The sequence below is a fragment of the Astatotilapia calliptera genome, chromosome 10 (genome assembly GCF_900246225.1).
Source record: "Astatotilapia calliptera chromosome 10, fAstCal1.2, whole genome shotgun sequence".
Classification (NCBI taxonomy): domain Eukaryota; kingdom Metazoa; phylum Chordata; class Actinopteri; order Cichliformes; family Cichlidae; genus Astatotilapia; species Astatotilapia calliptera.
In genome coordinates, this window is record NC_039311.1 from 1,315,539 (window position 1) to 1,376,486 (window position 60,948).

Below are 60,948 nucleotides of genomic sequence, written 5' to 3' on the forward strand. Positions count from 1 at the left end.
GGGCTGATGCGTGGGAAACGTAGAATCTCGTTTGGGGTTCTGCTGTAGGAGTGGAGTTGGAGGGGGGTAGAAGGGTGACTTGGAGCTCTGTCGTGTTGGTGCGTCGCTTCTCCAAGGGCCCTGAAGAGCTTGGTGTGGCGTAATAGCAGCAGGAGCGGCAGCTTGGGTCTGAGCCGCGTTATGCGGGTGAGTGACTGGCTGAGAAGGGGGAAGGTTATTTTCTGTAGCCGATAGACCCTTGGCGCTCAGGCTGGCCTGTTCGGAGACAAAGGCGGCTACGCGCTGGTCTTTGACAGACTGGCGGACCAGGCTGTTAACTTCGCTGCGTACTTCGAGACCCATATCCTGCAGACCAGCTACTAGGGAGTTCGCCTCAGCAATGGCGGCATCCCTTTCTTTTTCATCGATTAGTGCGTCGAGGCTGGCTTGAATACGTGCTTGCTCCACTTTAAGCTCGATTTCTCTTTTTGAATGTGCCGCTCTAGCTTGCGTGGCTTCAGCCTTTGCTTTTGCCATGGCAATGGCTATGCTGATTTTTGAGCCAGACGATGTACCAGATGAGCGACTGCTCCTTGAGCGCACACACTCTGACTGGTTGTCTCCATTTCCTTTGTCAGCATTGCTACGTTGTGACATTGCGTGTCGTTGGGTCTCCAGTATCGGGAGATGTGGGCTGCGGCGAAGTTTTCCGAGGCTATATTGGAGGCTGCTTATCTCTCGATAATGAGTAGCTCCGTACAGCGGCGATCCTCGTATCCCTATTAGCTGCGTTGCAGTCTTTTCACTGTAATGGGCTAAGTTTCCATTCAGCTTAAACACTCCCAAGAAAATCTCCAGGACTCAGACGATTGGATTCCAGAAGTTTTTACTGGGCACTTTTGTGAAACTGTAAACACAATACAATGAAATATACTGTAAACACAATACAATGAAATATACTGTAAACACAATACAATGAAATATATGAAATGTATTATAGATGCAATAAGCTCAAAGCATCTGGCTAATTATCACAGCTTGACAGCCTAGCCGCATAGCTTATATGAGACACAATAAAGCTAACCGAATAACAGACAACGGTTCAAAACGCTTCACCGCTTAATTGTACAAAATGAATTATACTCACAGACTATGCCTTAGCGAAGAGAAAAGGATTAATCCTGTAACGGCGGAGCTGGCGGTTGAATGAGCCCACACGCTAATATCCCGAGTCACACAGTAGATTCACTTCCTGACTCTCAGCGTAAACTGCTCTCGTGTTGTCATGGTTACGAAAATACACACACCGCTCTAAGCTACGATAGCGAGATAAAGAGAACACAAAGAACACATTTCTGGGGGCATAACATCTTGCTTGGTCAGTAGCGTTTTGGTTACAAAGTAACAGAAATGTGTCGATTGCCTGCAGCTTCATGCATATTCAGATGCAGATATTTGTTTCTAGACAACATTTTTAAAAACTCGTTACTTTTGGCCCTTGAACAGAAAGTAATCCAAGTTTTAAGTCAGTTAAGTTGTTATGGGCTCAAAATGTGGTCATAAATATTTTGTACTTGTAAATCAGTTTCGTATGTGTAAAAAGAATTTGTGTGTGCGTAACAAAGATTTGTGTGTGGACTTAGCCAAAAAAAACAAGTACGAATTTTGACCCCATTTTTCTTCCTTTCATCTGATTGGTGAATGTCATGTCGATCACAAATGTAACAATCCAATCAGAGAACAGATGGGTTTGGCTGTCGGAGGGGCGCTTTTTTGAACTGCAGGTCCTTGAAGGGTGATACAGTTTGAAGCTGGAGGATCGCTATATAAATATCCGATAGCAGCTAGGTCCCCTAACTTTCAGTAGCTGTTGAAAGGATAAAGTTGTGGTATATCAGTGGTTAGAAATACTATTATTACTTTAGGATTAGTTTAACACAAAGTCAGGGCTGACCCAGGACCATTGCTGTGAGTCACAGGGCGCAGCATAAAAGTCCTTTCACATCAGACGCAGGATGTGCTGCTAATGCTAACTGCTAACTAAAAGCAAAGGATCCAGAATTTGTTGCGCTGGCTGCTGGGCTCTGTGGGTTTTTGCAGCAGCTCTACCTGTACTAGATGCACCTGCTCCTTGTCTTTTCTCTGACTTTATGTCCTCTACAAGAGTTTCTGGGTTTTTTTTGCTAGTTCTTCAAATGTTCAATAAAAACATGTAAAATGGTAAATGGCCTGTATTTATATAGCGCTTTTACTAGTCCCTAAGGACCCCAAAGCGCTTTACATATCCAGTCATCCACCCATTCACACACACATTCACACACTGGTGATGGCAGCTACATTGTAGCCACAGCCACCCTGGGGCGCACTGACAGAGGCGAGGCTGCCGGACACTGGCGCCACCGGGCCCTCTGACCACCACCAGTAGGCAACGGGTGAAGTGTCTTGCCCAAGGACACAACGACCAAGGCTGTCCAAGCCGGGGCTCGAACCGGCAACCTTCCGATTACAAGGCGAACTCCCAACTCTTGAGCCACAATCGCCCCCATATGTATGCTAATTCATAACGAAGAAAGCTTTGTAATGAAGACTGTCATTTCCAAAACCCTGCCCGCCCCCACCCCGCGGTCCGCAGCACTGTTGAAAAGGCTGTGGAAATCCCTGTATTAAACACGTAGACCTGTGACACAAAAATCACCAAACTCGGACGACCACAGACTGTTTTCCTTCGTGGTGATGAAGGAAAACGCTGGGTTGGCATGTAAAAGGCCATTTATTCCCTTCAAAGACCTGCAGTTCAAAAAAGCGCCCCTCCGACAGCCAAACCCATCTGTTCTCTGATTGGATTGTTACATTTGTGATTGACATGACATTGACCAATCAGATGAAAGGAAGAAAAATGGGGTCAAAATTCGTACTTGTAACTTGCAGGGTTTTTTGGCTAAGTCCACACACAAATTTTTTTTTACACATACAAATCCTGATTTACAAGTACAAAATATTTATGACCACATTTTGAGCCCATAAGTTGTTGCTTAAAATGTCTTTTGAATATTTAAGAAGAAGGAATAGAACAGGCTGCATTTCCCTGCTGTCATGCCTTCTTTCATTTTAGTAAACAGTCGCACACACAAGTCTAAAGAATCACGTCTGTGAGGCACCAGTGAACAACCAAAGGCTCTGGGTTGGAGTGATTTTGATGGAAACATTTTCTGCAGCTAATAAAAGACAAAGTGGCTGAGCTGATGGTTGATACAGTGTTATCAGTCGTGTGATGGAATATTTGAATGATAGTCTTTTGCTGCAACCACACACGGCGGATTGTTTAATGCTCGCAGCTGACCTGTATTTATTAAAACTCTGAGCGTTAACAAGCTTGTGCTGTGTCTAAAACTCTGCAGGTGCAGGTTTAAGGGAAACCGTTACCGTTCATCCTCCAGCTTCTTTATGTTTATGGTATGCTAACCATAGCTGTGTAGCTAACCATAGCTGTGTAGCTAGCCACCGCTGACAGACCACGTGACTTTCGCGCATTGCATTGTAGGTACGAGTGGCAACAAAATCAAAACACTGCATCAAGCCTTTCCAGCACCGGTAATCATTAATTCTGCAGTTTTAATCCCCACTTGCATTTTATTTGCCCCAAAAACAGTTCTGTGCAAAACGACGGAGAACACGGCAGCTCCGCACGAAGACAGACGTGACGAAAAGGCAACAAAAAGTAGAGGAGTGAAAGGGTCAGACCCACACGAGCACAGAGTGGAGTAAGGACGTGCTGCCCAACTGTCAGCACGCACATATTCATTATTATATGGTCCTAAGTGTGAGTGCACACACTCACAAAATGTTTAGTTACTTCAGTTCACTGCAACAAGCCCAAGTCCAGTTTTCTAAGGCACCTTTGAAAAGCTCGTCCATTTGTATGACCTCTTCTTGGAGCCTGCTGACTTCCTTCCTGAGCATATCTTCCAGTTTTTTCCTTTTCTTTCACTGTCTTCATCTCCCCATCAATATTACAAAGAACCCCCAACAATCAGATGAGCCCTATGAGCAAGGATTTGGTGACAGTAGGAAGGAAAACCTCACTTTAAACAGGAAGTAACCTCCACAGAACCAGGCTCAGGGAGGCAGCTGTCTGCCACAACCGGTCAGGGTTGAGGGGAGGAAGACAGGCAAACCATATTAATGATGCAAGGAAAGCCCCAACCCCGCCTCCCTGATGTGGGAGCCAACCAATAGGACCACTCCCTCCATAACTGCGACCAGTAAGAGCACGATCATCACCACCTAACAAGGTACCAGTGGTATGAAACACACACGTGTTGTATTCCACTTGTATGCACAATCATAGTGTGTCACAGGCTGAACAGATATCCACAGGTGGTACGTGGCAGTCAGGTGAACAGGTCGCTGGAGGCAGGAAACGAAGTCAGTGCGTCAGAGGGGGAAAGCCGAGATTCAGTTTGTTAGGATGGGGGACAGTGGGTTTGGAGGATGGGTGCAACACTGAGCGTCCAGGAGCAAAATTCAGTGTTTGGACTGTTTTCTGGGTCTCCCATCTTCCTCTTCATCATCCTCCTCCTCCCTTGGTCTCCTCCTTGAACCTCCCAGTACTGGGCTGGGGGGCAATAACACAATCCTGACTCCATCATGTCTCCATCATCATCACTGTCATTGTTATCAGTGTCACTGAGGAGGCTGAGAGGCTGTCACTCTCAGCCTCCTCATCATCCCAGAACCGCCTCATTTCTTCAGCTATGGGATCTTCTGCTTGCTGGGCCGCGTTTATTTCCATTTCTCCTGCTGGGATCTCTGCTCTGTTATTGACCCAGGGTCCTTCTACTTCCTGAGGTGGATTTATTTCTATGCCCGCTGCTGGAACATCAGCATCTTCCTCATCATTCCGAAGATTGTCCTCCTCCTCATCATGTTGTTGCAGTTGGTTAATAACTTGGCCCAGAACACGGAGGTTTTCTTCAGTTAAGAGGCCGCGCAATAGACCGAATTGAAAGCAGCAGACCATCGAGTGAATCTCTTCAACATCTGGACGCTGTTGCAGTTCAAAAACCAGTTCATCAGCTGGTACCCCTACAACAACAAACAGAAATATTATTGTTATCATTCACATGATGAGAAAACTGTCCACAAATTCCAATTTATGCAAAGTAACTACATAGGGAATATACAAACATACGCCCACTACACTTATTACAGTGTGTTTGCTCCTTCAAATAAAAAAGGCTTCAGTCGATGAGCAGCAACGTGTAAACGTCCTCATGTCAGTTTTCCTCAGCCCTCACTCACTGTTGTAATGCACTATTAAACTAAATTATTAGGATATTGTTACAATTAAGTGCAAAGTCTAAATCCTTTTTATAAAGAGACGTGTATTCCCAGTGCACCAGGAAATACACAGTACCACACAGATGATTTCAGGGCTCAGAGCAGCCTCTGGGCTTGTGTGACTGAGGCCTTAAAACTTGAGAAACGTTCATGTGTAGAAACAAACTGTCAGATAATCCACGAGAAAAACTGCAGAGAGACCACACTCCTGTCACAGCCCTGAAAACAGGGGGAAAGAATCACAGAGTGATATTTAGTTGTCTCTGTCATGCAGTAGTTTAATGCAAAGAGGAGAACGCGTGAAAGCCCCCTGGTGGAGGGTGGAGTCACTACCAGTCGATCCCAGAGAAGGCTTACTAGCCGATGAGTAATGTACAGATCGCGGGTCTCTTGATGACAACCATTAATGCAACGTGAAAAATAATAACAATTTTCTTATCGCATTTACATCGTTTTTATGCTTATGGCACCAAATATGAATTAGTATTAACTGTATACACCTTTGCTTTGTCGTGAACCCCATGAATAACAGCTGTATGGAGCTTTTTGATACTGCCTATGGGGAATAACAGTAGCCTTCCAACCGATCACGCTCTTACTTTGAATCGGGTTGTCTCTTCGTCCGTCTCCTCTGTCCATTCTTCTGGGATGAAAACAGTCTGGAGGAAACTAAAGCAGCACAGCTCTCAAACTTTAGCTGACTGGTTTCAGACTTTTAAAATGTCCAGAGTGATGACAAAGTCCTTAAAAATGCTGTGAAGTCTTTCAGCTCTTTAAAAACGCGGAGAAAATGTAGACTAATCGCTAGTGAATGCTGCGAGGAACGCTGCCAACTGTTTACTGATATTTCTCCACCAACTATCCAAATATAACGATGATGATGATGAACGTCACAGGTTAACTTGGTAGTTTTCTGGCTCTTCAGTGACGTCATCGACTGAAGCTGCTCTGCTGGTGAAAAAACGTCACTTTGAAGCATTTTTCACAAATCTTTGAAGGTGTAGTGACAGAAGGAGGCCACGAGATGGCGCCATTCTTCACGTAGTGGATACCGTTTGTTGGCTGTTTGGTTTCTGTTCACACCCTCCACGAGTGTTTTGCATAAAGTTTCAAGCATTCCTCAGGCTCATGATTTACGTTTCCTTTCTGGACAAATTAAATTAAGGAAACTCGGGCGAGTCTTTCACCAGTAATTCGCTATTTTAAACACTTTGCTTCCTAAAGCGCATTTTTGTTGCTTTGTTTGCTGAACTGTTTCATGGGCTAAAAACTTGCTGACTCTGTTCTTCAAATAAAATCTGTACTTTGTTTTCCATTTGGCTTCCTGGATTGACAAATTTCAAAATAAAAGCATTGAACAGTGTGAGTGTCAAAAGTGTAAGTGTAGAAATATTTCTGTTGTAGGAAAACAGGATAAAATGACTGTTTGGGGCTTGAGCTTAAACTAAAAACGAACTTGTAGAATCAGAAGAAGATACAAGCTTGAGTGCAAAACTTCATGATGTGGGTATTTAGGCCCGACATCTTGGATGTTTTCTACAGAATATCTTTTAATTTTTCTTTTGGGAATAAACTAAAACCCAACACCACCTTGGTCACACACTGGCTGAGTCGCAGTACGTGACCAGGAGTTGCCAGGCTGTTGTGGCTGTGTATGGTCCTTCCACGTGTTACTGAGGCCCCTATTTGTTAAAAGAATAAACCGTTTAATTGCAGATATTCTTCAGAATTCAGTAAATGACACCCAACAAATGTCAGTAGCAGAATAAGCTGTCCGGCATTGGCAGAGAACATTCGACGAGTTTTTCATGGCCACAGCCCACATACTCAACTCTGCTGCTCAACCCACATTTTCCTTACAAACGTGACACCATTGAAGGGGAAATAAACGGGCTTTCCAGCAGTAAGACCTTTATAGCCAAGAAGCATAGTTACAACAAAGAAAAGACTGAACAAACACAAATTGCCTCAATTTTTATTCTCAGTTTATGTTTGCAAAAATGAGACAAAGTCACTCATTTTTGTGATAAGAGGACGATGCAAAGGCGAAGCAAGCATTAGTTATCGCTGCAACTCTACAGACGGAGGAAGCGCGTGTTGCACGGGCTAGGACAGGTACCAGTGAGGTTAGACGAGATGGCACGCTTCTGATACTCAGTAATATCTGGTGAAACATGTGGGAGAGATCTTCTTCCACCTCTGGAGAGACTGTTTTTACTTCCTGCATTGAGCTAGGCAAAGACTAAAATGACTTTCCCAGCATTATTTTTCCAAATAACAGGTGAGATTGGACGTGCTGTAATCATATGAGATTCTCAAAAGCTTTTTCTTGTAGCACCACATAATTTTAATGTGATTTTTATTAAACCATGGGACATAAGTTAAACATTAACGTTAAACATCAAATTAAACTGAGTACAGAAATAAATGTTGAAAGGATAGTCTATCATTAGAATCAACTTTTTATCTTTTTTCTGTCTTTGAAAAAATGGTCATAATAAGTCAGACTTTTAACATGATAAACATACATTAGATAAGACAATGTAGCAGTGCAACACAGGAGCTGTTGTTCCCTTTGTACGTACAGAACGGACGTATTCAAGTGAAAGCCATTCATGACTAAGGACGATACTATGCAGCATTTATAATTCTTTATATTTCTGACTCAATATAACAACAAATTTCAGGGTATTTAGACAACAAGATGTTTTTAATGTAAATCAAGCTTTTCCCATCACAGCAGATTATATAGGAGCACCAGGTCAGGAAAGACTGATAAAAGGTTTTGAGCTGTCTCGCTGCAGAGAAAGCAGAGATCTGCCAGGAAAGGCAGCTAGGACTGAATGCTGCTCTGCCTCTGTAGTACATAGGCTTTAAGTGACCACGAGCCACTGATGGTGTGACAGATTAATAAGCATGCATAAAGTGGAGCTGTCAGGGAGAGGCTGACACTGGCTTTTGGAACAGTCCAACTCATTTTTTAATAGTATTTTTTTATCCTGGTGACAACATCCCGAGACATGCAGACGCAGATTAGACTCTAAACCTTCCTCCTTGATGGATCACTTGGATAAGAATTATAGCCCAAGACTGTTGCTCAGTGCATCATGGGATGATGCTCAGTGCACTGAGTGTTTCAGTCTCACTCACAGTGTGTTTGGACATCACTGCTGATTGTCATCAACGCTTGTCGTGTGTGTTTTGTCCTGTTTTTCTCTGCTCTCGTTTTGTTTCTCATTTCCTGTCTCCCCTCACCCCCAGCCGGAGCCTGGTTGCTCCTCTCTGAGCCTGGTTCTTACCGAAGGTTTCTCCTGTTAAAAGTGACCAGCTGTTATATTTTAGTTTCACTAATCATTTTGTCCTGCTTAAAGAAAATCATAGAACATATTGTTTCTTTGTATGGTTAATCCTCTGCTTTCTTGAAGCACATATACACATATGTATATATGAATAACTGCATTAGTCCTATTAGCCTCCTCATATGGAAACATTCCTTTTTGATTTTTTTTCACCTTGTAGCTCATTTTGCCCAATAAAATGTTCATATTTTGTTAAACAATGATTACTGTTTTGTTTTGCTGCAAAACAAAGTCTCCAGGATTTTATTTTCTTTTAAAAAAACAAACTACATCATCAAACGTTGGGAGGATGAGTGAGCTGGAAGGAGGAAAGCTGAAAATCTAGACTAAAGAATTTTTGTAGATGTACAAAGTTGGGAATTATAGTCTGAAAGGAGACAATCACTGGAAACTTGATTATCATTTTCATTTTCTTTGTTTTGTGTCTTTGTCTGTGCAGTTCATTACAGGCACTAAAAAAGCATCCTCTGCACTCCAAGTGCGTTTTCACTGATGTAAATGACATTTTCAGATAAACGTTGTTTTAGAAAAAATACAATAAAATGTGCATATTACTGTAGTTTGAATTGTGTTTCTACTTTTATGTGTATCGTATATGTGGGACTGTTCTGGAGAATTCACCTGTTATGAAAAGCCACAACAAAAGTGTGATTTCTTCTCCTCATTGTCACGGTTCTGGGTCAGTTTCTTATATTTTGGTATATTTCTGTATTATGATTTATGTTTTGGTTCTGTAGTTGTGCTATTTTGATTATTATTCTAGATTTAGATCGGTGTCAGTCTGCGTCCTTGTAAATTGTTTCTTGTTTCCTGTTTTACTTTGAAGGTCCGTGTCTGGTGTCAGAGTGTTCAGTTTTACCTCGTCAGTCCAATCCCTCCCAGCTGTTTTCCATTCCCTGACTAGTCCCTGTGTATATAAGCCCCGTGTTGCCTTTGTTCTCTGTCGTATTGTTAATGTCTGCTCACCCTCGGTCTCGTTGTGTCTTCTGTTTGCCTGCCTGTTAGTTTATTTGTTTTCCCAGTTCAGTTAGTTTTTGTTCTTCTTATTTTCCTGTAATAAACTGAGTTTCTTAAGTTCACCTCGTTTGGGTCCAATCCTGCCTGCAACACTCAGTGTTATTAATAAAGCCTGAACATCATTATTTTTTTATTGGAGTGTTGATGAAATTGATTTAATTGCACAATATTTGCTACATCTTTTTGTTTTTTAATCTTTGCTCAAGAATGTTTTGTGTTATTCATTTTGCTTTTTCAGGGGAAAAGATCACAAGTCCCAAAAACTATTAAATGTATCAAATATGATACAAATGCCTTTAAAGGGTTCTGTCATCTGAGAGAGCTCTCGTACTTGCATCTGGTCTGTTTCAGGCTTTCAAAAATCTTTCTTGTGATGGGAGAATTTGATCAGTCAGGTGTTTAAAGTAGCATTAAACACAAAAAACTGTTTAAGCAGTGGTCGTGGGGGGAAAGAGCTTCAAGTCCACCATGGTATGGGAGGGGGGAGGGCCATTTGTTGTTGTTTAACCAGAGAGTCGTTTAAGCCGTGAAGCATTTGGTTTCTAGTTTGATTGCATCCTATCTAAGTGAAGTTGTGTGTTGAAAATGTTGGCAAGGATTAAAATCTGGAATTCTTGAGTGGGAGCATCGTGCTGGGAAATGTCTTCGAGGTTTATATCTGTTCCGCTCACAAAGCTGAGATCTCGTTATCTTCTTCCTCCTGCTGAGATACAAACACAAAGTTAAAAACCGTTTTGCCATCTCTGTGCGAGTGACATCTTTGCTGGGTGCTTCAGTCTGTTCCATCTTGGTGTAGCGTGTCGTATGTGTGACTAGCAATGAAGGAATGTGCCCACCTTCTTCCACAAGCATAGTCACATCTTCCAGAGGTTTTCCGTCCACACTTTGTCCATTGACTTCCATCACTACCTCACCCACAAGCAGTCCAGCACTCTGCCCAGGACCCCCAGAAGCAACCTACGAGGCCAAGTAAAAAAAAGTTTACAAGATTTGACACAAAACTGAAGCTTATGACTTTTCTGTGTGTGTGTGTTTATGCAAAAGAACACTAAAACCTGACTGATGAAAGTCCCAGGACTCTGTGGGTCACAGCCTAATTTAAAGCCAAATCCCAAAGGGCCTTTCTGGAGAGAGCAGAGTCTAAGATGACTTGAGGCATGCGTTTCCTTTGGTGGTGAGTTCTCCTCCACAGAAGTCAGCATACTACTCTCCTTTCCTTCATCAGCTGCATCATCCTCACAGAAAAGAAGTGGAGACAGACCCAGCTGCAGGAGAGAAAACAAAGGAAAGACGTAACAATATCCCAGTACCAGGTGTGGCCTCCAAATGGGTGCACCACCCTCGATGTACACTTGAATCAACTGGAAAAGCAGTGCACGTATGTGGTAAGTGATGGCCACCTGCGTATAAAACTCTAGCCCCTTGGGAGTGATGGTGGTGAGACGGACCTCTCGTCCGCTCAGCTTCACTCTGTCCACAACCTCCTCGTGCTTCAGTGACTCCACTGACTCGTCGTTGACCTCCAGCAGCAGCTCTCCATCCCTCACACCCGCCCTCTCTGCAGGACTGCCTCTGGTCGTTTCACGCAGGACGTGATCTGTTGGTTAATATGTACCCAGTTTATTTAACAGCAAAACAGTGAAAATAATTCAGTTTTCAGCATTTTTTCATCATCTCACATGTGCGTCCTGATGGCACTTTCTCCAGCCGTAGAAGAAAACCAAAGCTCTCAGACACAGAGGTCAGGTGGAGTGTTCGGGCTCTATAAGGTAGCTGATGAGGGGTAGCCATGGTGGGCAGGACGGGGAGCCGCCTTTGCGTGTACTTCTTTTCACTCTCGCTGTCGATCACTAAGATGGTGATGTGATCACCACATTTCTTCATCTACAATAAAATATATGGAGATATTATTGTTAGACCAAAGATAACCTGATGTATTATCTGCTGCATCACACAGTTACAAAAAGTCCACAAACCATTTTGCTGAGTGCGGAGTGTGTGAGATCAGACACCATCGCTCCGTCTATCCACACCAGCCGATCTCCCTGACGCACCGCTGCCTTTTCAGCTGCACCTCCTGCCACTGGGTTCACTACAAAGCAACCTTTCTCTCCTACGGAGCCGAAACAGGAGCAGCATCTGAATAACACTGCACAGACTTCAACCCGGACATCTGATCTCAAATCTTAGGCTTCTTGTGATTACAGGGAGATGTTTTACCTTCCAAAGGAGTAACGGTGATGCCCAGACCTGAGACAGGATCCCTGGTGATGTGACAAAGCCTGGGTGGTTTGCAGCTCTCATCCATGTGGGCCAGACGTTGCAGGTCCTGACCTCGGGACACAGCCCGTTCATAATCCTCTCCATCCAGCACTAATAAACACAACTGGCGTCCGCTTACCTTTATCTTCCTAGCCACCTGATTTATACATTTGGAAACGTGACAGATCCAGTTAGACAGCTTTGTGTTGCTTCTCTGGTTTCTATTTAACTATGAAGGAAGCTTGTCTTACCTCAGGGTGAGGAACATCATCAATATAGCAGTTGTTGACTTCTAGCAGTCTGTCTCCGTCTCGAAGGCCGCTACGCTCTGCGACCCCACCTGATACCACATGACTAATTATGTGTCCCTGACGGCCCCTCTCCACACGCAGATGGAAGCCGTAGAACTCGCCATCCTCGCGTTTAAGGATACACGAGCGCGGGATGGGCGTCCACACAGAGCCTGAACCAGAAGAGACACAAGAGAGCTGTCATAAAGCAAGCAGGCTTTGCCCAATGGCTACTACACAGGCAAGCAGGGTACCTGCATCATCTGTGATGACCATCGCTGGGTTGTCTATTCCCTCTTTAGGATTAAATGTAACTTTCCTTAAAAGAGAGACATGTACTTTAATTACAACTTCATAGTAGGTTTTAATGGAAATTATTAAAGTAATTCTCGCTCTGTGTGCAATACAGTGTGTGCAGTAATGCACTGTAATCACGGTGTTGCTTCTAGTTGCTTTCTACATGTAATGCAGTAAAGTTTATGCAAAGTGCACTTTACATATTTAATAAATGGTCTGATCTTGTATCGAGAGTTTTAAAGATTACACGGTTCCAAAAGTCAGCATGCTGAGCCATTCAAACGGTGGTAGAGTCACTGACAGTTACACATCTGTAAAGGTGGGAACACCGTGCATCTAGGGGTCACGTAACACACTGGTGTTGTGTTAGTTTTGATACACATTGCACATCACGACATACATGAACATAAAGAAAACAAAAATGTTGAACCATAATCTTCTTGCCGCGTTCACATTTAGTTCTTTTTTCTTTTTTTCCCGCCTGTCCCGTTTGGCTCTTTTGCATCAGAATTTTTGTCTAAAGGCAAAGAAAGATGCCCAACGGATTTACTTTACCAACTGGGCCGTCCCAGCCTCGCTGTATTGGTCTATTCGATTCACCTTTTACTGTTTATTTTATTTTATTTTCACTTGCTACACACGGGACAGACGTGACTGGGGGAAAGAAAAACAGCGGGGAAGAGGGACGGGGATAAAGGGCAAAAAACAAAAAACAAACAGACAAAAATGCATCTATCAATCACCAGCTGAGAAAGAAAAAAGAGAAAACAAGCAAAAAAAAGAGAGCAATATAATAAACAACATCATCGTGATGATCTATGTGAATGTAACAGTAAATACTAAATATTAAACATTAATGTGCAGCACATAAGATCAACAGAACACAGTGTGCTTTGAGGTAGGAGCCAAAAAGGGTGTAGTTTGTGTGTGCGAGCACCCGTGTGTACACCTGTGAGCATGGACGCGCTTATTTTTAAAAGGTTCCTTCATCTGCTAGAGGGTGTGGGGGGGCCACACAAGAGCTGAGGAGAGTCCCAGATGAGGGGTCACTCAGCAGCCGCGGAGCAGAAGCCAGGGGGTGGCCAACTCCTCCTCCTAGCCCCCCCGCTCCAGCAGGTCGCAGAGAACGGGGGTGAGAGAAGACTCCAAACCTCCCTCCACCCGCTCATTGTAGTGTTGATGCATGTGTGTTCTAAGGTGCATTTAAAACCCAGGAGGGCTTGGAGCTACCTACCAGAGAGCAGCAGGTAAGCGCATGGTCCCTCCTGCTAGCCCTCAATGTCTACGTGTATTTAACATTGAGAGGTGGGCAACGACGCCAGGGGTGAGGTGTACACCCTGATGGTACTTTGGACTCCGTGATTGTGCCCACCCCCAAGATCCTATATGTATGTGTAATGAGAGTGTGAGTAATGTGAATGTCTAAGTTGTGGGATAAAATTGAGGCAGAGGCAGCCAGAAGGGGACGGGGGACGGGGGGGGGGGGGGGGGGGGACGGGGAGCCTCCTCTGCACCCTGGTGATATACCCCTACTCCAAGGTCCTGCATGTGTGGGTGGTTGTGGTGGAGCGGGAAGAGGGAGGCAGCTGGAGATGGGGAGGGAAGGAAGGAAGGAAGGAAGGGAGGGGCAAGTCCCCCCCGAGCCCAGTAGGCACCCCCATACTCTGCAACCCACCAGGGCAGTGGTGGTTGTTTGTGGCAGCAGCGCCGCCCGGCCCCACAGAGCCCGGGACAGCCCACCCGACCCCACCACAGAGAAAACTGCACCCACCCCGTCATCCACTCATCTTCCAGACTACACAAGACAATAGACGCCCAGGCTGAGATCTTCCTCCACCTCTCCTGTATCTCCCCCTCCTGCAGAGTCAGTTCCTGAAGAGAGGAAAGCTCCTGCAAGATGTAACAACCTCCCCCACAGTTGAAGAGCCCCCCAGGTGGCTCGATGCACTGGCGGCACCCCGCGCCAGGGCTGAGCCCCCCATGCACCCACCCGCCCACAACCCTGGCGACACACCAACCAGGACCAAAGCCCCCAAGGCCCAGCAAGGACCCCAGCCCAGAGACTGAGCGCCCCCAGAACCTCACACCCACCCAAGGGCAGCCAGGCTACCAGGTCAGTAACCCACGTCCGTCAGCACAGACCCTCCCCTAGCCCCGCTGCACGCAGCCACCAGGAAACCGTCACCTAAGAGTCAACAGAGCCCTTAATAGGCCATGATCGATACTCCGGGTTGAGCCCGGGGTATCGATCCCCACTGCTCCTGGGGAACCCCCCGACGCCCTAAGCCTGTCCCTACCCCCACACCAATCACAACAGCAAAGGTGGGACCAAACTATGACCCCCCACCCCCACTAGGTGATGAAGGAGCCCAGAGCAATTGATCTGATGTGGTGGCAGAGGCTGTGTCAAGACTAATGTAATCTAATAGATAATTTCTATATTGGTTAGAATTAAGATTATTTTTATTTTTCCAGTTCATGAGGACTGTTTTCTTGGCTATGCATAGGGCAGTGAAAACCATATGGGCGATATTCTTTTCTGTAGTGACATTATCTAAGCTGCCCAACAAACACACTAAGGGGGAAGTTGGAATGTTACATTTCAGACACTTTGATAAGTCTTCACATATCTCGCGCCAAAACTTCTGAACTGGTGGACAGAACCAAAGAGCGTGGATATAATTGTCCGGTGAATTTGCCTGACAGTGTGAGCAGTTGTTGGAAGCCGTAAAGCCCATCTTCAACATCCGATGACCTGTATAGTTCACTCATTTAGTTCACTTTTATTCCTCATACTGAATTGTTAAATTTATCTTGTGTTTTATTTTCCCTCTTTTACTGGTGCTGGGAGGTCGGTATGTCTGCTGGCATCAAGTGAGCCTGGGATGGGCCCTAGAATATTACAGGAAGTGCTGATTGGTGCATGCCACATTTTGCTAAATGACTAGTCAAAAATACAAAAGTAATCGTCTCTGATTCTTGAGTTATATACTTTGTTATTTTGTATTTGTTTACTGTTAAGTTAAAGAAGCGATTAAAAGGTTGCTTGTGTTTTTTGCTATTAGATCATTTGATGTTTTATGTTTCCCCTTGTGTGTCTCGAGGCTGTCGGGTCAATTTTGGTTATTGTTGGTTTGTTCAGATTGAGTTTGCATCTGTTTGTTTTATATTTACCTAAAACTAAACTAAAAATTACATTTGGAACTTGGAAAATGGAATAAAATAATAATCATAAAAAAAAATAAAGTAACCTTTACTTTAGTTTTTATTGTAATACCTGCGCTGATGACATATTTCCTCATTAGAATAATAAACACTGAAATGAATGAAAACTAAACTAAAATTAAACATTTTCAAAAACTTTAAAAACTAATCTGAAAGAAGAAAATCCATCCTGGACACTAAGTTCGAAATGAATTCAAAAATAAAATAATAATTAGAAAATACAAAAGTAAATACAAACTGTAGTTTGATGTGTCACTTATGTTGCCATTATAACGTAAGCTTAGTTGTTTTTAAAGCTGCACAATTATAACTTGATTTTTTAAAAAGAGTCTTGGTTTGTTTTGGGGGATCTGAAACGGTGCCGTGTCGATCTCTCACACAGTCAAACACATCCTGTCAAACTGTGTAGTTACTCAGAAATAGTGCTGAGAGGATGTGTGTGGTCATGTTCATGCTGACCATCATATTTTATTAGCTGTTACAGTGAAATTGGAATGGCCACTGAAACAAGTCAAACGCATTAATGCATGAAATGAAATGAAATGCAGACTTACTCTCTCAAACCACCGTCAGCCACCAAACCTGCAGAAATTGCAGTAAATATCAAAGTAACTGTATGTATGACATTTAAACAGTACATTTATTTCACACACACACACACACACACACACACACACACACACACACACACACACACACACACACACACACACATTAATTTGAACATGCGGCTCTGTGAAAGTCTGCAATGTTCTGTCTGCCAGACCGTGAGGCATCAGCTCAGCAATCAGAGCTGGATGTGACTGGTGACTCTCAGTAGAGGGTTCATCAAACAGGGACTGACTTTGATTATCTTTAGTCTTTGTCCTCTAAAAGCTGAAGGAATTCAAAAACCTGAAAGCTGAAAACGTCCAAAAGTGCGTGACATCACGCTGCATGAATGAGTGTTGTTTTATAGATGTAATCTGAAAGCAAAACTGATATTCAGTAAGATTTCATAAGAGACTCATTTGTTGTCTCTCTTTCTTCTTCTGCTTTCTCCTTATCAAGGGTGTGGTGGAGGGATGGCACAACACAGAAGAGCCTCCTCGTCAGGCCAGGACTCTGCAGTCTATTTACACCTACACTGGACACTCTTTCAATGATGAGGATGTTCACATCCTGGACAGGGAGGAACGCTGGTTTGAGGGCGGAGTCAAGGGAAAGACCATCTCTGAATCGAGGAGGGGGCCTAAGGATACATCTTTTGCCATCTTACATGCTGTGATTGCAGCCATTCCCCAACTCTCTGTGAATGGGACTCATGGACATTGATCAACAGCCACTGATCAATGTTCATGAGAATTTGCATATTAATGATCAAGGAACTGACCTCACAGCCCATTGTTCCTGGTGCTGGTTACATTGTGCAGATGTCCTGTTTATAAGGTTGGAAACCTGCAGTCAGCTGGGACTGAAGACGTCACCTGGATGAGTGACGACATGTTTCTCTCACTGAAAACATCCAGATGATCAGAATCAACTTGTACAGCAGTACCCACTAAGGTACCGCCCCCTTGGACAGCATTCTTCTGAACTCCACTTTACAGAAACGTTAAACTTGTAACAATTTTTTTACTGCAATTTACCAGAAAATGGATTTATCTGGCATTCAAGCTTTATCTCTGCACCTCACCACACACAGCAAGAACAGACCACTGTGTGCCACCTTGTCACTGAAATACAAGACCGATACAGAATGAAGCAAATGAATGAGAATGAAAGGCTGTCTTAAATACTTTTACATCCATTTTCTCTTATCCAGTTTAGACAGCCAGGAGCACGGCCCAGCGGATGTTGGGCAAGAGGCAGGCTTCATTGTCACCAGGTTTGTCAGTCTGTTCCAGGGCGAATTTAACTAAACAATAAATAAATGAATAAATAAAAATGGCTATTTTATCTAAATTCTTATTGGTTTCAACCACTTTAAATTTGAAAAGAAACAGTGTAAACTTTAGCAGTGCCTTTCCTACGTAAGAAGAAACACTCTGTGGACTAAAGTGTTTGTGCTGATGTTGGAGCTCCGCTGTATCGAGCCAGCTGAGCGGTGGAGACTTTTATGGGTTTTATGAGCCTCAACATTCGGCGACCCCAGTGAACTCTCTAAAACGACCCACCAGTGTTTGTAAAGAGCGTAGATGCTTGACTTTACACACCTGTGGCATTAGGACCCTTTTCCATATAGTGCATGTATAGCCTTAAGGCCCGAGGCAGTTATTGATGTTCTATAGTTATCGGACTTTTCTCATATTACAATAGTCCTGACAGAAAACTGGCAGGAAAGAACGTTTTATTTTTAAGAGTAACTGCTGTTGTTAAGGAGCAAGAACACACTCAGCTAACGTGCTCCACAATAATAACTTGAAAAGTCAGAGACACAAAGTGTCGCCCTCCTCTAATCTACAACACTCCTTATCTGTGGTCGAATATGCCAGCTACGTGGAGTCCTTGTTTCTCTGTCACAGTGTGAAGTGAATACAAACATTAAAAAGAAATGGCATGCTTAAGCCATTTACTCCCAGAGAAATCCAGATTTCAGAGCAAATCTACGCAGCTCTCATGAACATATGGGCACAACAGCGTATGCTACAGGTACTTGAGTGCAGCTAATGGGTCACTGAAACCTTTTTTTTTAATGATCTAGGACACGTTGATCCTGCAGACACTCAAAGACAAAGTCCTGGAGCTCAGCTCAGTCCGGGGAAAACTAGAACGAGCTATTCGAAGTATGAATGATAAACTGGGATTAATCTTTCCTACTTTTTTACTAGAAGTATCCAGTTTTGAAACATTTTAAATCTATAATTCATTAACTTTAACTATTTAATCAATTCAACACTGTTCAACTGCAACTTTCTGTTAAAATAAATCCCAAATGCTTTACAGTAGAAAACAAAAAAATGTGATACACGTTTTGATATAAGGAAACAGAAAAATAAAGCGCACATAAGGTTAAACTGTCCAGAACAAAAGGACAGCATAGATTCGACTGATTAAAAAGCAAAGACAACGCTCGAAGTTTGAATGTTTTACCTCTGCTTGATTTCATGGTGTGTTTCTTTCCCATCATGTGCCACAGTTTGGCCACAGTGGGAGTACTCTCTGTCCAAATATTTATTTTGATTCCATGGAGAGACTCCTCCCACGCTCCTCCCCTTGAGATACACTGCAGTAAATGTTTAATCTGTGTGTGATAATTTCAGTGTACACCCTCTTCCTGTGGGTAATGTCTGTACTGCAAAGTTCAGTGGACTGAAAGTACAAAGACTTCCTGTTCTGTCTCAACAAATGACTTTTAGTTAAAACGGGTTTTAATTTAAACTAATGTGTGCCCGCTTACAAGAGCGATAGGCTGTCAAAGCCTGAGCTACAGAAACTGCAATAAAATTTCAAGAATGGGTTTAAAGTTGAACTGACTGGAAATAAAGACAAAAGGAAGATGGAAGAGATGTAAGCAATCAGAAGTCAGTCATCTGGACACTGAACAATGCTGGGCATCCTCTGCACACGGCCATAAACAATCAGAAGAGTCTGTTCAGTGACAGGTTGCTTCTCTCAAAGACAAGAACTAACAGACTTAAAAACTCCTTTGTCCCACACGCCATCAGACTGTCTAACTCCTCTCTGGAGGGGAAACAGGAGGACAAAGGAGGGGGGAACAACTAAGCTGTAGTGCCTCTTCACCTCACTGTACAATACCTTGTGCAATACTTTTTGTAAATAGTCAACGGTGCAATAGACTCAATACTTGAAATGTGCAATTCACTTGTATTTTTATTTTTATTCCTATTTATTCCTATTTATCCCCTTTGTATATTTTATTTATATTTGTTTCTGTATTTATATATGTGTGTGTGTGTGTGTGTGTGTGTGTGTGTGTGTGTGTGTGTGTGTGTGTGTGTATATATAACAATTCTGTAACTGTAACTTCGGTCGTTGCTGTGCTTTTTTTTTGGAAGTCGAATTTCCCAGAGGAACCCACCCGAGGGATTAATAAAGTTCTATCTTCATATATCTTACTGGGATGTTACCCTTTAGTTCAATTTGTCTTAAGTGCGATAAGATTATTTTGACTAGAAACAAGACAAATATACGTGCTAAGATTTTGAGTTTTTGCAGTGCATAACAGCAGGGTGTAAGATGCTAGCAGCAGGGCATACATGGAACGCCAGTGTACAGAAACATCTGTGCCAAGTGTGTCCTGGAAGCCCTGAGGTCAAAATGGGAGATGCCCCCACGAGTGGTGGAGAATGACTGAGCTAAGATCCTGTGGGATCCAGATACAGACGGACAAAGTGATGACTAACCAACCGGATATACAATGGCTTGCAAAAGTATTCGGCCCCCTTGAACTTTCCCACATTTTGTCACATTACAGCCACAAACATGAATCAATGTTATTGGAATTCCAGGTGAAAGACCAACACAAAGTGGTGCACACGTGAGAAGTGGAACGAACATCATTCATGATTCCAAACATTTTTACAAATAAATAACTGCAAAGTGGGGTGTGCGTAATTATTCAGCCCCCTGAGTCAATACTTTGTAGAACCAGCTTTTGCTGCAGTTCCAGCTGCCAGTCTTTTAGGGTCCATCTCTACCAGCTGTGCACATCTACAGACTGAAATCTTTGCCCATTCTTCTTTGAAACAGCTCCAGCTCAGTCAGATTAGATGGGCAGCGTTTGTGAACAGCAGTTTTCAGATCTTGCCACAGATTCTGGATTGGATTTAGATCTAGACTTTGACTGGGCCAGTTCTAACACATGGATATGTTTTGTTTTAAACCATCCCATTGTTTCCTGGCTTTATGTTTAGGGTCGTTGTCCTGCTGGAAGGTGAAGCTCCGCCCCAGTCTCAAGTCTTTTGCAGACTCCAACAGGTTTTCTTCCAAGATTGCCCTGTATTTGACTCCATCCATCTTCCCATCAACTCTGACCAGCTTCCCTGTCCCTGCTGAAGAGAAGCCCCCCCAGAGCATGATGCTGCCACCACCATATTTGACAGTGGGGATGGTGTGTTCAGAGTGATGTGCAGTGTTAGTTTTCCACACATAGCGTTTTGCATTTTGGTCTCATCTGACCAGAGCAGCTTCTTCCACATGTTTGCTGTGTCCCCCACATGGCTTGTGGCAAACTGCAAACGGGACTTCTTCTGGTTTTCTGTTAACAATGGCTTTCTTCTTGCCACTCTTCCATAAAGGACAACTTTGTGCAGTGCACGACTAATAGTTGTCCTATGGACAGATTCCCCCACCTGAGCTGTAGATCTCTGCAGCTCGTCCAGAGTCACCATGGGCCTCTTGGCTGCATTTATGATCAGCGCTCTCCTTGTTCGGCCTGTGAGTTTAGGTGGACGGCCTTGTCTTGGTGGGTTTACAGTTGTGCCATACTCCTTCCATTTCTGAATGATGGCTTGAACAGAGCTCCGTGGGATGTTCAAGGCTTGGGAAATCTTTGTGTAGCCTAAGCCTGCTTTACATTTCTCAGTAACTTTATGCCTGACCTGTCTGCTGTGTTCTTTGGGCTTCATGGTGTTGTTGCTCCCAATATTCTCTCAGACAACCTCTGAGGCCGTCACAGAGCAGCTGTATTTGTACTGACATTAGATTACACACAGGTGCACTCTATTTAGTCATTAGCACTCATCAGGCAACGTCTATGTGCAACTGACTGCACTCAGACCTAAGGGGCTGAATAATTACGCACACCCCACTTTGCAGTTATTTATTTGTAACAAATGTTTGGAATCATGTCTGATTTTCGTTCCACTTCTCACGTGTGCACCACTTTGTGTTGGTCTTTCATGTGGAATTCCAATAACATTGATTCATGTTTGTGGCTGTAATGTGACAAAATGTGGGAAAGTTCAAGGGGGCAAAATACTTTTGCAAGCCATTGTAGTGGTGGTAGACAAACAGAAGGAGAGGGCCGTAGTGATAGATGTGGCGATACTGAATGACAGCAACATCAGGAAGAAGGAACACGAGAGAGATGTTAGGTTACTTTTTATACGTTGTTCAGAGACATGCACTCTATGTGGAACATTTAAAGAGTCAAAGTTTCTTCTTTGTAAAAGAAATACAGCTGGTAGGGGAGTGAAAAGCCTTTTTCCACAACAAAAAGCAAAGTCAAAGTAGCCACAGGGTGTGTGATCTGGGAGAGACTCTCACAAGGATGATAAGTTATTTCATTTTTAGCAGAGAGAATGTTGCAATTCAGGATAAATAAGACACACCAGGACAGAGCAAAACTACCAGTAACAACTTTAAACATGGAAAATATTATAATGCTGCAAGCCATATATTATATGCATGAATCTGGGACCTGACTGGTGATGCCATTTCATATACACGCTAACCCACTGAGCTAACCAGGAACCAGAAGTATTTCTTCTGACTTTTCTGCTGTTTAAATAATTTTCCATTTCCAGTCATTCTCACTCCCTTTTTATTGAGTACTTTAGCATTTTGATTGTTCAGAGATCATATGCTTATGCCTAAAGATGCGCCTCGTTACAGTATGAGAACTGGGGCAAAACTCTTCCATCAATTCAAATTTTACATTCACAGAGGTCTAATTAGAGCCTCGCTCCACTAGGTGGCATCAATATCCAAATAACTGCCTCCAGTGAAACCAGTCCTTCAAGGTTTTATTGAAATGCAGAAAAACATGTTTTTGTAATTCAATTATCTCAGAAATAGTCAATAAAAGGCTCATTATTTCTCACCTTTCACCTCATGCAAAAATGTTGTGACAATGCTGGTGCTGATTTAGGCTGTCATCTGTGGCTTGTGACACACTATACTGCTGCCTGTTTGAAAGGAGCAAAGGCCCTCACACAGTCAATTAGTAACTTCCCCTTGAACTGTTGTTCAAAGGTTAGGCTACAATGCACATGTGACTGAGGTGCATGAGCAGAAATGTAAAGGGTCAAGATGGTCAAGCATTATTTAGCGTGTGTGTGTGTGTGTGTGTGTGTGTGTGTGTGTGTGTGTGTGTGTGTGTGTGTGTGTGTGTGTGTGTGTGTAATAAACTAGAAACTGCTAAATTATGAACACAAAAACACAGCGTGGCATGTGTCCCTTAACCACTGGCTGTTTTAGTGACACAGGCAGATGAAGGAAAAGAGGAAAGGGGAGAGAAACAGAAGAGGAGCTTTTCAATGTCAGTTCCGGATCCCAGTGTCAGTCCCTCTCAGTCATTCCTGATGGGATCCTCCCAGCCACAGGAAGACATGGAGCTCCCATCTGTGGCTAAATGCTTGCCAATGCACTGGGGTGTACTAGCGGTCAAGAAATGGGTAAAGGAGACAGTCACCTTTTTGTAAGTTGCTTCCAGTTACACATATCCCTGAGTCCAAGCATGGCTGCTCCTTTCACTGAGCTACATGGAAGACGCTTCTGTTATAAGACAATCAGAATGAAAGACCAGGGCAAGGGTGGCATAACTACCAGTGCTGCCCCTCATTTTGCATGAAATCTGCAGCTATACTTTCAGTGTCAGCAGGCCAGTGTGACGTGCTGATAGTCCCAAAGCCACTCTTTCATCGTAACACACATGGTGTCTCTGTCTTGGGTTTCCTCGCCCTGTGAATCCATGGCAACAGCAGCCTGAATGGTCTATTCAGGACTCTCTACTACGCTCTCCCCTGAAACTATAGAGAAGTAAACAAACGCCATAGTTGGTCTGTTCCAGATGCAGGCACACATTATAAGTAGATGAGTTCTTTTCATAAGACTTGGACAAACAAAATTCATCAGTTCATTTCTGGAAAAACTTAAATTGAAAATCTCATTGTCCTCTGCATCTCAGCAGCCTCCACTGAACTTGCTTCATATGTGCTTCATGTGAGTCAAGAGTGACAGTCAGGCTGGTTTTCACACTGTGTGCATTCGTGCAGATGTGTTTATGTTTGTGGCCAAAAACCTTCATCCCAACAGCAGCCAGACTGTACAATAAGATAAGATAAGATAAGAGATAAGATAGAACTTTATTAATCCCTCGGGTGGGTTCCTCTGGGAAATTCGACTTCCAAAAAAGCACAGCAACGACCGAAGTTACAGTTACAGAATTGTTATATATACACACACACACACACACACACACACACACACACACACACACACACACACACACACACACACACACACACACACACACATATATAAATACAGAGACAATATAAATAAAATATATGAAGGGGATAAATAGAATAAATAGGAATAAAAAATAAAAATACAAGTGAATTGCACATTTCAAGTATTGAGTCTATTGCACTGTTGACTATTTACAAAAAGTATTGCACAAGGTATTGTACAGTAAGGTGAAGAGGCACTACAGCTTAGTTGTTCCCCCCTCCTTTGTCCTCCTGTTTCCCCTCCCTCTCCCCTCCAGAGAGGAGATAAACAGTCTGATGGCGTGTGGGACAAAGGAGTTTTTAAGTCTGTTGGTTCTTGTCTTGGGGAGAAGCAACCTGTCACTGAACAGACTCTTCTGGTTGTTTATGGCCGTGTGCAGAGGATGCCTGGCATTGTCCATAATGTCCATCAGTTTCTTTAATGTCCTTTTCTCTGCCACTGTCACCAGAGTGTCCAGCTTCATGCCGACCACAGAGCTAGCCCTCCTGATCAGTTTCTCCAGCCTGCATGAGTCCTTCTTTGCTGTGCTGCTCCCCCAGCACACCACAGCATAGAAAAGTACTCCAGCAACCACCGACTGGTAAAACATCCTCAGGAGCTTCCTGCAGATGTTAAAAGACCTCAGCCTCCTGAGGAAGTACAGTCGGCTTTGGGCTTTTTTATACAGGTGCTCTGTGTTGCATGACCAATGCATGACAATGCATGACAATGCATGACAATATGCACAGAGGATAAATCAGTGTTGAAACAGCTAAAAAAATAAATATGGGTCAAAATGCCCTTGATGCAGTAAAATGAAGTCTTTGTGACATTTCTGTGTATTTTTTTGTGTATTCTTCTGTGTATTTTAGCACATTTTTGGCAGTTTTACTTTTTCCTCATTCATTTATTGTTTTCTACTGTATGTCTAATACAGTGCGTCTAACAAGTGTGAGATTAATAAAGTCTAAATCCATCTATGTTGTAGTAAAGAACAAATGTGATCAGATAAGATAAAAGTAAAGGAGCTTAGATGGGTGGGATCTAACCAATGAAGGGTGTCGATACATAAGAACATATAAGAAGAGTTGGCCATTCTGACTCAGTTATCTTTATTTTATTTTATTAGATATCCATTAGTCAGGGCAGCACGGTGGCACGGTGGTTAGACCTTCTTGCCGCACAGCAAGTGGTGGAGTTCAATTCCACCATCAGGCCGGGGTCTTTCTGTGTGGAGTTTGCATGTTCTCCCTGTGTTTGCGTGGGTTCCTTCCAGGTACTCCGGCTTCCTCCCACCGTCCAAAGACATGTAGTTAATTGATTAATCCAAATTGCCCATAGGTGTGAATGTGCGAGTGAATGTGAGTGCGAATGGTTGTCTGTGTCTGTTAGCCCTGTGACAGACTGGCGACCTGTCCAGGGTGTACCCTGCCTCTCGCCCAGCACCCCCTTGCGACCCTGAAAAGGTGAAGCGGATGGATGGATAGATATCCGTTAGTCATGCTATGACTCATCATCTTTCGTATAAACACTGAATCCTGTTTGTTTGTTTTTTAATGTGCAGAACTGGCTTAGTCTCTGTTGTTGTTCAGTTCTCATCTGCAGGGAAGAACAACAATAATCTGATCAGATGTTCACCACCTCAAATTTAATCCCCCTATAACACACTTTATGCACAGTAATCTTGGAGGATGGTACCACAGCTAGGCATCTTGACACATGATTGACTAATACATGCAGATCTAGTCGTTTTCTTGCGATGTCTGTTTCCTCAGAAGCTATAATTGCTGGCTCGACAGAATAACATTTCTGCTGAAAGGTCAGCTCACTTAAGAGATGGCTTTCCCATAATTCAGTTTTATGTTGAGCAATAAGGTTACATCCTCTGCCAACAGAAATTGTGGATGTAAAAAAGGGAAATGAATACTCACTAAAATGCCTGCACACTCCACCCAACACGTATTGCATGCATTTGAACAAAACAGAAAATTTCTGCTATTAGACTTTCTAACCATAATATTTCACACATTATAATTCCTTTGACTGCCAAATTATAGAAAATAGATTCTAGTCGTCATGTGAATTCATAGGTATAGATTTCAGGGAGAACACAAGGGGACACAGCCTTACAAATATGTAGGACACACAAAGTTAATAAATAAATAAATAAATAAAAAGCTGTAAAACTACTGAGGAATGTGTTGACGTGTTAAGTATACTTTTACAATTAAAGACATTTTCTTGATAAATTAATGCAGGGGCGATTTCAAAAATTCACCAGAACAAGTCCCCCCAAACCCCAAGGCTGAAATTAAACAACACAAACACAATGGCCTGTATCAATAGGCACTGTAGTGAAAACTTAGTCCTTTAATGTGAACCATGCTGTGTACACTGCGTACTGACCAGTAAGTTCTTGTTAAGGATCAAGAAAATATATATTATGATAAGGAAAGAATCTCCTCTGCGCATTTAAATCGTAATTTAAAGTAATTTAGCGCTGTCCCGTAATTAGAATAAAGTTGAATTACTCGTTTGAGTACCGAGTGATCGGATTGGCTGAGAGGAACAAGTGTACAGCTACTATACACCGCGTAGGAATGACGTTAATTTAGAAAGACGAATGATGTGGCAAAAATCAAAGGGCGAACAGAAAGAAGTAGTCCCACTTTTACGTTTGTTCTCATATATTTTTATGCTGAAGTTCATTGTCTTATTTTGATATTTTAAAGAACAATTAAAATGTTATAAATGTTTCAAACAAACGGCAACATACTAAGCACAGTTCACGTTTTAAAAGTCGAAATACGTATCCATCCGCCTTATTGAGTGCACTTCCATTTCCGGGATGTTTTCTCTGCTGACCAACCTCCACCGCCATTGCAGGTCCAGGGAGTCGGTGTAGTGACAGTCGTTAGCCGGGGAAGACCGCAAGTAAACAGTTAAGGGAAGGAATAAAAAACAAATAAAGTACAGTCACACCGACAGCGCGTTTTAAATAAGGCGTAGAATTCGCTTACAATTGGACTTTAGACTAGAGACTTCCTGGCTGTCCGGCTAGGATCTGAGAGAAGCAGCCGTAGTTTGTTAGCATTAAACGAGACCGGAGGAGAGTGAGAGAGGAACCGCCATGGCTCAGATCCTGCCTATTCGCTTTCAGGAGCACCTGCAGGTATGTGAATCAATGAATGGTTAAATTGTTTGATCAAGTTCATCTTTCGGTCGCAATAACTGCCAGACTGGCTGTCGCTTCAGAGACTCTCAACACAAGTTTGAGATTGCTAGCAAGCTAAGTTAGCGTTTGGTGCTACGCTAACTAGCTTGACAGGGTGGATGACGTTTGTCTTGGCTAGTAGCATCAAGCATTCTTGCTAACACTTTGCTTACCCACCCTCGTTCGCTTCTTTAAGTCTGAAGTACAGAAATACAGCTTATAAATAATGCTAATAGGTCGTAGTGATGAACGGAAATATGTGTTTACCATTTCTCATAAGTATTTGCCCCATTCACAGCAAAAGTGTTCATTTTCTCGGAGTGGCTATTGCTGTCGTTGGTATTAATCGTCACTATCAGTGCCTTGTAATCGTCTGATTCAGAAATGAAATAGTTATCCTTATTGTCGCCTGTTGCGACACCGCTCAATCGATTTCTTCAAATCACCATACGGCGCAAAAAAAATATTAAAACTTCTACACCCGCCTTATTTGTCTGCGCCCTGATTATATGTACCGTCGTGTTAATTTGAAAGTGATTATTTGACCTTAAGGGGATATCACGTTGGCTGGTTGTACAAATGATCATGTGGTATGTTAGATAGCAATCCAGCGCCCGTGCTGAATGACTTTGCCAAAGTTAACTGTGACTCAAGAATTCACGGAGCCTCCTTTTCTATTCAGTACTCTTTCTTTTTATCTCCGAGGCACACCTTTATCGCAACGGAGCTGCTATTAAAGATTTTTATGCTGTTTGTAAGTTCTTCCTTTTTGTGCACCCCCACGTATTACCTGGATTGTACGTACTTCATGCTTTAAATGGCCACACCTTTACTATAATGCCAATAAAACTGCTTTCAGGTCAGGTGGAGGAAACAGGAAGCCTATGGGTCAGTCTAAAGTGTTCCTGACTTTCAAGATGTAATGAATAAAACATAGACTTTTCGTGTCTAAATCAAGCTTCAAATGGGAACTCTGATCCACCCAAGTCTGTATTTGGTCTTTATTAAACAATTATCTCTGTTATCCAATGACTAAAGGCTTTGGGTGTCACATGAGACTAATAATTTGGTGTCAAGAAAGACATTTTAAGCTTTGATCAGTAGAACTGACTTGTAAAAAGGGGGTCAGGCATTATGTTCATTGGCTCAGTCACAGGTTAGCTGAGTGGATATTTGAACACCAGGTTCCTGATGTTACTTTTTCTTGCTGTTCAGACTCTGATCCTAATTGCATGTCTTAAGAGATTAGCAGTGTAGTAGTATGGTACCGCTGTTCTTGTTCATAGCAGGTAAATGCTATGGGTTGGCCAGACTGTAATTTGTGTCTGATAAATCTGTTAAACCAAAGATGATTAACATTTTCAGTACAGCGCAGCATTCCCTGTTACTACATTCTTAATTCATAAAGAAGTTAATTCATGTCACAGACATTGATGAGTTAATATGTAGGCCTATCACATGGGGTTGTATGGAGGCTGAGCTTCACAAAGCTATGCAAAGACCTTTTGTGCCTAGAGTTACAATGAAATTATTATTGAATGATTTTTGACATGCTTATTAAGTCCTTTTGGTTGTAGAAGCAAACAGAGCAATACAAAATTGGCAAATTGCATTGTGACTTAACTAGTATTTTATCTTTAGTGAGGGGAAAAAGCGCTGTCATCCCCTAACAGTGCATCTTTCGCTTTCAAATGTGATGACCATTTAATTCATTGAAATCACAAATTTCACAGTCAGCTGCAAGGTGAATGTATTTTTTGTGCTTGTTCTTTGGTCCATCTTTAAAAACTGACGCTATAGCTTTTAATTAATGTACTGTACTGTAATTCTCAGACTCACCAGGTTATGTTATGTGACAAACACAAAGAGATCTTCAGCACATATCACTAATGCATGACCTGCATATGCGGTTTCATTCATGATGCATATGGAGTTTCTGAACAAATGCATGGTAGAATCACTGCAAGAATTTCTTTCACTTTTGACTTGGTCAAACTCTTTAGCTGTCCGTTTAATTATACTCATGAAGTAATCTTTTTTTTCTAATTATACCAGCTAATGGTTACCACTATTATGAGTGTGTTTAAGCTTGGATTATCTGTGAGAAACATCTTATATCTTTCTTAGTCCAATTACTGAAAAACCAGATGAAGCTGAACTCATTTGATCAAATGAGTAACTGTCAGTGCCTGGATGCAAATCTGTCGTTTCACCTTATGGTTGATGTTCTTTTTGCTTTGTTCATGTGGAGCAGAAATATTTACATAGTGCTGCTAGCCGTGTTTTATTTCTTAAGCTAGTTGGCAGGAATCCATCCAATATAAGATTGTGGCCCAATGGTGATATTTTATAATTAGTACTATTGTGATCACTAGCCAGTGCCAAAACCATTTATACTTTTATTTTATGGATAAATAAAATATAAATTGTGCCATGAATACAAGAATGTTAAAAAAAATTCAGCTTCTCTATCGTTGCATAACATATGAATCATCATCACATCTCATTTTCCAATAGGCTAATCTAAGTCCACAAAGCTGCCTACCAGTGTTCAGCTTATATTGTTGCATTTCTTTTGGGTACTAGTTAGTAGTAAATCACCGTATAGGCACTGTTTGAGTCTACACCACTGTGTGCTTAGCTGTGATTAACAATGGATTCGGAGCCTGTTAGACAGACTTGAAATTACCTCAGGTATCTCTTTTTTGTTTGTTTAATGTCTTAGGCTGAAAAATTGGATGTATCATAAAACATTCTTTGTGCAAATATGCATATCTCAGTTATGGACCATTATAGCTCCTTCACATCTAGCTCTACTGCTTTATTTATACTTTAGACTCAAATGTCCACGGTGAGACCGTCCTGATGTCAGGTCATGGTTTATGCTTTTGTTTTTCACCCGTGAATTCTCAACCAAGCGAGTTCAAATACAGACAGACTTTAAGATTTGCTTTAGTGTTAAGTCAAAGTCAAACCCAATTTCAATCACTCACACAGTTTTGCATCATGATGTATGCAGGGATATTGTTTTCAATGCCATGTTCAAGGTTTTTTTTTTTTTTGGTTTTTTTTTTTTTTTTTTTTTTTTAAAGCCTAAAAGTGATTTTGGATCACCCTTCAAGGCTGCTGGGTGTCACCAGTGTTGGGTGATAGCTTAATTATTTTGCTCATTATTCATATTCTGACCAAACTGACATAAATGTCACGAACAAACTGGATGTTTGCTGATGTTGTGCTTAAATGGATATTTAAAGGTATGCTGGTTAATCAATTAGTCGGCACAAAGCTTGAATAAAAGCTTTAGATTAATCAGTAACTAAAAATTATACTTGAAACCACATTAATTTGGTTCTATACTTTTGAATCTGAACTTTTATAGATGTAAAACATGTCGAAATAGGATTGTTGCATTAATCATGTCGATTTTACTGGATCTGAATTGGAGAGCTGAGGCACTGAGCTAGCAATACATGTTAAACTTGGTAGTCTCAGTCTTTGCAGTTTCCTCCCTCCCTTGGTCTCCCTCACACTATCCATCTGTGTGTCATCCGGTCTACTTGCACATCTTGCATTTTTATATATCATCCATTTATATAGTGTAGTGTTGACTCCAGTCAAACAGACATGATAGCATAAGTGACAGTGTCACATCTTTCCCTCACGTGGTATAACCTTCAGTTTGCCATTCAGAAAAAGAGATAATTGTCATTTAGGTTTTAGTGGTGTTATTGTTCTGACAGAAACCAGTCTCAAAGTAAGCATGGGAGTGTAATCTGTAATCTTCAAAAATGGCTCCAGTTTGCGTAATGGCAACATGGTATCATTCTCTGTTGATGAAGACTTCCATTTTGCATTTAGTAAGCAGGGTTTGACAAGGCAGGCTTCCTATCCAGTGCCCAAAGATAATCTGATGATATGTAGGGAAAACCATAGATTGTGTGTTGAGTAAATACAATATTTCACATGCACAAGTCCATAATTGCATGTTACTCTTATCTACTTTTGGTGTACACAGATTTTTTTTGTCTTGATGTACACAGTAATTTGTTACATTTGCAAAAGATGTCTTCATTTATCTCCCTTGGTTAAGATTTTGAATTGTACTCGAGCTTTTTCTATTGTCTTTTGGTATATACTGAAAACACTGCATTAAAATACACTATGACAGAAAATGTATACATTTCCGTAATTGGGCTTTTAGTAACAAATGCATGACAGCAGGCCCACAATATAGTGAAAATTTCAAAAAGTTTCTCTTACTTGTACTAGTCTAATTAGAATACTAATTATAGCTCAGTGTCATTATATTACTGGACTAGGCTGTCTTTTACAGTTGTACTAGCTTCTTTTCCTTTGAAAGAGTTTGATATTCACAAAAAATTGTCATTTAGATAAATTTTGCCCTACATAGGAAGACCTTGAGTTAAATATACAAATTTACGCAGGGTGCAAGAAAGAAGAGGATGTGATTATTAGTGGTGATCTTTCAAATAAGTGTTGTGGTTAGCTTTAAATTAGGTGTTTGTAGTCTGCGAAAGGGTTTAGTTCCCTGAAAACCTGACGCTTTGTATCTAAAGTTAAATGCACTCACAATAGTATTTAATAGCAAATTGATTTAGTTCAAAGCAAATACTTGTACATCCCTTCTGTTTGCCTGTTGAGGAGGGGCAGGTTGTTTCATGCTTTTTACAAAGGTTTGCATGTCACACTTTGACCTGTGCTAGTAAATGACCACCTGATACCTCGTGACAGGCTGGCAAGGATACAGATTTGCTGAACACTTGACATTCTGCAGCAGCCTCTAAATGTAAGATAAAGCTCTCATTTAGGGAAAGAAGGAAACTGTAGTCTCACAACCACCTCAGCAAGAAATGACCTGAACTGGAGACAGATGATGTTCAGAACCCCTTCCATCTTTTTTCCTTTCTAATACTATAATTGTAAAGGCAGCACTTTTTATGCCTCACCCATGATCCCATGTCCCCCTCCAGTGGCCCATGATAGCAGAGAAGGCAGGATTCGGCAGGCCTGTTGTTTCAGTCCTGGTAGACAATGACTCCCTGGCTTCCTGTTGTGGAGTATTGCAAACAAGTCCTGCTAGCCTCAGCACATTACATAGCACATCCTTCCCTACCCTGCCTTGAACTTTACATGTGCAAAGTTTATTTTCTGCTGAACAAGATGCTGCTTTCCTTTAAGGGAAGAGCATACAGGTTAACTCTACTGACAGGGCTGACAGGTTGTTGGAGAATAGTTCAAATCTTTCTGTGGATTTATTGTCATTGTAAGATTATGCAGCAGCCATGTGCTCAGTTGTTGGGCCTTTACTAAATGTGTTTGACTTGACTTTCTTGGAGTCGGTTAAACTCCATTCTTACTAGGGTTATATATTTGTTTATAGAGGAGTTGCTTAAAATTTGACCTATTTTGGAACAGTACATGCTCGATATATTATTGCATTGGTTGCAAACAGGGTTTGGGGCTTCTTGTGGTAAAGAAATATGTAAAGATTTTCAAAATATTTTTAAGCCTGTTAAATATTTTTGTTACGCAGAGTAGTGACAGCATATCCAAAAATGGATGAAAGAAACTGAAACATTATTAAGATTATATAGTGTTTCCAACTTTTGGCCAGAATGGCCTCTCCCTCTCCAAGGGACTAAGTGAATAAGTACCATCATATGGGGTGTTAATTATATTTTTATCTAGTTAGTTCTCATTCCCAGGATATGATTTGCTTAGACTTGAGTTATCTGTCCTTCTCTGAAGTTCAGTTGTTGTCACTGTGATTAAAACTGATAATTTCCTGTACTGTGATCTCAGTTCCTGTTGCAACCTCACATTGAAGGTATTGGAGTCAGTCTATTTATGACATAAATCGAGGTCATGAGTGTCTGTAAACCTTGGCTAATGTGCTTTTTTTCCCCAGTAGATAAAAATGCAATCTGCATCTGCTCAATTTTCGGATCAGCGAAAAAAGACAAAAATTGAACATTTACTTATTTACTTATTGAAGTATTTTTTTGCCTGTTAAAAACATTCAACTCTAGACTCATTCCATGCAATTATTAAAAAACAAATTATGGTACAATATAGGGCTTTGTATCTACCACTCAATTCAATTCAATTTTATTTATAAAGCACCAAATCACAACAACAGTCGCCTCAAGGTGCTTTATATTGTAAGGTAGACCCTACAATAATACATACCGCTCATTATATCGCACTCTGCTGTGATATGAGCTGTCACGGTCACGTAGCTTTCCGTTGTCCCGGAGGTCCACCCATTTGTAGTAGTTAGGGCAACAGAATATGCCTGGGACATTTCAGCCATAACTTAAATCTTTTTCTGATCATACATGCTTGGAATGATCTTGCCACTAAAGTGGACACGCAACGAGATATCATAGCGTGGCTCGAGCACGTTCATCATAGTTTAAACCCCTTGTTTTGCACAAAGGAATACGGCCTCCCGTCTGCAGCTAAACACCCCAATAGCTTTTGTAATAGCTTTAGCCCGGTCGGATTGGGCAGCAAAGGGCTGGTTAAATACTGCAAACTCCTCTGCTCCTCCACTCACTCCACTCCACTTCGCTAGCGCTGACCATAACTATTGCTTGACAGACCCACCACGCCACCATACACATATTTTTTTTTTTTCTTCTTTTTTGAATCTTCGGATCACATGCGTGCCGAACCGTGGAGTGGGATCGGTTCGGATTACGGATCAACCGTGATCCGTTGCACCACTACAGGGCACATGGCCAGGTATCTTCCTTAGCTTATATAGCATAGCAGTTTTGGTCAGTAAAGGAAAAAATGATTGATCGTGGAAAAAATAACTAGAACATTATAATCTGTCATTGAATAAAATAAGGCTGGGCTTGAGCTAATGGTTTGTAAAGAGATGAATAATGGTAATAGTGTAATCATAATTCACAATGTCTCTTGCTGGCATTTTGTTGCTGCCATTGCAAGTGCTTGCTGAACTACCGTATTTTTCGGATTATAAGGCGCACTGTCGACAAACGGGTCGGTTTTCATAGATAAGGCGCACCAGTATATGTTGTTCCAGTGTCTTTCTAATTTTTGCTATGTAACTTTGCACTGTCCACTTTTTGCTGTAACAAAACAAATTTCCCACGTGTGGGACTAATAAAGGTTATCTTATCTTGCATTAATGACTAACCTCATATTGCGGCTGGATTGTCTCAGTTGTTCTCCCATACTGAAGTTTGGTCCGTTTACAGCAATTTTCCATGCGATTGCATTTGTCAAAAAAACATCGGGAACTTTTATCAAGTGGAAAAAAGTTAGCGTTCAGGTTCACTGTGTTATGCTTTGTTATGCTAACATAGCTGTGTCACTAGCACAGCATTATATACCATCTAGCCCTACTTCAGTAACCCTACAAACATCACTATTGTGTACTTTTCTGTCTTCATTCATGTTGGTAGTGATAGCAGCCAGATTGCTACATTACATTGTTTTCATGTAATCTGCATGAAAACAAGCGCTCACTCTTCCTGCTCAACAAATGACAAGGGCGGAGCCTTATACCACGTGATACAGAAGCTGTGCCGTGTGATGCTAAAATTAGCAGGGAAAAACAACGGAGAGCACGTCAGGGATGACGAGAAAGTGACAGGAGAAAATCCGTCCCGGTCAACCACCCAAACATCAATAACGGGAACCTTATACAGCGCTTCCCTTTACCCGTCGAACTCCCGCAGGCACAAAGAAATTACGGAGGCTATCACTTATCACCTGACCAAAGATATGGCTCCCATCAACACTGTGCAAAACGAGGGATTTAGGAAAATGATCAACACCCTAGACAAACGCTACACAGTGCCATCCCGCAACTACTTTTCTATTGTTGCACTACCTGCTCTATACACGCAGCGTCGAGCAACGGTGGAGACGGAATTTCGTTCGAGGTCAGTAAACACAGCCAGAATTCATAGATAAGGCGCACCAGATTATAAGGCGCTCTGCCGATTTTTGAGAAAATTAAAGGATTTTAAGTGTGCCTTATAGTGTGAAAAATATGGTAGTCTCTGCTACATCAGCATTTACGTGCTCTAGGTGATCGATTCTGTAATTATCTTTCTTAAATGTGTTTATTTTTTCCGTCTTCTTCTTCATTAAAAAAGTGTTTTACCAGGTGCTTTGCCTACCCTTCGTAGTTGTATGCATTCTTTATTCTCTTTGTCCACACTTTCTAAATACAGATTAGTTTGATTTTCACTCTTGCTTCATGCAAGTCTCTCGGAGGCTCTTCCTTTGTTATCCTATCATTGATCAACTGTGGAGGGCAGCACAAACAAATTTTTAATTTCGATTATGATTTTGGCATATCAGAATTAAAAGAACATGATTATACAATATTTAAAATGCATGCTCATCATATTGGCATATCCTATTCAAAGAGTACTGTCTGTTTGCAGAGCAACAGAACTAATCTAACTAACCTTTTACCCTGAAAACACACGATAGTCTGCGGTATAGTTAATGCGTAAAGACCAAGAAAAACAACGTTTTATGTGAATCGTTCAAATTGTCAACTTGGATATCAGTAAAAATGAGCTTGTGCAGTGTGTCAGTGCAGCACAGTGCAAATGTGAAATCAGTGGTCTGTTATTTAATTTTGCTAAGTTTCAGTACAAAGATTTATACAAAGCAATGTTCTGTTTACATCAGAGTGCAGAGAATTCAACAAATGAATAATAATGACTTTACTATTGAACAACGTCACTTTGGACATAATTGTGTGGCTCTAGTTGGTTGGTTGATGTGTTAACAGCTATGCAGAGCAGTGCTAGACTGAATGGTTAAATGATTTTCCACATTGTTTGTAGCTCCTTTGGGCTGACCTGCTTTCAGCCAAATTCCTGCTCAGTGATGTTGCAGCAGTGTTAACCCACAGTAGTGTTTTACTCTAAGGTTTCCATAGCAAAACAGTCTCTCAAACTGTGGTGTGGTCAATCAGTCTGCGTTTGCTTTTCTTTATTCCGTGCAAGAGGGGTAGCATTCATTGTGATAAGGCCATGCTGGTCTTTCCTGTTTTAGAAATGCTTTTCATGTGTGAATGAAAGGGCTTCCTGCTGATCCAAGAATAGATGAGAGGGAAGCGAAACGCATAAATCTGTTTAGAAATATTGTGTAATAATAGCTTCTTCTTGTGTTTTAAAATGTAGAAATACATCTGTTTGAATTAAAGTGCACTCATTTGAAGGCAAACTAGTAGTTCATTCACACAGCAGCTGCATGGGATGTTGCCATAACTGAATAGAGAGTGCTTGGTTATGCTGACCATCTATTTAAATTAATTTAAGCTATGTAGTATCTCTTGCTGTGTTTTCATGAAACAAACTGTTGCTAGATATTAGTGAAAGCTGATGTGTTCAGGGTCAGAAGGATTCTCCACATAGGCCGTTTCCCTTTGTCCGGTGTTTGAATAAATGTTGTCTTAGTAAACAAGGCTTCCATACTGGACAATGGCAACGATAAGAGGCATGGAAGCTGCAGTGACGTTACTGTATGATGTCCCCTCTCCACTGTTCAAAAAAAATGTTCAGATCAGTTTTCAGTTCTTTCCTCATAGCTTGTAGTAAGACTTGTTCTGTACAGTTGTTACTACAAGCACACTACACTGTCATTGAGAGGGAACCAGGTTACACACTGTGTGGTTGGGGCAGGGTTGTGGAGAGGGTGTGTCCTGTCATTGATAAAAGGTCTCTTTCGTTGAGCAGTTTTCAGAACTGTGAGTGTGTTTGCTGATTAGAATTGAACTAGGCAAAATTTTTAGAAGGGGGTCACATTTTTATCTCAAGAGTCTTAAAAATGAACATTTGCCAACAAAGATGGGAGTGATCCAATATGCTTTAACCCCCTCCCCCCCCTCCAACATAAAACATTTCAGGACTACAAGTGAATGTGTAAAATTTTATGGCTGGTTAATTTAAGCAGGCAGTAATAGATTGTGCACCTTTAACACACAGATTAAGATTTATTAAGCGTCATTATAAGTATAGTAACAGCTGTCTACTGAAAAGACAAAAGATATTTATGTCATTTGCACCCACGGATTTATTTTGAATAAAATGAGAAAGCATTGTAACATTTCTGAGGCCATTTTTCCTGAAAGCAAAGCATTATACAACCATTACCAGCTTTATTCACATTACTGCAATAGGATATATGTTTATTTTTTGTAAATGATTGCTGCGCATGATATAGCAGTTATGTCTGATCAAAGATGCAAATACTTGGCCATAAATAAAAATGTATATACACGGTAACGGTCTTGGGTTTAAACACAAAACCATGTTCTAAATAGTTGTGATTATTCAGCAGTTGTACAACTGTGGTATATTACTCATTGACAGCCAAAAATTGGAGGAAGTTGCAACAGCAAAACATGGTGCATGGGATGGTTTTTGTAGTTTCATTTCCTTTAAATTTACGTTATACCAGTGTTGGCTGCATGTGGTTGATAATTGCCTTTTTCTTATTTTTCATGTTGAGTATTATTCGTATAGTTAAGCAATGAAAACTGCTTCTTCTTGATACTCTCGCTCAGAGCTGGCTTTGCCCATTGCTCCTCTGACTGTCCTCAGCAAGCACTGCTGTGTCAGGGTTTGTGTAAGGCAGGCAGGATACCCTGTTTCCAGCCTTTGTCAGTAAGCAGATCTGCAGAACTTGCTGGTGTTACATGCGGCAAATTGTTTCACACACAGCCTGAGGCTTTATTTTTATGCAGGTTAATTTTTTTCACGAGTCCTGTCTCTCTCTTCATGGAACACCTACAAGTAATTGAAGCTAAAGCTAAGGCGTGCTCTAATGTACTTGAGTTTCCCTCAGGGATTCAAATTGGTGTTAATTTAGGTAAAACTTGGACAAAATAAAGCACCAGTGGTTGTCTATATGACGTGACAGAATCCTCTTCATGCACTGATATTGGTATATATTGTGTTGGCAAACCAGCTCCTGTGAAACATAATAATTTCTGAGATGTCAGACTGTGAATAGTTCCTGTTAGTCAGACTAAAGAGACACTTGAGTGTTATGTAATGATGTTGCAGTTTCCTCTTTGGCCCATACTTTGAGAACTTGGCTGTGCATTAGCTCTCCACCCAGGCCAGGCAATAACTGTTACATCCAGTACAAAACTACATGTGTCCAAAGAACTGCTGCCTAGCTCCAGTATGGCAAACTCATCCGCTCTCTGTGGTAGTGCACAGTAGCTGAGTTTAAAGTCCCAACATTCTTAGTGGACCCTGTTGTTTGGTCAACTCCTGGCATTAATTTGACTATAGATTTGTCAAAGGCTTAGGTTGAAATTGTGACAGGAACAATGTGACGTATTGTTTCCCAAGATGATCTTCATATTTACCTAACGAACCTTTTGCTGCCCAGTTCTGTTCAGGCTCACATGGTTCTGCTTTTTTCCCCTTGTTTCTTTTAGCTCCAAAACTTAGGGATCAATCCGGCCAACATAGGCTTCAGCACCCTAACCATGGAGTCTGATAAGTTCATCTGTGTGCGTGAGAAGGTGGGTGAGCAGACTCAGGTGGTGATCATCGACTTGGCCGACCCCAACACACCTATCCGCAGGCCCATCTCAGCTGACAGCGCCATCATGAATCCAGCCAGCAAGGTCATTGCACTTAAAGGTATGGCAGTCTATTTACATTTCAAAGGCTGCATGTCTCTGAGTGCAGTGCATTACCACAGAGAGAGGGAAATGTGTTAAATCCTGTGTGTTAAATATCAGGGTTTAACACAAACGTTAACTAACCACTTGTAAGGGACTTACAGCATTTCATTAGGACATGTTTTTCTTCTATATAGCAACATGTTATCCATTTAAAATTTTAAGAATATTATGAATTATTTTCACTTATTTATGTCCATACACATCCAGCTACTTTAGTTTTCCATTGTGGATTAGTTTTTAATGGCCAACATGTATGTTTTTGTTTTTTTTTCTTCCTCAAAACATTTGTCCTGTAAATACTCAGAATGGGATATTTTTTATTCTTTTTGTCCAGCATCCATGATTGCTTTGACTTTTTTGTTGTTTTTGTTTTTGTCTTCTCTTATTTTTTTTTCCTTTACTGCTTTCTTATGTGTTTGCAGACGGTGAGTTGAAATTTAACTACTTCATTGTGGAAGTAAAATCCTGTTTAAAGCAACATTTATAAGCTGAATATCCATTTGAAGCATAGAGACTACTGTAGAGTTTGTTTGCTCTTAGAGCCTCAGCACTAATGGGCTAGGTTTAAGTATTCTTTACACACATGTTTAACCAAGTTTTAGTGCATTCTTGAAATTCAGCCAATATTCTGTAAACAGGATTTAGCTTTCACAGTTTTACGGCTTGCTGGCATTTCATCATTTTTGTTTTATGTACAAGTGATTTAGAACCTGTTGCAAGTGTGATAATACTGTGGGTAAAATGATTTCATTTTAATTTGCATTTCTTGGTTTCCGTTTGAAATTCATGTCCTCTTCCATCTGTGTTATGTTGTAATTAACTTTCTTCATTTGTCTCAAAGCTATGCTTAATAATTTTTATTAATTGTTCGCTGTAATAAGAACTAAATATTACAGTTTGTTACAAGACCAGAGAGCACAGGAATTTATCTTGTAATCTGTGCGAGAAGTCTAATGCCACCTGTCATCAGCACTGACTTTACTTCACATGGTCCTAATGGGACATTACTCTGTCACGTGTAGTGCCTGATGAGGATTGAATTGGGTCACAACATAGAATGAAGAGTAATCTGTAAGGCTTGCTTGTCAGGGTGTGGAAATGATAAAATTATACTCATAAGTTTACTGTGGTAGCTTATCCAAGAGCTCAGAAACCTTGAGTATCCTCATGTGTTTAGTCCATGAGCTTACTTATGCACCTTTTTAAAGATTTTGTGAGCAAAGCAATTTTGGTTTTTTTTGGGGGGGGGGCAAAGCTTTGTCCCTGTGTTCTCAGTGATATTATGTCACGACTTGGTCATTTCACACACATGCTGCAGCCCTGGTTTTGTTCAGGTTCATCCCTGATGGAGATGCTTGTAAGAATGTGAGTGTCTCACTCACTAAGCTTAGACAGCTGCCTGCGCCCATATCATGAAACAGGTACTTGTTTGGTGATTGCACAATGAGCATGTGGGTGTTTTGGGTCCTGCCTCTTGCTCACTCAGGTCCAGCTAATAGTCTTGTCTAAATCAAGTGAATTTCCAGTAGGGATAACATGTATGACTCAGATTTTCTCCTGTTGTGTTGCATGTGTGATGGTGCACCTGTGGACAATGTGTCAACATGAGTCCCTCCACATTGCCCACTATTCATGTGTGGAAAAAAACACACGGTATCAGTGATTTATTTATTGAGGGAACTGGTGTCCGTTTTTTAAGGCAGTTCATAAAAATGCTTAAAAAAAGCACCTTATCACAGCAAACAGGAGCTATATATGTACAGGAACAGGAAGCACAACAGTATATAGAGCGCAGCAGATGCAAACTGTTGCCTTGTATTTTTGCAGTGTAAGGCCAGTGTAGCTCTTTCTTGTTCAGTCCCATAGTGAAGATGCTTAGTTGACCTCGTCTTGTGACACAGTTTGAGCGTTAACTCCTCCATGTAACCTAAGGTTGACCACAAAACACACACGTACACACACACCGCCAGACGCTAATCATGATTGAATTTCAAATATTGCATGCTCTTTGAAATTTGGCTGCTACTGCTGCAAGTGGTCCATTTACCAATCTGCTTATTGTACTTTGGCTTAGTAATGGCAAAATAATCTTCACGGTTTGGCTGATGCATTGGTCTTCGCTTTTCTGACACAAGGTAAAAAGTGAAGAAGTCACACTGCTTCTTAGTAAAGCTTTAGCTTCTCAAATTAACCCCAACTAATAATACAGAAAATGCAGGTGAGTGAACTTTCTTCTAATTGTTTCAAATATGTTTGAAACATTCCAAATATTTATTATTTTTAGCACACTATTTAATATTCACAACACCGTACTCACTAGTCTGTGTCCTCTAATCTAGAATGACTTGTACTAAGAAAGAGGTAGGCATGTATCGAACCATTCGGTGACAGTCGGCACCTCTAATCCTTCATTAATTTTGTCACACGTGGAAAATGACCTTTCTCAATAATTGTATTCATGTTGATAATTCTTCATGCAGTCAGTGGCAGTAAGCAGAAGTGTTTTTATTGGCTTCCTACATTGATGCACCATTTGGTTTAAATTATGAATTTGTATGCACTTAAGTTCACGTCGAGCCTATCGCACCTTTTGTATTCTGGAAATAAATTCACATTAGGGCTGCTCAATTAATCGAATTTTAATCACGATTACGATCTGGGCTTTCAACGATCATTAAAAATGACTGAGCCGATTATTAGCCCCTCCCTCATTTATCCGCGACACCTTAAAGGCCGGTCCGTGAAAATATTGTCGGGCATAAACCGGTCCGTGGCGCAAAAAAGGTTGGAGACCGCTGATTAAGAGGACCCGAGGGAAGCTCGGAAAGCTAAGCAGAAGTTATTTGGAGAGTGACTGCCGTTGGTTGAAAAGAGAGTTTAAAAAAAAAAAAAACTTCAGTGGTGTTGCACACTATTTTATATTATTTTTTTTAAAGTCATTGTTAACCCTTTAAAGCCGGTCAGAGCAGCATGCTCCGTTTTGCGTAACTATTGTTAAATCCCTGTAGAACCTGAACCGTGTAAGCTAGCGCAATAATTTGTTTTGCATATGAAACCGGAGGAGTTGTACTTACATCTGATGCCATCAGCTTGTCCTCGGTCACGGTTTCGTTCCACATATAGCTTTGCAAAAATTGCATAAAAGCGCTTGCAGGAACAAAAACATAATATTCCAGAAACAGGCTTTGCCGTTCCTATCAGCTGTTCGTAACACTTCCCACAGTAAAATGATGCACATGCTGTTTTCTTTGCAAATTTGCATCATAGGATTGTTTTTTGTTTTTCCTGCAGTATATAAAAATTGCTGTATCTCAAAAATAAAACTATGAAGACACTCAAAATAAATTTCCTGTGGTGGGAAACTATTTTTTGCAACTTTATTGTATTTAAAGTTTTGAGGGATAAACCTCTTAAACTTCTCCAAGTAGAAATATATGTAAACAAAACAAACGCGATTTTCAATTTTTTTTGTAGTTTATTGCACTTTTTTGCAATTTATGTAATTACTATGGACTTAATGCATACATATTATTAAAATATGGGCTATAACAGTTGTATTGATGTATAGCAACTTGAAATGCTCCCAAAATGGCACTACAGCATGTAAAAAAATAATATAAGCTCTGGTGGACTTGGTTCTATAGTAGGTCTTAAAGGGTTAAATAAATATCGTCAAATAATCGTGATCTCAATTTCAGTGAAAATAATCGTGATTATCATTTTTGCCATAATCGAGCAGCCCTAATTCACATTCTCCTTTTTTTTTTTTTTTTCTCTCACTACACTTCATATGACAAAAATTGCAAAATGCAGCTTGTTCGATGTTTTTCATCTTATCAGTTGTGGCATTGTTGCTTGATGACCTCTGTGCCATCAAAACAACATTTCAAATTTCTTGTCTCTTTAAAAAAGAAATGGTGTGCTTCTTTTCCTATGGGAGGTTTTTGTGTGCGTCTCTCTGTGTGCACGGACTCGCTCTTATTGTGAGCTATAACATTCTCCTGTGGCCTGGTTCCTGCCCTGTTTCTCCCCCTTGTAGCTGCCAAAACTCTTCAGATCTTTAACATTGAGATGAAGAGCAAGATGAAGGCGCACACCATGACCGACGATGTTACCTTTTGGAAGTGGATCTCTCTTAACACAGTTGCACTTGTGACTGACAATGCCGTCTACCATTGGAGCATGGAGGGTGACTCACAGCCCGTGAAAGTCTTTGACCGGCACTCTAGCCTGGCAGGCTGCCAGATCATCAACTACCGCACTGATGCCAAGCAGAAGTGGCTCCTGCTCATCGGCATCTCAGCTCAGGTAGTTTGTTCTGCATGTGTTCTGGTTTAACAAAAAACAAAGCCAAGGTTCGTAATCTATGCGGTCATAATTACCTTATGCATGTTTATATCTTTCATTCTGGGGGGGTTTGTTTTTTCTTTCAGCAAAATCGAGTGGTGGGAGCCATGCAGCTGTACTCTGTTGAGAGAAAAGTTTCTCAGCCCATTGAAGGCCATGCTGCCAGCTTCGCCCAGTTTAAGATAGAAGGGAATGCAGAAGAGTCAACTCTGTTCTGCTTTGCTGTCAGAGGCCAGGCTGGAGGGAAGGTGACTGGTTTTTACAAACATAATTGTGAAAAGTGATTTCTCTCGTATGGTTTTGTTACAAATGTTTTGTCCTCATCATAGTTGCACATCATTGAAGTGGGAACCCCACCAACTGGTAACCAGCCATTTCCTAAGAAAGCAGTGGATGTCTTCTTCCCTCCAGAAGCCCAGAATGACTTCCCTGTAGCCATGCAGGTATGTTTGTGTGACATCAGTAGCATGAAAGGTAGTACTAGGTTGGCAAAACTGCAGTTTATCAGTGTTTTAAAAGACCAGTTTGGCTGATGTGTGGTGATGTTTTTGTTTTTTAATTGTTCATAATTTCTTTTACTGACAAGGAAATCTCTGTTAGAATAACTTTATAGAGCGCCAAATCACAATAACAGTTGTCTCCAGGTGCTTAACCACCAGACCACTTGTCCACCAAATAGTGATGTACAACAAACATCAGCCACTATGGTTGCTAAATGTCATCTTATTTGCTGGTAGGCCCATATTTTTCATCATGGCTGGTCATCCGTGTATCTTACACACATGAAACCCACACTTTCAAAAGCAAGTCTCTGATTTCTGTAGACGTCCCTGACCTCTCACTGAACTCAGAAATACACTTTGAGTAGGTACTGTTTTGGTGATGTTTCAGATAGCAATGCACAGCTTTATGTAACATCACTAAATTGGTTTTTGACAGATAAGCTCAAAGCACAATGTGGTTTTCCTGATTACCAAATATGGCTACATCCATCTCTATGACTTGGAGACTGGCACCTGCATCTACATGAACCGCATCAGTGGAGAGACCATCTTTGTCACCGCTCCACATGAGGCCACCTCAGGCATCATTGGGGTCAACAGGAAGGGGCAGGTAAGAATGTCACGATGTGCTAATTCTAACTGCTCATGGAAATTAAAGTGATGCCTGGAGTTGCTGTCTTGTTCATGTCGAAACGGAACGTGCAACCGTATATTTTCCACTCAGTTTCCTAAAAATCTGTATATAATATATCATAACATCTTAATTTATAGTTCAATTTTACTATTTAAATCTTGTTTCATCTCTAGTCCTAGTAATATCCAGCAAATATGACGCTGGGCAACAACAAACATCAGCTGACAGCAGCATCTCTTTGTTTGTCTGTTGTCATCAGGCAGGTTCACTTTGCCAGGAGTCATTATAAATAATCCAAGGTGTAGTGTTTCACAAACAGAAAGCAGCGACTGTTGCGTCTTACTGCTTTTCTGAAGCAGAACCAGAGAAGAGAACTGGATACAGCTAGCTGATGAATAATGATCCAGCCAGGCCACACACCACATGAATAATTGAGCGCAGAGAGGAAAGCTGATCTCAGACTGTGACAGATCTCACAGTCTGCCAGAGCAGTGTGTGTGTGTGTGTGTGTGTGTGTGTGTGTGTGTGTGTGTGTGTGTGTGTGTGTGTGTGAGTGTGCTTGTGTGTGTGTGTGTGTGTCACAAGCACACAGAGACAGTGATCTGAGAGAGAATAGGCCGCTGTCTGCGCCACTTACTGATTCTGGTTAACTGGGTTGGTTACCAGCAAAATTAGTAATTGGATACTGAGTAATAAATTACTCCAGTGCTATATACTTCCATCAAGTAGCCAGGTGAAAGGAAAATTGGTCTCAACTAGACTAGCAGCATAATGTTCACCGGGGGCGGTTAAATCAACATAACCATATTTTTATGGAAATGTCGGGGAGTAGAAAAACATCATTATTACCTCGTAAACATTTCAGGTGGGAAAACATTACATTATCATACAGTGCTAAGATATTGAGCTCATGAATGTAAAATCAGTGAGTGCACGAGGAGAGTATCCTGGCCTGTCAGTGACATGCATTGATTATAGGTGTAGCACTGAACTGCTGCACAGAAACCCGACAGGGGTGGAGGAGGTAACATGGAGAATTTAAATGACAGAGTACGGGTGGAAAAAGGCCCATGTCCCATCAGCGTGTGATGCAGAGTGGGAAGCACATCCTGGTGCTCTCTGTCAGTGTAGATCCTCTCGGTAGTGTCTGCCTGAAATGAGCTTTGCTATTTGTTCTTGGTGGATCTGTCTCAACTAGGTTTATCACTTGATACTTGATATTTTTTTCCTAGCATTTAGGAACAAAATGTTAGGCCACCCTGGGCTTAGTGTGCAGGCTGGTCTCCCTCATGATAGTAATTATCGGACTTTAATATCAGCCTCTACAAGCGTACTCTCCTCTGGACACATGTAGTGCGCACTGAGCAGAACACAGGATGAACACTAGGAAACCTTTTGTTAAACTCCTTTTCCTTCTTTTTTTGTTTATTTTCATGTATTTACATTTCCACATTACTTCCATTTAGTCCAGTAACATTATAGTAAGTGATCCTGCTTGAGTAGTTGCCAGACTTCACACACAAGCCCTGTGTTACACTGAGCCACTAAAATAACATTTGCATTCAGCACCCATATCCCAGTGCTAGACTGAGTTTAATTTCATTGCACATACTTAAATTTAACATCTTGACTACTGATTTATTTATTTTTGGTTACCTGACAAAAGTGTATTGAATCATGCCTCTGTGGTCATAATGTATCTAAGATGAGTTAAAGTACAAAAGACTGTTTTTCCAATCAACGTTTCATTGTGTATTTGACCAAATCTGTGAATCTGTTCCACATGCCTGACATAAACTTCACAGATTGACTTTGACTTTAAAAATGTCTTTTCCTGTGGCACAGGTTCTGTCTGTCTGTGTGGAAGAGGAAAACATCATTCCCTACATCACCAACGTGCTGCAGAATCCAGATCTGGCTCTCCGCTTAGCTGTCCGCAACAACCTCACGGGAGCCGAAGAGCTGTTTGCACGCAAGTTCAACAACCTGTTTGCTGCTGGCAACTACTCCGAGGCCGCCAAGGTTGCTGCTAATGCACCAAAGGTACATTAGTGACTTCCATGGTCTTTTACTGCCCGTTTTGTCTTTTATCATTGCTTTATGGCTTTTCTCATATTCTGCTGACATTTCTTCACTCAGGGCATCCTGCGCACTCCAGATACCATCCGTCGTTTCCAGAGTGTTCCCACTCAGCCTGGCCAAACCTCCCCCTTGCTGCAGTACTTTGGTATCCTGTTAGACCAGGGTCAGCTCAATAAGTTTGAGTCCCTGGAGCTTTGCAGGCCTGTCCTCCAGCAGGGGCGAAAGCAGCTTTTGGAAAAGTGGTTGAAGGAAGACAAGGTACTGTACATCCATCTAAGCGCCAGCTCGCAGGAAGTCGCTCTTCCTGAGCTGCCTGTTATGTTTACACAACTTGCCTGTTATCTTGGATCAAGCAGGATCACGTGATATGCAAGGAATTTAGGAAGTCCCCTTCAGAAACTTTGAATCTACAAATTCTCCATGGTTAAGAAAAAAGTGAATTATGCATTTGAGTTGATTTTCATTCACTTAATATTTGCTATATTTTCTATATCAGTGGAGAACCAATCCCAACAGTTTTAGAGAAGTCCATCAAAGTGTTAATACTATAATCTAGATCAGATCTCTAATCCCTAAACCTAACCAAGGAAGGTAAAAAGAAACTAAAATCCGGCAGAACAGCTTGTGATAAAAGACCGAAACAGCCCGTGAAGGCACACAACAATGTGTCCCGCTGGTAAAGTTTCTGCCTTTCCTCAGCCATCCCTCAAGACTTTATTTGAAGCAGTGCATTGTCAGGGATTGTAACATCTAGTCCTTTTACTGAAACAGTGTTAAGATTTTTTTTATTGTCATACATTTATTATTTGCATTTAAACAATGTTTTTTTTTTGGTTGTTGTTGTTTTTCATAATTGTCTCTCTTAAACGTCTGATGCTTCTTGTGTATTCCAGTTGGAGTGTTCTGAAGAACTGGGTGACTTGGTGAAGGCGGTGGATCCTACCTTGGCTCTCAGTGTGTACCTGAGGGCCAACGTTCCCAACAAGGTCATTCAGTGCTTTGCAGAGACTGGTCAGTTTCCTAAGATTGTCCTGTACGCCAAAAAGGTATGTCTAAGATTGCATTTGGCCATTACTTTTAATTATCTGTACTCTGGATTTTATTTATTTTTTTAATCTAGTTTAATGAAATTGGTTCTGACCATTAAGTGGAGTGGAGAGAGCTTGTTGGTTATTGTAGCATTTTCTTTCTTTGTTCCAGGTCGGCTACACACCAGACTGGATCTTTCTGCTCAGGAATGTGATGCGGATCAATCCAGAACAGGGCCTGCAGTTCGCACAGATGCTAGTCCAAGATGAAGAGCCACTGGCTGACATTACACAGGTAGGATATGAAGGATATGTAGTGATGCAGTATGTTTTTATTTTTGATACAGTAGTCCAACAGTTATTTTATTTTGAAATTGTGTTATGTGACCTTGAGGTCACTTAATTATCACTTTCTCTGTGATTAACAAGTCAGCCTGAAATTGTCCCAGAATGTAAACAAATAGAATTTTTAAGTGCAGAATGAGTTTACAGCTACAATGCAGACTTTATTTACAGTAGGCATGGCTGCAAACCGTATATGTGTGAAGTTAGAGAAGCATGTGCTTTCTTAAGTGAGTGAATGAATAAAACACGCTTAATGTTGTTTTCATGTTTATTTGTCAAGTACTTGGTAACAAATAAACAACTGACCAATACAAAGGACAATAGTCGTTGTTGTGCTCTGGAGCCTCCGTGATCTCAGTGTTAGGGGCACATTAAGCGGTTCTCTGGCTGCCGCAGGTTCTGGTCAGTGTTTCTCTAGCTAGCCTCAGAGCAACAAGGACTGCTGTCACCAGCTGCAGTTCAAGAAGGTGGAGTTAGCTGTATTTGGCCACAGAACCAGAGCCTCTCTGGGATGGCCTGAGAAAGACATTGAGGACCACTACAACAACAACCCGGCCACACAGCAAGGAGTGCAGGACAAGAAGGGTAGCTGGGTAGCATTAGCTGAACTTTCAAAATAAAGGCATGGGTGTTTCAGTAGTAAATTGAAAAGGATGTCATCATTCTGTTAGGCAGAAATGACAACTTAAAAAAAAAAATACTATTTGGTGTTTATTATTGTGTCATATACTTATGCCTGCCTACTTCAGTGTGGAAAACACTGAATAAGTTTATTGAGCATAAGTATTAGAGATGGCACGACACCACTTTTTTATGTCCGATACCGATATGACTCTGATATATTGTATTTTTTAATCAATAAAACTGTTGTTTTTTAAAAATATTTTGTTCATACTGAAGTTTAAAAAAACCCACTAAAGCTATTCTGTTAAACCTGTATGCAAAAAATACACTGCACCCAAAATATTTCATAGTTCAGCAATAATGAGCAAATAAACTTAAACCTGCTCCATCCTCCCTATTCTGGTATTTTAAAGAGTATTTAGCAGAAATATTAAGCAACCAAACTAATAGGGTTGCAAACTCCCAGCAAAAATAATAGGAAACCACCCCCCACCCTCCGCCTCGTGATACTTAATCGACGTAATCAACCATAATTTAATGCACGTGTTTAAAAATAAAAAGCACAGAAATAAATTATTTTTCTACAATAATTAAATAGATTCAACATCTTTCTTCTACAGAGCTGCAGACTGCACAGATGGTTCCCAAAGGACAAAGTACTATAGCTTACTAGGGTATATTAGACTTAACAGTTACTATATACAGTAATGGACTTCTATATATTTTACATCAGATTAAAACTTTGGGTGTAAGATTCAGATAATTATTTATTAAAAGCTCAACATTTTAAATGAGAATAAGAAAGAAAAGTATGTCTTTGTGCCCCCTTTTCCCTGTTCATGCCCTGCTGGCCCCCCTGGCTAAACTTTGCTAGATCCGCCCCTGCACAGTTAGGTCAGCTGTAGAAAAAGATCCTGGTGTAGAAAGTAATATTAAATACAGTCTAACAACAGCTTATCAAGCTTAAATGTGCTGCTGTTGTTCAGCCGCTGGTTTCCTCTTTCTGGTGCAAAGTGGGCCAAAAACAAACGAGAGACGGCCTCGCGACAGAAAAGCCGATCAGCTGATCATTGATCAGTTTCATGATTGAAGGAGAGGGAGAGAGAGGCAGTCGCTCCATATATCGGGAATGCTTTACAAACATTCAGAGATGAACTTACACACTTGCTTTCTTCTCTCTGGGATACCTTCCTCCGAGATGAAATGCTGGTTTGGTAGCGAGGCTCTAAATGCTCAACTAGGGCTGGGCGATATATCGAGTTTTTAAAAAATATCGATATATTTTTATACGAGATATAAGATGTGACAATATCCTTTATATCGATATAGTCTATGTTACGTTATAACTATACTTGTGGAGCCGCAAGTTTGCCTCTCTTTCGTCCACTTTTGTCTTTACGCAACGTTACTCGGCCTCGCCTCTCCTTCACTGAACACAACTCCCCCTCCTCCCCCATCGCTTCACCTGCAGGAAGCGACAAGATGGACACGGCAAATCTCTGTTAACGAGTTACTGCACATCGACCCGTGCGTGGGGCTGGACACCGTCAACGTGTTAGCTAGCTAACCACGCTAACGAGCTAACCACGCTAACGCCATGCAGCCCAGAGGCGCTGCACGGCCTAAAATCCTTGCATTCTCTCAAAAGTTGACAGCGCACCTTATGTATGAATTTTGGTTGTGCTTGATGGCCGTGAACCGATTTTATGTGGAACACGGCGCTCAGCAATCTGTCAAAAATGTTTTATTACGACTTTGGTAAGCTACGGTGCTGCACCGCTTGATGGATTGTCAGAACATTACGGCTGAGCCTCGCAGAGTGATACGTACTGTGCTTCAACGTAATATTACCCTACTGTGTATAAGGACCATAAATGGCACCTGTTCAGAGACGTGGTTACGAAGAGGATTTCAAACTCAATGCTGTCAGTCACAGAGTAGAAGTTGGGAACAGAGCAGCTGTGAAATCTGTCTTTGTTACTATGCTCAGCGTCTTTTAGTTTACATTTTGACTGCACAATTGTGAGCTTTTTGTTATGCACAAAAACAACATTGTTTTCTTTTATTTATGGAGCATTATTATTTAATAAATGCTCATAATTTATTTTTGAGTAAATTTTATGTACATCTGCTCTATGTTAATAAAAGTGCCTGTGTGACATCTGGGACACAGCTTTGACTAAGAACTCTCATTTTGTTCTTACTTTATGGCTTTTAAAAAAAAATATCGAGATATATATCTTATATCGCCGTCCAGGTAAAAAATATCGAGATATGAATTTTGGGTCATATCGCCCTATGCTCAACCAGACCGCCGACAGGTCTCGCACGCCACAGCCGCTCTATCACATGACGTGTACTGGTCCGACGTGCTACGGTTATGAGCTGAGTTACGCCGTGTCGCAAGTTTTGTGAGGTGCTTTTTTTGATATTTAATGGATCGGGCTACATTTTTTTATTTCTCTCCGATATCCGATCCAGTAATTTAGGTCAGTATCGGAGCGATACGTAATATCGATCGGTCCATCCCTAATAAGTATATAATATACTAGTTTTTAATGGTGGAAAACACTGAACAAGTTTGAGCACACGTTTATGTTTCTAAATCTTGCCTTTCACATGGTATAAAGGAAATTCACCTCTTCCTTTACTTCCTGCCTGTGCATAACCTCCGTGCTGCAAATGTCAACCGCTGACACAGCTCGTGTTCCTAAAGTGCAACAGAGCAGCTGATAGGAACACAAATCATTGCATCACAGGCAGGCTTTTTTTTTTTTTTTTTAAACAGTTACTGTATTCAGACAACTTTCACTTGTCATTGCAACTTGTCTAAAAGCTTTAGAGAACTGTGTGGGCTGCATTCCTCACATTTAATCCTTTAAGTGGTGCCGAACATTAGACTGCTGACAAGAATGTTGGGTTTATATCAAAGGTGAAAGCTGCAGTAAATAAGTGCTACCATATTTGATACAAACAGGCCTTTTTTGTTGTTTTTTTTAATACTTCTCAGCTGTACAAGTGTAGTCAAATTTTTGGTTTATTTCTTACCTGTGGTTCTGTTTTTGTCCAGATTGTGGATGTGTTTATGGAGTACAACCTGATTCAGCAGTGCACATCATTCCTTCTGGATGCCCTGAAAAACAACAGACCCTCAGAAGGACCTCTCCAGACTCGCCTGCTGGAGATGAACCTCATGCATGCACCACAGGTAGACCAATATGCACACACTTGAAAGAATGAAATGAATCCATTTGTTAAGCATGAATCACTGTTTTCTAATGATTCGTCTCATGGTGTAGGTTGCTGATGCAATCCTGGGCAACCAGATGTTCACCAACTATGATCGTGCCCACATTGCCCAGCTGTGTGAGAAAGCTGGACTCCTGCAAAGAGCACTCGAGCACTACACTGACCTGTATGACATCAAGCGTGCTGTGGTGCACACACACCTGCTCAACCCAGAGGTAGGCTTCACTTACCTACACAGTCAAAGTGTTTTCCCATCTGGCAAATGTGTCATTGCTTGCTGTAGATTGTACAGCCTCTGAATTAACTTTTTTCCCCCCCACACAACCTCCAGTGGTTGGTGAACTACTTTGGCTCATTGTCAGTGGAAGATTCTCTGGAGTGCCTCAGGGCCATGCTCTCAGCTAACATCCGCCAGAACCTGCAGATCTGCGTCCAGGTGGCGTCCAAGTACCATGAACAGCTCACCACACAGGCTCTCACTGAACTCTTTGAGTCCTTCAAGAGCTTTGAAGGTGAGACATAAAAATTCATTCTTAACATTCTTTATTATATCAGTAATCCATAATCCAGCCAATACAAATAGCTCACTTGTACCTACTGCTCAACATGGTTTTTAGGGTTTTCCATTAGATGGTAGTACCTGCTACCAGGTACTTCTTTAATACCTACTTGACCGGGGTTCCAAGCAATCTGAATGTGTGACGTCAGCAGACTACATGCCACTGCTTGGCTAGTCAGTGGCATTACACAATGAGTCATGAAAGCATCTCCTTCACCAACATCAAAATTGCCCTTTTTGAAACCCAGTAATAAGGGACAAGCATTTTAGATGGTACTCGATTATCAGGGAAAACGAGACGATCTGAGTAGGTACTAATAGGTAAACTAATTGGGGAAGAACAATATTTTAATGTCAGCAATGTCCCTATCCACATGGATCCCATTTGAAGCTTAATTTTAACTGTGTGTTCCCCTCAGGTTTGTTCTATTTCCTGGGCTCTATTGTAAACTTCAGTCAGGATCCTGAAGTTCACTTCAAATACATCCAAGCTGCCTGCAAGACGGGCCAGATCAAAGAGGTGGAAAGGATCTGCAGAGAGAGCAACTGCTACGATCCTGAGCGTGTCAAGAACTTCCTCAAGGTAGTGACAGGGATGACTGGAGCGATCAAACACTGACACAAGCAGCTTTTATGACTTTGACTCTTTTAATTTTTGTTATTCTTTTACCCTCGCCCGTTATTTCTCAGTTGGTTCCTACTGGTGCTTGTTTGTAACCTGTAACGCTGTCAGAACTTTATCAGTAGTTTTATGAATTTAATGTTGGGTTGATCAAAAGTTTAAACTCTCCTGAAATCTCTATTTTATAATCAGACGTTGCTTACAGTGCATAGTCTGTCTTTATATTTTATAGAAAAGCCAAGCTGCACACATTGACAGTTTACCTGTATTTGTTGCAAATTGTTCAACCAGCAGTCCTGATGGCAGTCAATTATCTTTTGTCCTTTTCCTCTTTTGTCTTTGGAATGGCAGGACATGTATCAGGTAAATCTATTCCTCCCCACAGTGCAGGATTCATTCCCTGCTTTTCTTTCACCCCTTTCCCATTATTTTCAGACACATGATTGAAACTGGGATTTGTATGGAGGCGTATATGTTTATACACCACAGTCCATACACCTGCTGGGGTGTATCTATGTGTAGCCACTGATCTATTAACTTTACGTAGTCGTAGTCATTCATTGGCTCTCGCGTGTGCAGGTAACGGTGACCGTGTTAGGCTCCTTTACTTCACATTTAAACACAGAAAGTGTCGGTTTGTGTTGTGTGTAATCTTGTAAGGAGCTTTTTTTCTAGTGCAGCATGTTGTTGGATAGTCGTGTCAAGATGCACAATCCCAGTTTTGTTTTTTAAATCCTGTGGATGGCAGCAGTGTTTCAGTACTGCTTAGTGAGAACTGGCATCTCTGCTTATTAGTATGAAGGAAGTTTATTGTTCTTTAGTGCGAAACACACACGTTGTTTTCAATAGTTTGACCATCCCTTTAGCCTCCCTAGCTAACAAAGCCAAGACGCTTGATTTTGTTTCTATGTGGTTTTTTTAACTGATTAAGTCCTGATACTTTTAAATAACAGACATTTTTTGGTGATTATAATTATAGAGGGCAGAAACCAAACCAATCTAAACATTTGACTGTGTACAGATTCACTGACTACACTCTCTTCCCCATTACTCTGTGATGCACAGGAAGCCAAACTAACTGACCAGCTCCCACTCATCATCGTCTGTGACCGTTTCGACTTTGTCCACGACCTGGTCCTCTACCTGTACCGCAACAACCTGCAGAAATACATTGAGATCTATGTTCAGAAGGTAAGAGTCAACACAGAGACATTTAGTTTTCAGAGCACGGTTCATTCACAGATCAAGGAGAGATTTATTGTGAAATCTTTGCTTAGGTAAATCCGAGCCGTCTGCCTGTGGTGGTTGGTGGCCTCTTAGATGTGGACTGCTCTGAGGATGTCATCAAGAGTCTGATCCTGGTTGTCAGAGGACAGTTTTCCACGGATGAACTGGTCGCTGAGGTGGAAAAGAGGAACAGGTGCTGCACACATTCAACTTATGTTATTTTCTAAAACATAATTAATTTTTACCTGACACTTATTCTTCAGTGTAATTCAGGGAGCTGTATGGACGTTAATGAGTGAATATCAGGAGGGAAACTGTGATGCAGATGTTTACGGCTTCTTTTGGAGCTGGCTTTTGTCAAATAACTTTTTTTAATCATTTGAAATAAAAATTTATATATACATATATATGATTTATATTTGTATAATTGTATTACTCATCGTTTACAGCTTACTGAAACTAGATTTGACCCAAGCGTCAAAGCTGTATACGTAGCCAGGGATAGTTCTGACGTCCGCTGTCCTTGCAGGCTGAAGCTGCTCCTGCCCTGGCTCGAGTCTCGTATCCATGAAGGCTGTGAAGAGCCAGCAACCCACAATGCTCTGGCCAAGATCTACATTGACAGCAACAACAACCCTGAACGCTTCCTGAGGGAAAACCCTTACTATGACAGCCGTGTGGTGGGAAAGTACTGTGAGAAGAGAGACCCCCATTTGGCATGTGTAGCTTATGAGAGAGGACAGTGTGACCAGGAGCTGATCAATGTGAGCAAGATGATTTGACGCCACCAGTCCAAGTTTCAGCCAATCCAGTTCTGTTGTTGTGAACTTAACTGTAGCACAAAGCACTGTAATTCTTTCTTTCTTCCATCAGGTCTGCAATGAGAACTCCCTCTTCAAAAGCTTGTCTCGCTACCTTGTACGACGCAGAGACCCTGACCTGTGGGCCAGCGTACTGCTGGAGACCAATCCCTACAGGCGACCACTTATTGATCAGGTACGCACACAAGTTCTGTGGGTTTTTAATCTCCCTGCCCGCCAGCACTGCTTCTCTAAACTTACTTACTTTGTGCTGTCAGGTGGTGCAGACAGCACTGTCAGAAACCCAGGACCCAGAGGAGGTTTCGGTCACAGTCAAGGCTTTCATGACTGCTGACTTGCCCAACGAGCTCATTGAGCTGCTGGAGAAGATTGTGTTGGATAACTCAGTCTTCAGTGAACACAGGTGCTGTAGTGCTGTACTGTTCATCCCGATTATTTTAAAACTGCACAGAAATCCTGATCTTTTTCTTTCTCCCACAGAAATCTGCAGAACCTGTTGATCTTGACGGCCATCAAGGCTGACCGTACTCGAGTGATGGAATATATCAGCAGGCTAGATAACTATGATGCCCCTGACATCGCAAACATTGCCATCAGTAATGAGCTCTTTGAGGAGGCCTTTGCCATCTTTAAAAAGTTTGATGTCAACACCTCTGCTGTGCAGGTCTCTTCTTATTTTCTCGACACTTGGACAAATAATCGTATTACCTGAAGAAGGTTTGATAATACTTCCTGTCTGCCTCCTGCCCCACAGGTGCTGATCGAGCATATTGGCAACTTGGACCGAGCCTATGAGTTTGCAGAGCGCTGCAATGAGCCCGCTGTGTGGAGCCAGCTGGCCAAGGCTCAGCTGCAGAAGGGCCTTGTTAAGGAAGCCATTGATTCCTACATCAAGGCTGACGACCCCTCTGCATACATGGAGGTGGTACAGGCTGCTGATACGAGTGGTACGCAGAATGGTCTCACTAAATTAGAACAGGTTTTAGTGAAGGCTGTTAGTTGTGTGCTCGTGCCACTTTAATTGAAAGCAATTAATTAATCAATCAATCAATTACATCGACTGTGTTATCGGGTCTTAGATGGCAGCCTGTGCAGTAGCTTTGCTTGTGCAGCAGATATGAAAGGATTACTGTGAAAACAGAGCAACAGCCTCATTAATGTAAATATGTTGCAGGTAACTGGGAGGACTTGGTCAAATTCCTGCAGATGGCTCGTAAGAAGGCCCGCGAATCCTACGTAGAGACCGAGCTGATCTTTGCTTTGGCCAAAACCAACCGCCTTGCTGAACTTGAGGAGTTCATCAATGGGCCCAATAATGCTCACATCCAACAGGTTGAGCTCACTCTCACGCAGAGTCACTCACGCTCTGACGAGCCGACGGGTCATCGATGAAATAATGTTTATTGTACTTTTTATTTGCTTTAGGTTGGTGACCGCTGCTATGATGAGAAAATGTATGAGGCCGCTAAACTGTTGTACAACAACGTTTCCAACTTTGGTCGTCTGGCTTCAACCCTGGTGCACCTCGGAGAGTACCAGGCTGCTGTGGACGGCGCCCGTAAGGCCAACAGCACCCGCACCTGGAAAGAGGTGTGCTTCGCCTGTGTGGATGGACAGGAGTTCAGACTGGCGCAGATGTGTGGTCTCCATATCGTAGTGCACGCCGATGAGCTGGAGGAGCTGATTAACTACTACCAAGTAAGAGATCGATGAGAAGCATTATTGTCCTTAAAATAAATTCAGAAGTTTGAAATCTGGCATAATGATTTTGAGGTGTGCAGCTCTCGTAGCTTAGCCCAAAAATGAGCAAACATTTGACGACCTCCCATCGCTGTTGTTCTCTCTCAGGACCGTGGTTACTTTGAGGAGTTGATTACCATGCTGGAGGCCGCCCTGGGCCTGGAGCGTGCTCACATGGGGATGTTCACAGAGCTGGCCATTCTCTATTCCAAGTTCAAGCCCCAGAAGATGAGGGAGCATCTGGAGCTCTTCTGGTCAAGAGTTAACATCCCAAAGGTCCTGAGAGCAGCAGAGCAGGCTCACCTGTGGGCCGAACTTGTCTTCCTGTATGACAAATACGAGGAGTACGACAACGCCATCATCACCATGATGAACCACCCGACAGATGCCTGGAAGGAGGGCCAGTTCAAAGACATCATCACCAAGGTACAGTTTAATTGGATATCACAATCACGACTTGTTTTTTTTTTCTTCCCAACAAGGATGCACAACGTTGACCGTTTGTGTCACATTAATGTAGCAGTAAAATCTTGGCTGGTCTGGTACGAGTCAAGCTAATTACAATTTTCCAGCAGTCTGCAAAAAAACAGAAGCCAATACATTTATCTCCTAATGCAGTGTTTTGTTTTTATTAAACAGATTTGTTTAGAAGCATGAAATCATTTCTTTGCTTCTGTGTGTGCTGTAGGTGGCCAACGTGGAGCTGTATTACAAAGCCATCCAGTTCTATCTGGAGTTCAAACCATTGTTACTGAACGATTTGCTTATAGTGCTTTCCCCCAGACTGGACCACTCACGCGCCGTCAACTTCTTCACCAAGGTACATGTTGTTCCATGTCATAATGATTCAGATGCATCAGGCTGGTTTCCTCTGTGGTTCAAACTGGGCTGAGCACTGAGCGCACTTGTGTGTTAACAGGTGAAACAGCTGCCTCTGGTCAAACCGTACCTACGGTCAGTACAGAACCACAACAACAAATCGGTCAACGAAGCACTTAACAACCTCTTCATCACAGAGGAGGACTATCAGGTGAGTAACTGTGGATTTAGTTCAATCTTCTGTTATTTCAAAAATACCCACCTCACGCTTTCATTTTCTGCGTACTCCTGCTAGGCACTGAGAACATCAATAGATGCCTACGATAACTTTGACAACATCTCACTGGCCCAGCGCTTGGAGAAGCACAAGCTGATTGAGTTCAGGAGAATTGCTGCCTACCTGTTTAAGGGCAACAACCGCTGGAAACAGAGCGTAGAGCTCTGCAAGAAGGACAAGCTTTATAAGGTGCCCCTTCCGTTTGAGTGCTCAGGTTAAGGTAAGCAGGTGTGTTGCACTCTTCCTGACCCTGTGTGTGCTGCCTCTCGCTCTGCAGGATGCCATGCAGTATGCTTCAGAATCCAAAGACACAGAGCTGGCAGAGGAGCTGCTGTCCTGGTTCCTGCAGGAGAACAAGAAGGAGTGTTTTGCCGCCTGCCTGTTCACTTGCTACGATCTGCTACGACCTGATGTGGTGCTGGAGACCTCCTGGAGGCACAACATCATGGACTTTTCTATGCCGTACTTCATTCAGGTCATGAGGGAGTACCTCAGCAAGGTGAGTCGGCTCTTCTCGGGTTTCCTGTTAGATGGTCACTCAAAAGATCTGAGGACACGTTGGCACACGAGGAATCCTCAGTGAAATAAAACTTGCACAATTTTGTCTGATTACTTTGCATCTCCAGCCGCCTCTGTCAGTTTGTTTTTTTTAAATGTTCATCTTCTGTGCTGCTCCTCTTCTCTTTCAGGTTGATGCAGTTAAGGAACAGGTGACAGTTTAAAGCTCTGTGTTTGATCAGCATTCAGTTTAGGAGATTGCAGCCTGGAGTGTGCATGGTTTTAGCTCTAATGCTCTTTGCGCACTCAAAAACTGATCAGTCGGTCAAACTGGTTTTGTAATTGTTGGGCAACTATCCATATAGGCTGTAATACAAAACTTGGTATAGCCGTAGCATGTAAGTAAGTCTTATTATTCAGTATGTTGTTCAGTGGCGTCGACGCAGTGATTTGAAGCATTCCTGTGAAGTTGTGTTGCATTCTGATGCTTGGGACTTGATGCATGTGTGTTAACCAAATAAAAGTCTTGCTCATACAAACCTGCAGGCTGTTGGTTTGCCCAGCTTCATGCACAAGGCTTTGAACGATAGGAAGCACCTGAAGTAACCTGGCTCCGCCTCTAAATAAGCTGAGTCTTACTGCTGCAGCAGTGTGACACATACAGCATGAGACACTCAGCAGCTTTGTCTCACTGCTTTTAATTAAAGGGCTGCTGTTTGTTACACTGCATGGACAAACTGAATGTGCACACGGGGTGTGGAAGTAAACTGCTGAGGAAGCCTTTATTGCTGTGTTTTAGAAACAACATGCATCCAGCTGCTGCTGCTTTCCCCTTTGGACCGTAGAAGTCCATTCTGCATATTGCTGCTAGCAGTTATCTGACTCACTGCTCAGAAAGGTTCCTCCTGCTCTCACTTGTATTCATGTATATTGCTGGTTGACAGGAACTGACTTATTTCCTGCCTCTGTGAGGCAGAAGCAGGGAAACACTGGACCATCATAGCAACCCCAGTCTCAGCATTTATGCCCAAAAAAGATGTTAAAACAACGACTGCTGTTTTCGACTGCAGAAGCCGTTACTGATATTCACGTTTCATTAGTTGACTATTAAGAAATAAAGGGCAACTGCTTTTGCTACTAAACGTAACTGAGGATGTCATAAATGGTTGTATTTTTAAAATCATGCAAAATATGGCACTTTATTAACGTTTTTATTGCAGTTGGAAGTTCTCAGTTGCCTCTGTGGGTTCATGTGATCCCACATTGACACGTATCGTTGAGCTCGGGGCTCTGAGGGCTCGCACCATCTGCTGCAAGAGTCCATTATTGTTAAGAGATCGTGTGTTGACCCCTACTTTTTTTTTTCCTGACCTTGAACTGTGTAAGTTTCATTTTTAAGGGTTTCAGCGTTTTGCTAAATGTATTCATGTATTCTGTTTGCAGGTAGATAAACTTGAAACCTCAGAGTCTGTAAGGAAAGAGGAGGAGCAGGCAACAGAGACGCAACCCATCGTCTACGGTAACCTCAACATCCACTTATCGTGATCAGTATCCAGGAGAACGCTTTGCTTTCTCGTCTTTCACTTTGTGGTTCCAGGGTCTTCTGTAGTCACTCGGTTTAATCACTGTGAATTCTTTAAGTCATGAAAGGTCCTGAAAACCTGGCTTTAACTTGTTGTTATACTTCTGATGACATAAAAATAAAACCAGCTTCCAGTCTAAGCTTTTAAATCTGAACGAGGAAACAAAAACAAATGTGCATGTGTGACATGTTTCCTCTGTGTGTCGGCTCGCAGGAACACCCCAGCTGATGCTGACAGCAGGCCCAAGCGTCCCTGTGGCCCCTCAGCAAGCGTATGGCTACGGCTACCAGGCGCCCGCAGGATACGGTCAACCAGCAGCTCAGCCAGGCTTCGGCTATGGCATGTAAAGACCCCAGCTCCTTATCTCCACTTACAGGGTGGAGCTTCCATCCATCCATCCCCCACAGTCCTTCACCACACCATTACCCTCTCGCTCTGCCTTCAACAGGGAGAGGAGAACAGCAACAAACTCGTCTTCATCTTTCTTTTGTTTTTAAACCTTTCTTTACCCCCCTTAAACTGCCATGAAGGACTCAGTTTTTGTTCTGTTGTCAAACGAAAGGTTTGAATCACAGATTTAATTTCCTCACATTCCGTATTGACTACATTAATTTTTCTTATGTTTATTTTATTTGAATGGGAAATGGTTTATGTACAATGGGAGGGTTGGTTTGTGGGAAGAGCTGGTCTTCTCCAAAACAAGAAAAAAAAAAAAAAACCACACAAACACACAAAGGTCTGTTGTGAAGCATCTGGTTTGCACTCTGTAGTGAGAAGAAATAATGTAGAGCCTCTTCCTTTTGATGTGCGTGAGCAGCTTCTTCTTTCAGACTGTAAAATGCATTTAATTATTGTATATTCAGACACATGGCCGCTGCTTCCGTCCCCACAATCCTGAAACACTACGCTGTCCCATTAATGCCCCAAACTCAAACTTCAGGGCTGGTTTGATGAAGAAAATCCCAGAAGAGTATTTTACGTACAATTTGCAGGAAAGTTTGGTTCTTTCCAGCAAAGCCTATGCAGAAAAACATTTACTTCCAGATGACATGTCTATGTGCTTTACACACGGCTTTAATGTGGGACGATTCCACCTTAGGAGGGGCTGCAGACCTGTTTGTGCTCGAC

The 60,948-nt window shown here is 41.8% G+C and overlaps 3 protein-coding genes across 10 annotated transcripts in view; 1 reads left to right on the plus strand and 2 right to left on the minus strand.

Moving 5' to 3' along the window:
• Positions 1-1,407, minus strand: part of LOC113030900 (uncharacterized) — a 7,180-nt gene extending 5,773 nt beyond the window's left edge. Inside the window, exons 1-2 of the mRNA XM_026182692.1 lie at positions 1,127-1,407; positions 1-886 (exon numbers count right to left, since the gene is read on the minus strand). The exon at positions 1-886 is cut by the window's left edge and continues 5,436 nt beyond it. Of these exons, the coding sequence (XP_026038477.1) occupies positions 1-636 (636 nt within the window). The 5' untranslated portion in view covers positions 637-886; positions 1,127-1,407. The remainder of the gene's footprint in view (positions 887-1,126) is intronic.
• An 8,410-nt stretch (positions 1,408-9,817) lies between these two features.
• nherf4b (NHERF family PDZ scaffold protein 4b) lies at positions 9,818-18,890 on the minus strand. 7 transcript variants are annotated; one of them, XM_026182594.1, is made up of 11 exons: positions 18,842-18,888; positions 16,324-16,351; positions 12,502-12,566; positions 12,209-12,420; positions 11,916-12,114; positions 11,672-11,808; positions 11,375-11,579; positions 11,096-11,292; positions 10,751-10,960; positions 10,532-10,652; positions 9,818-10,398 (listed from the first exon to the last, which is right to left on the minus strand). In XM_026182594.1, exons 1-11 carry the CDS (start codon positions 18,876-18,878, stop codon positions 10,382-10,384), a joined length of 1,428 nt encoding a protein of 475 aa, XP_026038379.1. In that variant the 5' UTR covers positions 18,879-18,888; the 3' UTR covers positions 9,818-10,381. The 7 variants fall into 7 exon arrangements, with proteins under 7 accessions (XP_026038379.1, XP_026038377.1, XP_026038376.1 ...); XM_026182592.1 differs by lacking the exon at positions 18,842-18,888 and having other exon boundaries at positions 9,818-10,395; positions 16,324-16,422; XM_026182591.1 differs by lacking the exon at positions 18,842-18,888 and having other exon boundaries at positions 16,324-16,422.
• Positions 18,891-26,734: 7,844 nt separating this feature from the next.
• Positions 26,735-60,547, plus strand: cltca (clathrin, heavy chain a (Hc)). Of its 2 annotated transcripts, XM_026181101.1 has the most exons (31): positions 26,735-27,098; positions 38,611-38,818; positions 39,285-39,287; positions 42,902-43,170; positions 43,296-43,457; positions 43,539-43,652; positions 44,149-44,322; positions 46,192-46,389; positions 46,486-46,686; positions 47,322-47,474; positions 47,629-47,751; positions 51,496-51,633; positions 51,725-51,889; positions 52,006-52,186; positions 52,653-52,816; positions 53,921-54,046; positions 54,133-54,275; positions 54,612-54,846; positions 54,956-55,078; positions 55,161-55,306; positions 55,384-55,567; positions 55,658-55,850; positions 56,078-56,235; positions 56,329-56,601; positions 56,752-57,069; positions 57,332-57,463; positions 57,563-57,673; positions 57,758-57,928; positions 58,017-58,238; positions 59,681-59,756; positions 60,034-60,547. In XM_026181101.1, exons 1-31 carry the CDS (start codon positions 27,057-27,059, stop codon positions 60,165-60,167), a joined length of 5,040 nt encoding a protein of 1,679 aa, XP_026036886.1. In that variant the 5' UTR covers positions 26,735-27,056; the 3' UTR covers positions 60,168-60,547. The 2 variants fall into 2 exon arrangements, with proteins under 2 accessions (XP_026036886.1, XP_026036888.1); XM_026181103.1 differs by lacking the exon at positions 39,285-39,287.
• The last annotated feature ends 401 nt before the right edge of the window (positions 60,548-60,948 follow it).

Excerpts from the sequence above, each read along its gene's own strand:
- cltca (XM_026181101.1), top strand. The coding sequence starts at position 27,057 with ATGGCTCAGATCCTGCCTATTCGCTTTCAGGAGCACCTGCAG. Across the intron at positions 43,458-43,538 it reads GAGGCCAGGCTGGAGGGAAG|TTGCACATCATTGAAGTGGG; the intron begins GTGACTGGTTTT and ends TCCTCATCATAG. Across the intron at positions 56,602-56,751 it reads AGCTGATTAACTACTACCAA|GACCGTGGTTACTTTGAGGA; the intron begins GTAAGAGATCGA and ends GTTCTCTCTCAG.
- nherf4b (XM_026182590.1), bottom strand. The coding sequence starts at position 16,409 with ATGTACTGTTTAAATGTCATACATACAGTTACTTTGATATTTACTGCA. Across the intron at positions 12,567-16,323 it reads GCTGACGGTGGTTTGAGAGA|GAAAGTTACATTTAATCCTA; the intron begins GTAAGTCTGCAT and ends CTCTCTTTTAAG. Across the intron at positions 11,809-11,915 it reads CACCGTTACTCCTTTGGAAG|GAGAGAAAGGTTGCTTTGTA; the intron begins GTAAAACATCTC and ends TCGGCTCCGTAG.